We start from the raw sequence: 72,089 nt of genomic DNA, 5'->3' as shown, positions 1-72,089 counted from the left end.
ACACTAAACATGATGACAGACTAGCCATGGAGAACACTAAACATAAGGACAGACTAGTCATGGAGAACACTAAACATAAGGACAGACTAGCCATGGAGAACACTAAGCATAAGGACAGACTAGCCATGGAGAACACTAAACATAAGGACAGACTAACCATGGAGAACACTAAACATTAGGACAGACTAACCATGGAGAACACTAAACATAAGGACAGACTAGCCATGGAGAACACTAAACATGATGACAGACTAGCCATGGAGAATACTAAACATAAGGACAGACTAACCATGGAGAACACTAAACATAAGGACAGACTAGCCATGGAGAACACTAAACATAAGGACAGACATACCATGGAGAACACTAAACATGATGACAGACTAGCCATGGAGAACACTAAACATAAGGACAGACTAGCCATGGAGAACACTAAACATAAGGACAGACTAGCCATGGAGAACACTAAACATAAGGACAGACTAGCCATGGAGAACACTAAACATGATGACAGACTAGCCATGGAGAACACTAAACATAAGGACAGACTAGCCATGGAGAACACTAAACATGATGACAGACTAGCCATGGAGAACACTAAACATAAGGACAGACTAGCCATGGAGAACACTAAACATGATGACAGACTAACCATGGAGAACACTAAACATAAGGACAGACTAGCCATGGAGAACACTAAACATAAGGACAGACTAGCCATGGAGAACACTAAACATAAGGACAGACTAGCCATGGAGAACACTAAGCATGAGGACAGACTAGCCATGGAGAACACTAAACATAAGGACAGACTAGCCATGGAGAACACTAAACATAAGGACAGACTAGTCATGGAGAACACTAAACATAAGGACAGACTAACCATGGAGAACACTAAACATGATGACAGACTAGCCATGGAGAACACTAAACATAAGGACAGACTAGCCTTGGAGAACACTAAACATGATGACAGACTAGCCATGGAGAACACTAAACATAAGGACAGACTAGCCATGGAGAACACTAAACATAAGAACAGACTAACCATGGAGAACACTAAACATAAGGACAGACTAGCCATGGAGAACACTAAACATAAGGACAGACTAACCATGGAGAACACTAAACATGATGACAGACTAGCCATGGAGAACACTAAACATAAGGACAGACTAGCCATGGAGAACACTAAACATAAGCACAGACGAACCATGGAGAACACTAAACATAAGGACAGACTAGCCATGGAGAACACTAAACATAAGGACAGACTAGCCATGGAGAACACTAAACATAAGGACAGACTAGCCATGGAGAACACTAAACATAAGGACAGACTAACCATGGAGAACACTAAACATAAGGACAGACTAGTCATGGAGAACACTAAACATAAGGACAGACTAGCCATGGAGAACACTAAACATAAGGACAGACTAGCCATGGAGAACACTAAACATAAGGACAGACTAGTCATGGAGAACACTAAACATAAGGACAGACTAACCATGGAGAACACTAAACATGATGACAGACTAGCCATGGAGAACACTAAACATAAGGACAGACTAGCCATGGAGAACACTAAACATAAGGACAGACTAGTCATGGAGAACACTAAACATAAGGACAGACTAGCCATGGAGAACACTAAACATAAGGACAGACTAGCCATGGAGAACACTAAACATAAGGACAGACTAGTCATGGAGAACACTAAACATAAGGACAGACTAACCATGGAGAACACTAAACATGATGACAGACTAGCCATGGAGAACACTAAACATAAGGACAGACTAACCATGGAGAACACTAAACATAAGGACAGACTAGTCATGGAGAACACTAAACATAAGGACAGACTAGCCGTGGAGAACACTAAACATAAGGACAGACTAGCCATGGAGAACACTAAACATAAGGACAGACTAGTCATGGAGAACACTAAACATAAGGACAGACTAACCATGGAGAACACTAAACATGATGACAGACTAGCCATGGAGAACACTAAACATAAGGACAGACTAGCCATGGAGAACACTAAACATGATGACAGACTAGCCATGGAGAACACTAAACATAAGGACAGACTAGCCATGGAGAACACTAAACATAAGGACAGACTAACCATGGAGAACACTAAACATAAGGACAGACTAGCCATGGAGAACACTAAGCATAAGGACAGACTAGCCATGGAGAACACTAAACATAAGGACAGACTAACCATGGAGAACACTAAACATAAGGACAGACTAGTCATGGAGAACACTAAACATGATGACAGACCAACCATGGAGAACACTAAACATAAGGACAGACTAGCCATGGAGAACACTAAACATGATGACAGACTAGCCATGGAGAACACTAAACATAAGGACAGACTAGCCATGGAGAACACTAAACATGATGACAGACTAGCCATGGAGAACACTAAACATAAGGACAGACTAGCCATGGAGAACACTAAACATAAGGACAGACTAGCCATGGAGAACACTAAACATAAGGACAGACTAGCCATGGAGAACACTAAACATGATGACAGACCAACCATGGAGAACACTAAACATAAGGACAGACTAGCCATGGAGAACACTAAACATACGGACAGACTAGCCATGGAGAACACTAAACATGATGACAGACTAGCCATGGAGAACACTAAACATGATGACAGACTAGCCATGGAGAACACTAAACATAAGGACAGACTAGCCATGGAGAACACTAAACATGATGACAGACTAGCCATGGAGAACACTAAACATAAGGACAGACTAGCCATGGAGAACACTTAACATAAGGACAGACTAGCCATGGAGAACACTAAACATAAGGACAGACTAACCATGGAGAACACTAAACATAAGGACAGACTAACCATGGAGAACACTAAACATGATGACAGACTAGCCATGGAGAACACTAAACATAAGGACAGACCAACCATGGAGAACACTAAACATAAGGACAGACTAGCCATGGAGAACACTAAACATAAGGACAGACTAGCCATGGAGAACACTAAACATAAGGACAGACTAGCCGTGGAGAACACTAAACATAAGGACAGACTAGCCATGGAGAACACTAAACATAAGGACAGACTAGTCATGGAGAACACTAAACATAAGGACAGACTAACCATGGAGAACACTAAACATGATGACAGACTAGCCATGGAGAACACTAAACATAAGGACAGACTAGCCTTGGAGAACACTAAACATGATGACAGACTAGCCATGGAGAACACTAAACATAAGGACAGACTAGCCATGGAGAACACTAAACATAAGGACAGACTAACCATGGAGAACACTAAACATAAGGACAGACTAGCCATGGAGAACACTAAACATAAGGACAGACAAACCATGGAGAACACTAAACATGATGACAGACTAGCCATGGAGAACACTAAACATAAGGACAGACTAGCCATGGAGAACACTAAACATAAGGACAGACGAACCATGGAGAACACTAAACATAAGGACAGACTAGCCATGGAGAACACTAAACATAAGGACAGACTAGCCATGGAGAACACTAAACATAAGGACAGACTAGCCATGGAGAACACTAAACATAAGGACAGACTAACCATGGAGAACACTAAACATAAGGACAGACTAGTCATGGAGAACACTAAACATAAGGACAGACTAGTCATGGAGAACACTAAACATAAGGACAGACTAGCCATGGAGAACACTAAACATAAGGACAGACTCACCATGGAGAACACTAAACATAAGGACAGACTAACCATGGAGAACACTAAACATGATGACAGACTAGCCATGGAGAACACTAAACATAAGGACAGACTATCCATGGAGAACACTAAACATAAGGACAGACTAGCCATGGAGAACACTAAACATAAGGACAGACTAGCCATGGAGAACACTAAACATAAGGACAGACCAACCATGGAGAACACTAAACATAAGGACAGACTAGCCATGGAGAACACTAAACATAAGGACAGACTAGCCATGGAGAACACTAAACATAAGGACAGACTAGCCGTGGAGAACACTAAACATAAGGACAGACTAGCCATGGAGAACACTAAACATAAGGACAGACTAACCATGGAGAACACTAAACATAAGGACAGACTAGCCATGGAGAACACTAAACATAAGGACAGGCTAACCATGGAGAACACTAAACATGATGACAGACTAGCCATGGAGAACACTAAACATAAGGACAGACTAGCCATGGAGAACACTAAACATAAGGACAGACGAACCATGGAGAACACTAAACATAAGGACAGACTAGCCATGGAGAACACTAAACATAAGGACAGACTAGCCATGGAGAACACTAAACATAAGGACAGACTAGCCATGGAGAACACTAAACATAAGGACAGACTAGTCATGGAGAACACTAAACATAAGGACAGACTAGTCATGGAGAACACTAAACATAAGGACAGACTAGCCATGGAGAACACTAAGCATAAGGACAGACTAGCCATGGAGAACACTAAATATAAGGACAGACTAACCATGGAGAACACTAAACATTAGGACAGACTAACCATGGAGAACACTAAACATAAGGACAGACTAGCCATGGAGAACACTAAACATGATGACAGACTAGCCATGGAGAATACTAAACATAAGGACAGACTAACCATGGAGAACACTAAACATAAGGACAGACTAGCCATGGAGAACACTAAACATAAGGACAGACATACCATGGAGAACACTAAACATGATGACAGACTAGCCATGGAGAACACTAAACATAAGGACAGACTAGCCATGGAGAACACTAAACATAAGGACAGACTAGCCATGGAGAACACTAAACATAAGGACAGACTAGCCATGGAGAACACTAAACATGATGACAGACTAGCCATGGAGAACACTAAACATAAGGACAGTGTCAACGATGTAGTGATGGTGTGGTGGGGAATCCGGCGCAGAAGCAGAGGTACAGTCCAACAAGACTTTACTATGCATAATAATCCACAAACGGCAGGATGCCAAACAGACGCGCACAGGCGTCAACAAACGATCGCACGAAAACACAGTGCGCAAAACTCTCCTAAACAGAGGAGGACACTACTAATCCTGGCGTACTGGAAAAATAACACAGCTACGCAACCATCTGACAAGCGACAATTACACACAACACTATACACACAAACAGGGAACTAAATAGGGTGCATAATGAGACCTAACACAAAACAGGTGTGGCTAACAGACAAAACTAATCAAACAGGAAACACAGAACATAGAACGGTGGCAGCTAGAATTCCGGAGACGACGAACGCCGAAGCCTGCCCGAACAAGGGAGAGAGGCAGCCTCGGCCGAAACCGTGACAGTACCCCCCCCTTGACGCGCGGCTCCAGACGCGCGCCGACTCCGGCCTTGGGGACGACCCGGAGGCCGCGGCGCAGGGCGCGTCGGATACCCCCGATGGAATTCCGTCAGGAGCGACGGGTCCAAGATGTCTCTCCTCGGCACCCAGCACCGCTCCTCCGGACCGTACCCCTCCCACTCCACTAGATACTGAAGACCCCCTCTCCGACGTCTAGAATCCAAGATGGATCTCACGGTGTACGCCGGTGCCCCCTCGATGTCCAACGGGGGCGGGGGGGTCTCCAAGATCTCATGTTCTTGGAGTGGGCCTGCTACCACCGGCCTGAGAAGGGACACATGGAACGAGGGGTTAATACACTTATACTCAACTGGTAACTGTAATCTATAACATACCTCGTTCAACCTTCTCAGGACTTTAAATGGCCCCACAAACCGCCGACCCAGTTTCCGACAGGGCAGGCGGAGGGGCAGGTTTCTGGCAGAGAGCCAGACTCGATCTCCAGGTGCGTACACAGGCCCCTCACTGCGGTGTAGGTCGGCGCTCGTCTTCTGTCGACGTATGGCACGCTGCAGATGGACGTGTGCAGCGTTCCACGTCTCCTCCGAGCGCCGCACCCACTCATCCACAGCGGGGGCCTCGATCTGGCTCTCATGCCATGGTGCCAGAACCGGCTGGTACCCTAAAACACACTGAAAAGGGGTTAGTTGGGTGGAGGAGTGGCGGAGAGAGTTCTGTGCCATCTCGGCCCAGGGCACATATCTCGCCCACTCCTCCGGCCGGTCCCGGCAGTATGTTCTGAGAAACCTGCCCACATCCTGGTTTACGCGTTCCACCTGCCCATTACTCTCCGGGTGGTAACCCGAGGTGAGGCTCACCGAGACCCCCAACCGCTCCATAAAAGCTCTCCAGACTCTGGAGGTGAATTGGGGACCCCGGTCAGCCACAATGTCCTCGGGCACCCCGTAGTGCCGGAACACATGAGTGAATAGTGCTTCGGCGGTCTGTAGGGCAGTAGGAAGACCCGGCATGGGGAGCAAACGACAGGCCTTAGAGAACCGGTCCACAACGACCAGGAGTGTAGTATTCCCTTGAGAGAGGGGAAGGTCAGTTATAAAATCCACCGAGAGGTGGGACCATGGTCGTTGTGGAACGGGCAGGGGCAGTAACTTACCCCTAGGCAGATGTCTAGGCGCCTTAGACTGGGCGCACACCGAGCAGGAGGAAACATAAACCCTCACATCCCTGGCCAACGTGGGCCACCAATATTTGGCACTAAGACAGTGCACTGTCCGGCCGATACCCGGATGTCCAGAGGAGGGTGACGTGTGAGCCCAATAGATCAATCGATCCCGACACTCGAGCGGAACATACTTCCGACCCTCCGGGCATTGTGGTGGACTAGGGTCGGTGCGTAATGCCCGCTCGAGCTCAGAATCGAGCTCCCACACCACCGGTGCCACTAGACACGACTCCGGCAGTATGGGAGTGGGCTCCACGGACCTCTCCTCCCCGTCATACCGCCGAGACAGCGCATCTGCCTTACCGTTTTGTGACCCAGGGATGTAGGTGATCTTAAAAGAGAAACGGGTCAAAAACATACTCCATCTAGCCTGTCGAGGGTTCAGCCTCCTCGCTGCCCGGATGTACTCCAGGTTACGGTGGTCCGTCAAAATGAGGAAAGGGTGTTGAGCCCCCTCAAGCCAGTGCCTCCACACCTTAAGGGCCTGTACCACAGCTAACAGCTCCCTGTCCCCTACGTCATAATTTCGCTCCGCCGGGCTGAGCTTCTTGGAATAGAAGGCACAGGGGCGGAGTTTAGGTGGCGCGCCTGACCGTTGTGAAAGCACGGCGCCAATACCGGCCTCAGACGCGTCCACCTCTACCTGAAATGGTAAAGAGGGATCCGGATGCGCCAGCACCGGAGCCGAGGTGAACAGGTCCTTCAACTTCTCAAACGCCCTGTCCGCCTCGACTGACCACTGCAGACGCACCGGGCCCCCCTTTAAGAGAGACGTGATGGGAGCTGCCACTTGCCCAAAACCCCGGATAAACCTCCGGTAGTAATTCGCAAACCCCAAAAACTGCTGCACCTCTTTCACAGTGGTTGGTGTTTGCCAATTACGCACGGCTGACACTCGGTCTACCTCCATCTTCACCCCTGACGCAGACAACTGATACCCCAAAAAGGAAATCGACTCCTGGAAAAACAGACACTTCTCTGCCTTCACATACAGGTCGTGCTCCACCAGCCTCCGCAACACCCTGCGCACCAGGGCCACATGCTCGACACGGGTAGGTGAGTACACGAGAATGTCATCTATGTACACCACGACTCCCTGTCCCTGCATGTCCCTGAAGATCTCATCCACGAATGATTGGAAAACTGACGGAGCATTCATCAACCCGTATGGCATGACTAGATACTCGTAATGGCCCGAGGTGGTACTAAAGGCTGTTTTCCATTCATCATCCTTCCTGATGCGCACCAAGTTGTACGCGCTCCTGAGATCTAATTTCGTGAAGAAACGCGCCCCATGCAACGACTCAGTCATGGTCGCAATCAGCGGGAGTGGATAACTATACTTCACCGTAATCTGATTGAGACCACGGTAATCGATGCACGGACGCAAACCCCCATCCTTTTTCTTCACGAAAAAGAAACTCGAGGACGCGGGGGAAGTGGACGGCCGTATGTATCCTTGTCTCAGTGATTCGTCTATGTAAACCTCCATAGCTTTCTTCTCCTCCTGAGACAGAGGATACACATGACTCCGTGGGAGCGCAGCTCCTGCCTGAAGGTCTATCGCACAATCCCCCTGCCTATGGGGTGGCAACCGCGTCGCCCTCGCCTTACTAAACGCAATAGCCAAATCCCCATACTCAGGTGGAATGTGCAATGCGGGCACCTGGTTTGGACTCTCCACCGAGGTAGCCCCTATGGAAACGCCCAAACATCTACCCACACACTGAGCAGACCACTCCATCAGAGCCCTCTCCTGCCACGAAATAACGGGGTTATGGGTACTTAACCAGGGCATGCCCAGCACCACCGGATACGCAGGAGAGTCAATCAGAAACAGTTGAATTATCTCCTGATGACTCCCCTGCGCACACATCCTAAGTGGCGCCGTGACCTCCCTGATTAAGCCCGTACCCAACGGACGACTATCTAGGGCGTGAACGGGAAAAGGAACATCAACAGGGAGAAGGGGAAACCCTAACTCTAAACAAAACTTCTTATCAATAAAATTCCCAGCCGCGCCTGAATCTACCAGCGCCTTATACTGGGAATGAGGTGCCACCTGCGGAAAACGCACAGGCATACAAAAATGGGCAACAGTGAGCTCTGGGTGAGTGGGGCGCCTACTCACCTGGAGGGAATCCCCAGTGCGGGACCTGTCGTCATCTCCCCGAGGAGGCCATCCCCAGCACCTAGCCGCGGTGTGTCCTCCCCGACCACAGTTGGTGCAGTGGATGGACCCCCTCACCTGCCGACTCCTCCTATCTCTAGCGCCAGCGCCCCCGAGCTCCATAGGACACGGCTCGGATGCGCTGGAGGGTGAAATGGACGGACCCCCCTCAGGACGTCCGCGGGTGGCCAATAGGTTATCTAACCTGATTGACATGTCGACCAGCTGGTCGAAAGAGAGACTGGTGTCCCTACAGGCCAGCTCCCTACGGACGTCCTCTCTTAGGCTACATCGATATATATCGACGAGGGCCCGCTCATTCCACCCTGCATCAGCCGCTAGAGTACGGAATTCAAGCGCGAATTCCTGAGCACTCCTCCTCCCCTGCCGGAGGAAGACCAGACGCTCCCCCGCCGCTTTCCCCTCCGGGGGATGGTCGAACACCGCCCTAAAGCGGCGGGAGAACTCGTCGTAGGTGATACTCGCGGCGTCGATCTTCCTCCACTCCGCGTTGGCCCATTCCAACGCCTTCCCGGACAGGCAGGATATCAGGGCAGACACGCTCTCATGCCCCGAGGGTGCCGGGTGTACGGTGGCCAGGTACAACTCCACTTGGAGGAGGAATCCCTGACACCCAGCCGCGGTTCCGTCGTAGGCCCTCGGGAGAGCGAGTCGGATCCCTCGGTGTTCTGGCGCTGGAATGGGCAGGCTGGCCGATGGTGCTGGCTGGGCTGGCGGTGAGGAAGGTGTTGGAGGTGCGCCCCAGCCTCGGAGCGTGGTGATTACCTCCTGCAGGGCGGTTCCCATCTGGAGGATCTGTTCCTGTTGCTCCCGAACCTGGACCTCCAGTCTCGTCGGCGCTGCTTCGGCTCCCGCTGATTCCATGTTTAAGGTGTGTAATTCTGTCAACGATGTAGTGATGGTGTGGTGGGGAATCAGGCGCAGAAGCAGAGGTACAGTCCAACAAGACTTTACTATGCATAATAATCCACAAACGGCAGGATGCCAAACAGACGCGCACAGGCGTCAACAAACGATCGCACGAAAACACAGTGCACAAAACTCTCCTAAACAGAGGAGGACACTACTAATCCTGGCGTACTGGAAAAATAACACAGCTACGCAACCATCTGACAAGCGACAATTACACACAACACTATACACACAAACAGGGAACTAAATAGGGTGCATAATGAGACCTAACACAAAACAGGTGTGGCTAACAGACAAAACTAATCAAACAGGAAACACAGAACATAGAACGGTGGCAGCTAGAATTCCGGAGACGACGAACGCCGAAGCCTGCCCGAACAAGGGAGAGAGGCAGCCTCGGCCGAAACCGTGACAGACAGACTAGCCATGGAGAACACTAAACATGATGACAGACTAGCCATGGAGAACACTAAACATAAGGACAGACTAGCCATGGAGAACACTAAACATAAGGACAGACTAACCATGGAGAACACTAAACATAAGGACAGACTAGCCATGGAGAACACTAAGCATAAGGACAGACTAGCCATGGAGAACACTAAACATAAGGACAGACTAGCCATGGAGAACACTAAACATAAGGACAGACTAGTCATGGAGAACACTAAACATAAGGACAGACTAACCATGGAGAACACTAAACATGATGACAGACTAGCCATGGAGAACACTAAACATAAGGACAGACAAGCCTTGGAGAACACTAAACATGATGACAGACTAGCCATGGAGAACACTAAACATAAGGACAGACTAGCCATGGAGAACACTAAACATAAGGACAGACTAACCATGGAGAACACTAAACATAAGTACAGACTAGCCATGGAGAACACTAAACATAAGGACAGACTAACCATGGAGAACACTAAACATGATGACAGACTAGCCATGGAGAACACTAAACATAAGGACAGACTAGCCATGGAGAACACTAAACATAAGGACAGACGAACCATGGAGAACACTAAACATAAGGACAGACTAGCCATGGAGAACACTAAACATAAGGACAGACTAGCCATGGAGAACACTAAACATAAGGACAGACTAGCCATGGAGAACACTAAACATAAGGACAGACTAACCATGGAGAACACTAAACATAAGGACAGACTAGTCATGGAGAACACTAAACATAAGGACAGACTAGCCATGGAGAACACTAAACATAAGGACAGACTAACCATGGAGAACACTAAACATAAGGACAGACTAACCATGGAGAACACTAAACATGATGACAGACTAGCCTTGGAGAACACTAAACATAAGGACAGACTAGCCATGGAGAACACTAAACATAAGGACAGACTAGCCATGGAGAACACTAAACATAAGGACAGACTAGCCATGGAGAACACTAAACATAAGGACAGACCAACCATGGAGAACACTAAACATAAGGACAGACTAGCCATGGAGAACACTAAACATAAGGACAGACTAGCCATGGAGAACACTAAACATAAGGACAGACTAGCCGTGGAGAACACTAAACATAAGGACAGACTAGCCATGGAGAACACTAAACATAAGGACAGACTAGTCATGGAGAACACTAAACATAAGGACATACTAACCATGGAGAACACTAAACATGATGACAGACTAGCCATGGAGAACACTAAACATAAGGACAGACTAGCCATGGAGAACACTAAACATGATGACAGACTAGCCATGGAGAACACTAAACATAAGGACAGACTAGCCATGGAGAACACTAAACATAAGGACAGACTAACCATGGAGAACACTAAACATAAGGACAGACTAGCCATGGAGAACACTAAACATAAGGACAGACTAACCATGGAGAACACTAAACATGATGACAGACTAGCCATGGAGAACACTAAACATAAGGACAGACTAGCCATGGAGAACACTAAACATAAGGACAGACGAACCATGGAGAACACTAAACATAAGGACAGACTAGCCATGGAGAACACTAAACATAAGGACAGACTAGCCATGGAGAACACTAAACATAAGGACAGACTAGCCATGGAGAACACTAAACATAAGGACAGACTAACCATGGAGAACACTAAACATAAGGACAGACTAGTCATGGAGAACACTAAACATAAGGACAGACTAGCCATGGAGAACACTAAACATAAGGACAGACTAACCATGGAGAACACTAAACATAAGGACAGACTAACCATGGAGAACACTAAACATGATGACAGACTAGCCATGGAGAACACTAAACATAAGGACAGACTAGCCATGGAGAACACTAAACATAAGGACAGACTAGCCATGGAGAACACTAAACATAAGGACAGACCAACCATGGAGAACACTAAACATAAGGACAGACTAGCCATGGAGAACACTAAACATAAGGACAGACTAGCCATGGAGAACACTAAACATAAGCACAGACTAGCCGTGGAGAACACTAAACATAAGGACAGACTAGCCATGGAGAACACTAAACATAAGGACAGACTAGTCATGGAGAACACTAAACATAAGGACAGACTAACCATGGAGAACACTAAACATGATGACAGACTAGCCATGGAGAACACTAAACATAAGGACAGACTAGCCATGGAGAACACTAAACATGATGACAGACTAGCCATGGAGAACACTAAACATAAGGACAGACTAGCCATGGAGAACACTAAACATAAGGACAGACTAACCATGGAGAACACTAAACATAAGGACAGACTAGCCATGGAGAACACTAAACATAAGGACAGACTAACCATGGAGAACACTAAACATGATGACAGACTAGCCATGGAGAACACTAAACATAAGGACAGACTAGCCATGGAGAACACTAAACATAAGGACAGACGAACCATGGAGAACACTAAACATAAGGACAGACTAGCCATGGAGAACACTAAACATAAGGACAGACTAGCCATGGAGAACACTAAACATAAGGACAGACTAGCCATGGAGAACACTAAACATGATGACAGACTAGCCATGGAGAACACTAAACATAAGGACAGACTAGCCATGGAGAACACTTAACATAAGGACAGACTAACCATGGAGAACACTAAACATAAGGACAGACTAACCATGGAGAACACTAAACATGATGACAGACTAGCCATGGAGAACACTAAACATAAGGACAGACTAGCCATGGAGAACACTAAACAGAAGGACAGACCAACCATGGAGAACACTAAACATAAGGACAGACTAGCCATGGAGAACACTAAACATAAGGACAGACTAGCCATGGAGAACACTAAACATAAGGACAGACTAGCCGTGGAGAACACTAAACATAAGGACAGACTAGCCATGGAGAACACTAAACATAAGGACAGACTAGTCATGGAGAACACTAAACATAAGGACAGACTAACCATGGAGAACACTAAACATGATGACAGACTAGCCATGGAGAACACTAAACATAAGGACAGAATAGCCTTGGAGAACACTAAACATGATGACAGACTAGCCATGGAGAACACTAAACATAAGGACAGACTAGCCATGGAGAACACTAAACATAAGGACAGACTAACCATGGAGAACACTAAACATGATGACAGACTAGCCATGGAGAACACTAAACATAAGGACAGACTAGCCATGGAGAACACTAAACATAAGGACAGACGAACCATGGAGAACACTAAACATAAGGACAGACTAGCCATGGAGAACACTAAACATAAGGACAGACTAGCCATGGAGAACACTAAACATAAGGACAGACTAGCCATGGAGAACACTAAACATAAGGACAGACTAACCATGGAGAACACTAAACATAAGGACAGACTAACCATGGAGAACACTAAACATGATGACAGACTAGCCATGGAGAACACTAAACATAAGGACAGACTAGCCATGGAGAACACTAAACATAAGGACAGACTAGCCATGGAGAACACTAAACATAAGGACAGACCAACCATGGAGAACACTAAACATAAGGACAGACTAGCCATGGAGAACACTAAACATAAGGACAGACTAGCCATGGAGAACACTAAACATAAGGACAGACTAGCCGTGGAGAACACTAAACATAAGGACAGACTAGCCATGGAGACCACTAAACATAAGGACAGACTAGTCATGGAGAACACTAAACATAAGGACAGACTAACCATGGAGAACACTAAACATGATGACAGACTAGCCATGGAGAACACTAAACATAAGGACAGACTAGCCATGGAGAACACTAAACATGATGACAGACTAGCCATGGAGAACACTAAACATAAGGACAGACTAGCCATGGAGAACACTAAACATAAGGACAGACTAACCATGGAGAACACTAAACATAAGGACAGACTAGCCATGGAGAACACTAAACATAAGGACAGACTAACCATGGAGAACACTAAACATGATGACAGACTAGCCATGGAGAACACTAAACATAAGGACAGACTAGCCATGGAGAACACTAAACATAAGGACAGACGAACCATGGAGAACACTAAACATAAGGACAGACTAGCCATGGAGAACACTAAACATAAGGACAGACTAGCCATGGAGAACACTAAACATAAGGACAGACTAACCATGGAGAACACTAAACATAAGGACAGACTAGTCATGGAGAACACTAAACATAAGGACAGACTAGCCATGGAGAACACTAAACATAAGGACAGACTAGTCATGGAGAACACTAAACATGATGACAGACTAGCCATGGAGAACACTAAACATAAGGACAGACTAGTCATGGAGAACACTAAACATAAGGACAGACTAGCCATGGAGAACACTAAGCATAAGGACAGACTAGCCATGGAGAACACTAAACATAAGGACAGACTAACCATGGAGAAGACTAAACATTAGGACAGACTAACCATGGAGAACACTAAACATAAGGACAGACTAGCCATGGAGAACACTAAACATGATGACAGACTAGCCATGGAGAATACTAAACATAAGGACAGACTAACCATGGAGAACACTAAACATGATGACAGACTAGCCATGGATAACACTAAACATAAGGACAGACTAGCCATGGAGAACACTAAACATAAGGACAGACATACCATGGAGAACACTAAACATGATGACAGACTAACCATGGAGAACACTAAACATGATGACAGACTAGCCATGGAGAACACTAAACATAAGGACAGACTAGCCATGGAGAACACTAAACATGATGACAGACTAACCATGGAGAACACTAAACATAAGGACAGACCAACCATGGAGAACACTAAACACAAGGACAGACTAGCCATGGAGAACACTAAACATAAGGACAGACTAGCCATGGAGAACACTAAACATAAGGACAGACTAGCCATGGAGAACACTAAACATAAGGACAGACTAACCATGGAGAACACTAAACATAAGGACAGACTAGCCATGGAGAACACTAAACATAAGGACAGACTAGCTATGGAGAACACTAAACATAAGGACAGACTAACCATGGAGAACACTAAACATAAGGACAGACTAACCATGGAGAACACTAAACATGATGACAGACTAGCCATGGAGAACACTAAACATAAGGACAGACTAACCATGGAGAACACTAAACATAAGGACAGACTAACCATGGAGAACACTAAACATGATGACAGACTAGCCATGGAGAACACTAAACATAAGGACAGACTAGCCATGGAGAACACTAAACATGATGACAGACTAACCATGGAGAACACTAAACATAAGGACAGACTAGCCATGGAGAACACTAAACATAAGGACAGACTAACCATGGAGAACACTAAACATGATGACAGACTAGCCATGGAGAACACTAAACATGATGACAGACTAGCCATGGAGAACACTAAACATGATGACAGACTAGCCATGGAGAACACTAAACATAAGGACAGACTAACCATGGAGAACACTAAACATTAGGACAGACTAGCCATGGAGAACACTAAACATAAGGACAGACTAGCCATGGAGAACACTAAACATAAGGACAGACTAACCATGGAGAACACTAAACATAAGGACAGACTAGCCATGGAGAACACTAAACATAAGGACAGACTAGCCATGGAGAACACTAAACATAAGGACAGACTAGCCATGGAGAACACTAAACATAAGGACAGACTAACCATGGAGAACACTAAACATAAGGACAGACCAACCATGGAGAACACTAAACATAAGGACAGACTAGCCGTGGAGAACACTAAACATAAGGACAGACTAGCCATGGAGAACACTAAACATAAGGACAGACTAGTCATGGAGAACACTAAACATAAGGACAGACTAACCATGGAGAACACTAAACATGATGACAGACTAGCCATGGAGAACACTAAACATAAGGACAGAATAGCCTTGGAGAACACTAAACATGATGACAGACTAGCCATGGAGAACACTAAACATAAGGACAGACTAGCCATGGAGAACACTAAACATAAGGACAAACTAACCATGGAGAACACTAAACATAAGGACAGACTAGCCATGGAGAACACTAAACATAAGGACAGACTAACCATGGAGAACACTAAACATGATGACAGACTAGCCATGGAGAACACTAAACATAAGGACAGACTAGCCATGGAGAACACTAAACATAAGGACAGACGAACCATGGAGAACACTAAACATAAGGACAGACTAGCCATGGAGAACACTAAACATAAGGACAGACTAGCCATGGAGAACACTAAACATAAGGACAGACTAGCCATGGAGAACACTAAACATAAGGACAGACTAACCATGGAGAACACTAAACATAAGGACAGACTAACCATGGAGAACACTAAACATGATGACAGACTAGCCATGGAGAACACTAAACATAAGGACAGACTAGCCATGGAGAACACTAAACATAAGGACAGACTAGCCATGGAGAACACTAAACATAAGGACAGACCAACCATGGAGAACACTAAACATAAGGACAGACTAGCCATGGAGAACACTAAACATAAGGACAGACTAGCCATGGAGAACACTAAACATAAGGACAGACTAGCCGTGGAGAACACTAAACATAAGGACAGACTAGCCATGGAGAACACTAAACATAAGGACAGACTAGTCATGGAGAACACTAAACATAAGGACAGACTAACCATGGAGAACACTAAACATGATGACAGACTAGCCATGGAGAACACTAAACATAAGGACAGACTAGCCATGGAGAACACTAAACATGATGACAGACTAGCCATGGAGAACACTAAACATAAGGACAGACTAGCCATGGAGAACACTAAACATAAGGACAGACTAACCATGGAGAACACTAAACATAAGGACAGACTAGCCATGGAGAACACTAAACATAAGGACAGACTAACCATGGAGAACACTAAACATGATGACAGACTAGCCATGGAGAACACTAAACATAAGGACAGACTAGTCATGGAGAACACTAAACATAAGGACAGACTAGCCATGGAGAACACTAAACATAAGGACAGACTAGCCATGGAGAACACTAAACATAAGGACAGACTAGCCATGGAGAACACTAAACATAAGGACAGACTAGCCATGGAGAACACTAAACATAAGGACAGACTAACCATGGAGAACACTAAACATAAGGACAGACTAGTCATGGAGAACACTAAACATAAGGACAGACTAGCCATGGAGAACACTAAACATAAGGACAGACTAGTCATGGAGAACACTAAACATGATGACAGACTTGCCATGGAGAACACTAAACATAAGGACAGACTAGTCATGGAGAACACTAAACATAAGGACAGACTAGCCATGGAGAACACTAAGCATAAGGACAGACTAGCCATGGAGAACACTAAACATAAGGACAGACTAACCATGGAGAAGACTAAACATTAGGACAGACTAACCATGGAGAACACTAAACATAAGGACAGACTAGCCATGGAGAACACTAAACATGATGACAGACTAGCCATGGAGAATACTAAACATAAGGACAGACTAACCATGGAGAACACTAAACATGATGACAGACTAGCCATGGATAACACTAAACATAAGGACAGACTAGCCATGGAGAACACTAAACATAAGGACAGACATACCATGGAGAACACTAAACATGATGACAGACTAACCATGGAGAACACTAAACATGATGACAGACTAGCCATGGAGAACACTAAACATAAGGACAGACTAGCCATGGAGAACACTAAACATGATGACAGACTAACCATGGAGACCACTAAACATAAGGACAGACCAACCATGGAGAACACTAAACACAAGGACAGACTAGCCATGGAGAACACTAAACATAAGGACAGACTAGCCATGGAGAACACTAAACATAAGGACAGACTAGCCATGGAGAACACTAAACATAAGGACAGACTAACCATGGAGAACACTAAACATAAGGACAGACTAGCCATGGAGAACACTAAACATAAGGACAGACTAGCTACGGAGAACACTAAACATAAGGACAGACTAACCATGGAGAACACTAAACATAAGGACAGACTAACCATGGAGAACACTAAACATGATGACAGACTAGCCATGGAGAACACTAAACATAAGGACAGACTAACCATGGAGAACACTAAACATAAGGACAGACTAACCATGGAGAACACTAAACATGATGACAGACTAGCCATGGAGAACACTAAACATAAGGACAGACTAGCCATGGAGAACACTAAACATGATGACAGACTAACCATGGAGAACACTAAACATAAGGACAGACTAGCCATGGAGAACACTTAACATAAGGACAGACTAACCATGGAGAACACTAAACATGATGACAGACTAGCCATGGAGAACTCTAAACATGATGACAGACTAGCCATGGAGAACACTAAACATGATGACAGACTAGCCATGGAGAACACTAAACATAAGGACAGACTAACCATGGAGAACACTAAACATTAGGACAGACTAGCCATGGAGAACACTAAACATAAGGACAGACTAGCCATGGAGAACACTAAACATAAGGACAGACTAACCATGGAGAACACTAAACATAAGGACAGACTAGCCATGGAGAACACTAAACATAAGGACAGACTAGCCATGGAGAACACTAAACATAAGGACAGACTAGCCGTGGAGAACACTAAACATAAGGACAGACTAGCCATGGAGAACACTAAACATAAGGACAGACTAGTCATGGAGAACACTAAACATAAGGACAGACTAACCATGGAGAACACTAAACATGATGACAGACTAGCCATGGAGAACACTAAACATAAGGACAGAATAGCCTTGGAGAACACTAAACATGATGACAGACTAGCCATGGAGAACACTAAACATAAGGACAGACTAGCCATGGAGAACACTAAACATAAGGACAGACTAACCATGGAGAACACTAAACATAAGGACAGACTAGCCATGGAGAACACTAAACATAAGGACAGACTAACCATGGAGAACACTAAACATGATGACAGACTAGCCATGGAGAACACTAAACATAAGGACAGACTAGCCATGGAGAACACTAAACATAAGGACAGACGAACCATGGAGAACACTAAACATAAGGACAGACTAGCCATGGAGAACACTAAACATAAGGACAGACTAGCCATGGAGAACACTAAACATAAGGACAGACTAGCCATGGAGAACACTAAACATAAGGACAGACTAACCATGGAGAACACTAAACATAAGGACAGACTAACCATGGAGAACACTAAACATGATGACAGACTAGCCATGGAGAACACTAAACATAAGGACAGACTAGCCATGGAGAACACTAAACATAAGGACAGACTAGCCATGGAGAACACTAAACATAAGGACAGACCAACCATGGAGAACACTAAACATAAGGACAGACTAGCCATGGAGAACACTAAACATAAGGACAGACTAGCCATGGAGAACACTAAACATAAGGACAGACCAGCCGTGGAGAACACTAAACATAAGGACAGACTAGCCATGGAGAACACTAAACATAAGGACAGACTAACCATGGAGAACACTAAACATGATGACAGACTAGCCATGGAGAACACTAAACATAAGGACAGACTAGCCATGGAGAACACTAAACATGATGACAGACTAGCCATGGAGAACACTAAACATAAGGACAGACTAGCCATGGAGAACACTAAACATAAGGACAGACTAACCATGGAGAACACTAAACATAAGGACAGACTAGCCATGGAGAACACTAAACATAAGGACAGACTAACCATGGAGAACACTAAACATGATGACAGACTAGCCATGGAGAACACTAAACATAAGGACAGACTAGCCATGGAGAACACTAAACATAAGGACAGACGAACCATGGAGAACACTAAACATAAGGACAGACTAGCCATGGAGAACACTAAACATAAGGACAGACTAGCCATGGAGAACACTAAACATAAGGACAGACTAGCCATGGAGAACACTAAACATAAGGACAGACTAACCATGGAGAACACTAAACATAAGGACAGACTAGTCATGGAGAACACTAAACATAAGGACAGACTAGCCATGGAGAACACTAAACATAAGGACAGACTAGTCATGGAGAACACTAAACATGATGACAGACTAGCCATGGAGAACACTAAACATAAGGACAGACTAGTCATGGAGAACACTAAACATAAGGACAGACTAGCCATGGAGAACACTAAGCATAAGGACAGACTAGCCATGGAGAACACTAAACATAAGGACAGACTAACCATGGAGAACACTAAACATTAGGACAGACTAACCATGGAGAACACTAAACATAAGGACAGACTAGCCATGGAGAACACTAAACATGATGACAGACTAGCCATGGAGAATACTAAACATAAGGACAGACTAACCATGGAGAACACTAAACATGATGACAGACTAGCCATGGATAACACTAAACATAAGGACAGACTAGCCATGGAGAACACTAAACATAAGGACAGACATACCATGGAGAACACTAAACATGATGACAGACTAACCATGGAGAACACTAAACATGATGACAGACTAGCCATGGAGAACACTAAACATAAGGACAGACTAGCCATGGAGAACACTAAACATGATGACAGACTAACCATGGAGAACACTAAACATAAGGACAGACCAACCATGGAGAACACTAAACACAAGGACAGACTAGCCATGGAGAACACTAAACATAAGGACAGACTAGCCATGGAGAACACTAAACATAAGGACAGACTAGCCATGGAGAACACTAAACATAAGGACAGACTAACCATGGAGAACACTAAACATAAGGACAGACTAGCCATGGAGAACACTAAACATAAGGACAGACTAGCTATGGAGAACACTAAACATAAGGACAGACTAACCATGGAGAACACTAAACATAAGGACAGACTAACCATGGAGAACACTAAACATGATGACAGACTAGCCATGGAGAACACTAAACATAAGGACAGACTAACCATGGAGAACACTAAACATAAGGACAGACTAACCATGGAGAACACTAAACATGATGACAGACTAGCCATGGAGAACACTAAACATAAGGACAGACTAGCCATGGAGAACACTAAACATGATGACAGACTAACCATGGAGAACACTAAACATAAGGACAGACTAGCCATGGAGAACACTAAACATAAGGACAGACTAACCATGGAGAACACTAAACATGATGACAGACTAGCCATGGAGAACACTAAACATAAGGACAGACTAGCCATGGAGAACACTAAACATAAGGACAGACGAACCATGGAGAACACTAAACATAAGGACAGACTAGCCATGGAGAACACTAAACATAAGGACAGACTAGCCATGGAGAACACTAAACATAAGGACAGACTAGCCATGGAGAACACTAAACATAAGGACAGACTAACCATGGAGAACACTAAACATAAGGACAGACTAGTCATGGAGAACACTAAACATAAGGACAGACTAGCCATGGAGAACACTAAACATAAGGACAGACTAGTCATGGAGAACACTAAACATGATGACAGACTAGCCATGGAGAACACTAAACATAAGGACAGACTAGTCATGGAGAACACTAAACATAAGGACAGACTAGCCATGGAGAACACTAAGCATAAGGACAGACTAGCCATGGAGAACACTAAACATAAGGACAGACTAACCATGGAGAACACTAAACATTAGGACAGACTAACCATGGAGAACACTAAACATAAGGACAGACTAGCCATGGAGAACACTAAACATGATGACAGACTAGCCATGGAGAATACTAAACATAAGGACAGACTAACCATGGAGAACACTAAACATGATGACAGACTAGCCATGGATAACACTAAACATAAGGACAGACTAGCCATGGAGAACACTAAACATAAGGACAGACATACCATGGAGAACACTAAACATGATGACAGACTAACCATGGAGAACACTAAACATGATGACAGACTAGCCATGGAGAACACTAAACATAAGGACAGACTAGCCATGGAGAACACTAAACATGATGACAGACTAACCATGGAGAACACTAAACATAAGGACAGACCAACCATGGAGAACACTAAACACAAGGACAGACTAGCCATGGAGAACACTAAACATAAACGTACTCCCGAGTGGCGCAGTGGTCTAAGGCACTGCATCGCAGTGCTAGCTGTGCCACTAGAGATCCTGGTTCGAATCCAGGCTCTGTCGTAGCCGGCCGCGACCGGGAGACCCATGGGGCGGCGCACAATTGGCCCAGCGTCGTCCAGGATAGGGGAGGGAATGGCCGGCAGGGATGTAGCTCAGTAGAGCATGGTGTTTGCAACGCCAGGGTTGTGGGTTCGATTCCCACGGGGGGCCAGTATGAAAAATATAAAATAATGTATGCACTAACTGTAAGTCGCTCTGGATAAGAGCGTCTGCTAAATGACGTAAATGTAAATGTAAATGTATAAGGACAGACTAGCCATGGAGAACACTAAACATAAGGACAGACTAGCCATGGAGAACACTAAACATAAGGACAGACTAACCATGGAGAACACTAAACATAAGGACAGACTAGCCATGGAGAACACTAAACATAAGGACAGACTAGCTATGGAGAACACTAAACATAAGGACAGACTAACCATGGAGAACACTAAACATAAGGACAGACTAACCATGGAGAACACTAAACATGATGACAGACTAGCCATGGAGAACACTAAACATAAGGACAGACTAACCATGGAGAACACTAAACATAAGGACAGACTAACCATGGAGAACACTAAACATGATGACAGACTAGCCATGGAGAACACTAAACATAAGGACAGACTAGCCATGGAGAACACTAAACATGATGACAGACTAACCATGGAGAACACTAAACATAAGGACAGACTAGCCATGGAGAACACTAAACATAAGGACAGACTAACCATGGAGAACACTAAACATGATGACAGACTAGCCATGGAGAACACTAAACATGATGACAGACTAGCCATGGAGAACACTAAACATGATGACAGACTAGCCATGGAGAACACTAAACATAAGGACAGACTAACCATGGAGAACACTAAACATTAGGACAGACTAGCCATGGAGAACACTAAACATAAGGACAGACTAGCCATGGAGAACACTAAACATAAGGACAGACTAGCCATGGAGAACACTAAACATAAGGACAGACTAGCCATGGAGAACACTAAACATAAGGACAGACTAGCCATGGAGAACACTAAACATAAGGACAGACTAACCATGGAGAACACTAAACATAAGGACAGACATACCATGGAGAACACTAAACATGATACATTTTCATACTTTTTTCATACTGGCCCCCCGTGGGAAACGAACCCACAACCATAGCGTTGCAAGCGCCATGTTCTACCAACTGAGCTACACGGGGCCAGTAGTTGGTGAGGATCTCAGGGTCCGGGCCCTGTTTCTTCAGTATGGGAGTTATATTCGCTGTTTTCAAAGGAGTAGGAACAATGCCAGATGTGAGAGATGCATTTACAATCTTGACCACCAGGAGGCGGAGAATAGGGAGGCATGCCTTAACTAAGGCAGTCGTCATGGGGTCAAGATAGCAGGATGTGGTTTTGGATTTAGAAAATAGTTCAGAAATTGTGGTTTCATTGACAAGGGAGAAGGCACCGCTATTGGTAGATAGCCTCCACATGAAGTAACCATGTTAGTTTGGTCTAGTTTTGCTTTTTCTATTATTACAAACCTCCCACAAATTTATTTCAGTGTGTGTACCTCATGTTCTCGTCTGAAAATAATTCATCAATCGCCCATTGTTACGCAATAAGAAACATGTTCTGCTCTTGCGTAAGAACTACACTTTCTCCGCCCTTTTCGAATCCCCATTTCACTCTGTGCGAATCTGCGGCTGCGCAGTGTCCGCGGCTGCGCAGTGTCCGCCATTGAGGACCCACAATCAGAAGGGTCAGAATAATCGCTTCGATAGGCAACGGCCGCACGTTTCCTTCATTCTTGAATCCAAACTTTGCCAACATCATTTCATTGAACACGTCGCCTACCGTCTAATAATAATATTTTCTGATCTTCGTTTTAATTAATGGATGGCAGTAAGATTCAGATATTTTATAGCAATTTGAAGTAACCTACCTAGCTGACTTTAGTCCGCTGTAAAGCTTACGAGTGAGGTTAGCTAGCTAACTACCTGGCTAGCTTTAGCTACACGAACTGAGCCTTGCTCTGGGGCAGTGTCGTTTGATGGATCCAAGAATCGCTTGGTTTCAGCCAGAACAACGTGGACCAGCCAACAGCCTGTGGATGCAGATTTGGGAAACGACACAAGGACTGGGGAATCTGTACTTCAATAACAACTGTAACACGGGTAGTTTGTCTAGCACTTCAAGCCTCAGTCCGAAATCGAACATCAACGGGACATTGGGTAACGTGATCTCGAGCAAGAACGGAGCTGTCACTAACAGCGAACCCAGGAACCAGGGAATGTCCAACTCAACGAAAGACAGAGATGTAATCGAACAACGAGACTTTATTCCGTTGGAAGCTAATAACAACCACAACAACCGTTCATCGTTGGGGAGGGGCAGCGGAGGGGGGCAAGTGGGTACTCGGGTCTCTGTGGTCGCAGGACACCCCAACAAAAGGAAAAGAGACAACAAGGCTAGCACTTATGGATTCAACAGTAGCCTCGAGACCGGAGGCTGTGGTTACATGGGAACACCATGGAAAGTCAAGAACTACTCTGAAGGAATCCTAGGGTAAGTAACGAAATGACACACATCAAAACTAGCTACAAGTAGTTAGCTAATAATAAATCACGCGTTAGCTAACTATCTATACCACACTAGTTGGTTAGACAACTAGCCAGCCAGCTAACTTGGCTGGTGAAGTGAGCGCACATATTCTTATGGTTAGAAATCATAGCCATATTTAGGCGTGCCGATTTCACCGTCAAGCGTCATAATCCGTCATTTTGGGTGACGTTCCTAGCCAGCTAAGGTCAGTCGAAAGCAATGGGATAGTTAGCTCCAGTAGTTTGTTTTATGACCTTGATAGCTAGCTACCTCGTGGTTGCCAACATATGCATGTGTTCACTACATTTAAGTCATTTAGTAGACGCTCTTATCCAGAGCGACTTACAGTTAGTGAGTGCATACATTTTCATACTGGCCCCCCATGGGAAACGAACCCACAACCCTGGCGTTGCAAGCGCCATGCTCTACCAATGGAGCTACAGGGGACACCACGCTGACGACCTAAGCAAAAAAATCAAAGTATCTGGCTGACATTTAGCTAAAAGCACGAGTCCCGAGCAGGAAGCATAGTCAAGTCATTGCAGTACTCTTTTTTTTGATAGTTGACATGTAGACTGTCAGGCTAAGCCTGCCTAACTAATGCTGGTATTTCTTGTCTGTTTCAAGTTTTATAAGGTGGATCAGTAATACTGACATAGCAACAGATGTATTACAGATATTTTTACCTAGGCAACATGATAGAAGAACACAATGGGTTGGCAAGAAAAATTGAAATGTTTGTTTTTGTTAGGTCAATGCTCAATATTAGAAACAAATCAACTATTTGTGTCCAAAACAGCTAGTTTTTTTTATCCAACTCACACATCCTTACATTTGTGAGCTAACTGGCATCACAAGCACAATTTATTCCTTTAGCCAAAGTCATAGTATGTCCCCTGTAGCTCAGTTGGTAGAGCATGGCGCTAGCAACACCAGGGTTGTGGGTTCGTTTCCCACAGGGGCCAGTATGAAAATGTATGCACTCCCTAACTAAGTCGCTCTGGATAAGAGCGTCTGCTAAATGACTAAAATGTAAATAGTATGGTGGCTATTTGTGGATATCTCAACTACGGTGAGTGAATAGGAACAAACAATGATAACTGTCAGAGTACATATAGCAAACATAACAGACCCACATCAAGTCGCAATTCAGAAATTGTATCTATTTCTTAATGAGGACATGGAAAGTGAGGTGAAATCAGTGAGTTCTGCCCCCCATTTCAAGGGGAGCAGCTGGGCAGATGCAAATGCAAAACATGTATCTTCAAGGTTCAGACCTCTTGGCCAGAAGCCATAGTACACAACATGTATAGAGAGGCTGAACTATTCCCCTTCTCTCGAAGTGTTCGTACATAAAGGCCAGAGAGTTGACAGAGATTGTACAACTTCTGACAGAAATGTAGCAATCAGGGACGAACAGTCAGTGGGGCTTGTGACTGTAGCTACAGGGCAAGTATGCCATCAAGGTCCAGACCTCTTAGTAGAGTCTGAACTCTAGTACACTCTCTTTCATATAGGTTGGCTATACTAGCTTACTGATTATGATCAATATGTCAGGTTGGTACAAAGCAGATATAGAGGTTAGGTTACTGTAACCATTTTCTCTATTATGACAGAGGGTGTTTCCACAGACACGTGATGCTGAAATTAAATGTGCTGCTGTACAACCATCCAGGTGCCTTCCTTATCTTATCACCGTTGTTTTGCCTGAGTCCGCTCTGTTTATTGTTCCAGATATGAAGGACCGGGTTTGTCTTGAAAACATATTTACCAATTAGTTTATATAATCTTAGTGTGATATAGAGCTCTTTTAGTAATGCAGTTCTTACTAGTTTAAACTAGAGAAAAGTCCTGAGGTGGGTGGGGTGTTGGTTTAAAGGCTGAGGTGTAGAGGCGTGTTCTTTCTCTTCTCTGTGTCTGACAAGCGTAGGCTAGCAACATGCAAGAGCCCAGAGCAACGTTTTAGCTAGGCTGATCCTCATTTATAGTAATATGAAGCACACTGTTTGCATAAAGACATTCCTTAGTGATTACTCTAATACCCCAACCTTTACTATACAGCCTGGATCACAGTCACAACCAGGCTCTGTCTCTCACACTCCTGGTTCTTATTCTGCTCACAATGTTTAGTTACTGAGCTTCATTATGAACAGATATTTCACAATATATAAATGTAAAGCCTAGACATTTGCCAACTGATAGTGTCGCTTTCAGAAAGTGTTTTTCAGGTTTGTAATCTCTGGTTGTGGAAACATTTCATTAGCTTTCTTCCCCAAGTCCCTGACTGGGAAGCGGAAAATTGGAAAGTGATTCACATCCAGATGCATTTTCCTTTGCTTGTGATACCTGGGGGATCGCCTATTCAGGCTCGCATTAGTCAAGAGGTTGATTTTACATTAGTGTGACTGCGATCACCGTGGCATACACAATTTGATGAGGAGGGGAAAGGAAAGAGGGTGGGAGAAGATGAAGGATTTTCCTTGGACGAGTAAGGCACTGTTCTTGGTTGCGGGGGTGGGGATAGGGCGGATAGGGGCGGAGGTGTGTGAATGCATGCAGAGTTGTTGGACTGCATGGTTGAGCCCAGAAGGTCCAGCCTCCCTGTATAAGGGGTGCTGTGTTTACATGCAGCACACGCTGAGCATGTCCTGGCTTTGCTCTCCCAAAACAAACCCGCCCCTCCAGGAGAGAAACCTGAGCTCTTTCTCTGATGTCAAAGAGCCCTCCATCCAATGAGCTCTGGAGCAGCAATGGAGTTCTGCCACCTCTGATTCACTGAAACAAAAGCTGTTGTTGAAAGACCCATTACTTTTCTTGGTGTATGAGTGGAGTGGACTGCCTAAAATAGTGTTTGAATGGCTGCACTGTGCTGACACATACAACTAGCTGTGGAAAGACCTGGGTTGTGTTCACTAGCCACAAAACAGAAGAAAACTTCCCGAAATGGAGTGAACTTGTCCAATAAGAAATGTTTGTTTAATTACCTTTTGAAACCTTTTGCTACAGTGTTCCCTACTTGTGCCCTATTGAACACAACCCTGTCCATGGTCCTGTGTGTGAAGATCAGCAGTCACACCGTGCCAGATCAGTGTTGTACAATGTTGACCCCATTGGCAATCAAAATGTGCTGCTAATCACTCTGTGACTATTAGTACAGGTACATTATTGTTTTTAGAACCATCTCTGAGATGTATGATCCAAGTCCCACAGCTAATTGTTAGGTAGCTTGTTTCTAGGTTTGGGACATCTACCAGCAGCACAGGCCTCTCAACTTGTCAGAATATTGCCAGCCCAGACAAAATCAATACTGAAAGACAATCATATTTATTTTGTGAATGTCGTACTGTTTAACAATACGTTTAGATTATTGGAGACCGCTGTGTTTTTTTGGTGGTCGTTTCAGTTGTACAAGTTATGGTAATCATTGTTGTAAAAGTATTGGATGTTCAAAATTTAGAAAATGTTCACGAAAAAAGACATGTCCATCTCTTTTGACGGTCAGCATTTCAACATTTCTGGCAATTGCATTTTCATAAGCCTGTATAAATGCCTTTCAGCCAGACCGATGAAGAGAAACCTACCGAGGTACAGGCATCAGTTCATGCCATGAGACTAATGATGAGAACCACACCGTGTGCTCTATTCTCTCCTCCAGTCTTGATTAACTCAATGTGCAACCTGTGTACCACAGATCTCTATGGCTGTCTGATAGGCTGCCACTCACATGTTGCATCCTGGCTCTTTTCTAAAAGGCCTCACATAGTGGGAGGAGCCATGATTACTTAGTTGACAGGCAGACTAGGCTCATGCAGTGATTGGAGTCTAGCAAGTGAGCTCAGAGATGGAGTGGAAATTGTCACAGAGATCAGAGGACATGACATACAGTACGTTTAGACCAAACACACAAATTTGAGTAGACTAGACTATTGTTGCTAATGTTTAGCCTAGTGCTGATGGCTCAAATCTGTTAGCAGTGTGTCTGCAGATTGTACTTTGGGTAGGCCAAGATTTAGCAGCCCAATTAATAAAGATCACATTGTTCTTTTGATGTCTGGGTCCATCCATGGATCTCTCTCTCTGTACTGCTGAATATAGGCCTATATGTTGTTATGGTGGATCGGTCCTTAGGGCTTTAATTGAAGAGGAGGGCGTAATGTAAGTGTAGTCTAGTGTTTATGGCTGGACTTGCAGCACGCCAGATGTTTTGGAGCCTGTGGAATGCCAGGAGCTTTTTTTGCAGCACTAAACACATGGTTTCAACCGCAGCTAGTGCGTGCCAGATAACTCCACTGAGGTCAAGCAGGTCACTACCGTTCAGGGACAACTGGGATCCTCGTGGCCCTCACTTGTCTTTAACCCAAATCCTCTGGTTATGGTAGCCAGTCTGAGCCAACGTAGTGCTGCTGGAGGATAAGTCGGGGATTGATGAAAGCTTAATGAATTGGCCACCTCATGTTCAGTGTGTGTGTGGTTCGGGTTGACATCCTTTCCTCTGTGTGTGACACTATGCATATCGCTGGCCCTGTCACTCATAGGCTAGCCTACTCATGTTTTTGTGTGAGTGTGGCATATTTACAGACGTAGCACTGCCAACTGAGGGACTGCCTAATAAGCAGTGAGTGAGGAGTTTGTGCAGGTTCACGTGAAGAGAATGCCTGCTGGATGACGTGTGTCTCACTGTTTCTGGCAACGCTATGAAACATGGGCCTGGTACAGTACCCTGTTATTTCTGTCCCTGATCTTTCTGCAGTATTTATAGCTGGTTGCTGTAATGCTGTTCGGTGGAGGCCATTCTAAACCAGGAGGCTGGCCTGGCACATCCGAAAAGCCATCTGCAAGCGAACCCTCTCCTTTCTCAAAGGCGCTTTGGCAGCCAGTTATGATTTTTCTCTCCTCTGTCTTTTACTGCCTGTGTCTGAACTGAGACATGTGCACTGCCCTCTGGCTCTCACACACCTTTATACTGTCGGTCCGTCTGAGCAGCTGGTCAATAAGCAGCACTAGTCTGCCACTGCAACAGTAACCTCGCAGAGGAGACCCTGAAGTTATACCCCCCTCCTCCTCCTCCTTCATATGAAGATATATTTTCTTCACCACACCTACTCTGCTGCCTCAGAAACCTACTGGCACTTGCTGCTCAGTAGTACACTACAGTATCTATATCTTGGCAAAGAGGTTGCCTGTTTCACTTGCAAAGCCATTCCTCCAAACCCAGGGCTCCCAAATGGGTTTGCCTAGTCCTCCTATGCCTACCATAGGAGCCTCTCTCTCGCTGTGTGTGAAGCCTAATTGCTCTCTCCAGGCTCAGCTCTCTGGAAGCCCTGCTCGCTCTAAGGCGATTACGCAATTTCCATATGATAAAGGCTGGTAGATTATCTGGTGCCAAGGGTCTGTGTTCTGTTCCTTTGGCTGAGGCTGTGCTATCTGTAATGTGATCCAGAAGGTTTCAGGAAGGAGCCATTTGTTTGTCACATGCTCCAGTGGCGCTGGGCCGCTCCCCCTGGTCTAAGCCGGTTCCCTGGGTGACGAGGAGATGTGGCTTAACCCTGAAACGAAACCCATGCTCCTCTCTCACACAGACAGCCAGGCAAATGAAACTTAGCAGCACCACTGGTCTGAGCTGGAATAGAGAACCTATGCTTAGGCTGACTCTCTGAAATGAAACTGACTCTTGCACTGTTTTTATTTTGTTAAAAGCACAGTGTAGGAGGCTGGCAATGTGAGATACAACTCCATTTCTAGTCACACAGTTGGAGACTGGCAGACATACGCCTTCAAATTTGTGGGATGTTTGTCTGGTGATCTCCCCCGATAACAGTCATTGTGTGGTACGTGTGACAGAAGTTTGACTGTGGACTTTCTGTGGGAGTATGTACAGTGGGGAGAACAAGTATTTGATACACTGCCGATTTTGCAGGTTTTCCTACTTACAAAGCATGTAGAGGTCTGTAATTTGTATCATAGGTACACTTCAACTGTGAGAGACGGAATCACATTGTATGATTTTTAAGTAATTAATTTGCATTTTATTGCATGACATAAGTATTTGATACATCAGAAAAGCAGAACTTAATATTTGGTACAGAAACCTTTGTTTGCAATTACAGAGATCATACGTTTCCTGTAGGTCTTGACCAGGTTTGCACACACTGCAGCAGGGATTTTGGCCCACTCCTCCATACAGACCTTCTCCAGATCCTTCAGGTTTCGGGGCTGTCGCTGGGCAATACGGACTTTCAGCTCCCTCCAAAGATGTTCTATTGGGTTCAGGTCTGGAGACTGGCTAGGCCACTCCAGGACCTTGAGATGCTTCTTACGGAGCCACTCCTTAGTTGCCCTGGCTGTGTGTTTCGGGTCGTTGTCATGCTGGAAGACCCAGCCACGACCCATCTTCAATGCTCTTACTGAGGGAAGGAGGTTGTTGGCCAAGATCTCGCGGTACATGTCCCCATCCATCCTCCCCTCAATACGGTGCAGTCGTCCTGTCCCCTTTGCAGAAAAGCATCCCCAAAGAATGATGTTTCCACCTCCATGCTTCACGGTTGGGATGGTGTTCTTGGGGTTGTACTCATCCTTCTTCTTCCTCCAAACACGGCGAGTGGAGTTTAGACCAAAAAGCTCTATTTCTGTCTCATCAGACCACATGACCTTCTCCCATTCATCCTCTGGATCACCCAGATGGTCATTGGCAAACTTCAGACGGGCCTGGACATGCGCTGGCTTGAGCAGGGGGACCTTGCGTGCTCTGCAGGATTTTAATCCATGACGGCGTAGTGTGTTACTAATGGTTTTCTTTGAGACTGTGGTCCCAGCTCTCTTCAGGTCATTGACCAGGACCTGCCGTGTAGTTCTGGGCTGATCCCTCACCTTCCTCATGATCATTGATGCCCCACGAGGTGAGATCTTGCATGGAGCCCCAGACCGAGGGTGATTGACCGTCATCTTGAACTTCTTCCATTTTCTAAATATTGCGCCAACAGTTGTTGCCTTCTCACCAAGCTGCTTGCCTATTGTCCTGTAGCCCATCCCAGCCTTGTGCAGGTCTACAATTTTATCCCTGATGTCCTTACACAGCTCTCTGGTCTTGGCCATTGTGGAGAGGTTGGAGTCTGTTTGATGGAGTGTGTGGACAGGTGTCTGTTATACAGGTAACGAGTTCAAACAGGTGCAGTTAATACAGGTAATGAGTGGAGAACAGGAGGGCTTCTTAAAGAAAAACTAACAGGTCTGTGAGAGCCGGAATTCTTACTGGTTGGTAGGTGATCAAATACTTATGTCATGCAATAAAATGCGTTTGAATAGGAAATATAGCAAAATGCATAGGAAATGTAGTAATTGACAAGGTTAGAAATAATGATTTTTAATATAAATAATAATATTGTCCTTCAAACTTTGCTTTCGTCAAATAATCCTCAATTTGCAGCAATTACAGCCTTGCAGATCTTTGGCATTCTAGTTGTCAATTTGTTGAGGTAATCTGAAGAGATTTCACCCCATGCTTCCTGAAGCACCTCCCATAAGTTGGATTGGCTTGATGGGCACTTCTTACGTACCATACGGTCAAGCTGCTGCCACAACAGCTCAATAGGGTTGAGATCCGGGGACTGTGCTGGCCACTCCATTATAGACAGAATACCAGCTGACTGCTTCTTCCCTAAATAGTTCTTGCATAGTTTGGAGCTGTGCTTTGGGTCATTGTCCTGTTGTAGGAGGAAATTGGCTCCAATCAAGTGCCGTACACAGGGTATGGAATGGTGTTGCAAAATGGAGTGATAGCCTTCCTTCTTCAAGATCCCTTTTATCCTGTACAAATCTCCCACTTTACCACCACCAAAGCAACCCCAGACCATCACATTGCCTCCCCCATGCTTGACAGATGGCATCAAGCACTCCTCCAGCATCTTTTCATTTGGTCTGCGTCTCACAAATGTTCTTCTTTGTGATCCGAACACCTCAAACTTCGATTTGTCTGTCCATAACACTTTTTCCAATCTTCCTCTGTCCAGTGTCTGTGTTATTTTGCCCATCTTTTATTTTTTTGGGCCAGTCTGAGATATGGCTTTTTCTTTGCAACTCTGCCTAGAAGGTCAGCATCCCGGAGTCGCCTCTTCACTGTTGACGTTGAAACTGGTGTTTTGCGGGTACTATTTAATGAAGCTGCCAGTTGAGGACCTGTGAGGCGTCTGTTTCTCAAACTAGACACTCTAATGTATTTGTCCTCTTGCTCAGTTGTGCACCGGGGCCTCTCACTCCTCTTTCTATTCTGGTTAGAGCCAGTTTGCGCTGTTCTGTGAAGGGAGTAGTACACAGTGTTGTATGAGATCTTCAGTTTCTTGGCAATTTCTCGCATGGAATAGCCTTCATTTCTCAGAACAAGAATAGACTGACGAGTTTCAGAAGAAAGTTATTTGTTTCTGGCCATTTTTAGCGAACCCACAATTGCTGATGCTCCAGATACTCAACTAGTCTCAAGAAGGCCAGTTTTATTGCTTCTTTAATCAGCACAACAGTTTCCAGCTGTGCTAACATAATTGCAAAAGGGTTTTCTAATGATCAATTAGCCTTTTAAATGAAAAACTTGGATTAGCAAACACAACGTGCCATTGGAACACAGGACTGATGGTTGCTGATAATGGGCCTCTGTACGCCTATGTAGATATTCCATAAAAAATCAGCAGTTTCCAGCTGCAATAGCCATTTACAACATTAACAATGTCTACACTGTATTTCTGATCAATTTGATGTTATTTTAATGGACAAAAAAAATTACTTTCGAAAACAAGGACATTTCTAAGTGACCCCAAACTTTTGAACGGTGGTGTATGTCCGAGGATGGCACCCTCCCCTCCCCTGTCGTCTGGAGTGACTTAAGGCGTCAGTATGCTTCAGTTCGGCTGACGGCGAGCCAATGTCGACTAGGCGAACCGAACGAGTGTGCTCACATACTCCCTTAAAAGAAAAATTTGAAAAATGAGAAAAAACAGCAATAGTAATGTTGAGACGCTGTAGCCAGTATACACTTCCTCAAAAGTCAGAATTAAATTTGTCATTAATTTAGACGTTTTTCCTAGGAGATCGTAGTCGCGCAATTTTACATATAGAAATGTGCATGAAAACGAGTCGTCTCTCGTTGAATGACAACAAAGACTTTATTGAAGAATCCCTACAGTTGTCCAATCACTTGCGAAAGGGCGTAAACCCATACTGAAGTCCAAAACAAACAAATATTTCAAACTCTTCCAAACTGTTTCGGCTGGGAAGCATGTGGACGCCTTTATGCGTGTGCCCGCTAGGGCTGGGAATTGCCAGGGACTTCACGATATTATCAAGATACTTAGGTGCCGTTACGATATGTATTGTGATTCTCACGATTCTATATGTATTGCTATTTAATACTGTGATTTTATTGTGAATCGATGTTCCAAACATATTGCGCCCCGTATGTCTGCTGCAGACGGACGACAGAGCCATGAGAACTAGTTTTGATCAGTCATGGCAATAAAAGTTCTGAAAACAAATTGGCTCCCTATTTAAAAAGATGGAGAACAAGCTATGAAGGAAAAATACTGGAGTTTTGGTGCGGGTACAGCCAACTAGCGCAACAAATAATATATACGCTATATCGTCAAAGATAATATTCCGATATGTAGCTGTATAGATTTTTCCCCCCATCACTAGTGCCCACTGTAGTCATACCTTGCTATGTTGCCTCTGGGTGTGTTCACAGGGCAGTCTTTAATGCGGTGACTGGCTGGGCGTGATAAATGCTGTCAGCCAGGTTGCCTCTGCAGAGCGTACAGTGTATCTGTGGGCCTGTTGCTGCCTGTGCGTGTGTCACATGTTGATGAAGGTACTTCATGTTCCCATGTCAGTTTGACGAACACCAGAGAGGAAGAGAGCACGAGGGAGAGATAGAAAGAAGGAATCCCCTGCATAGTGCTCAGTAATGCGCCCTCTGGTAGCTTCAGTCAGCTCAGAATGCACTGTGTAATGTGAGGCCCTGGCCCATCCAGAAAAACAGCTCATGGTACCTCAGGACACGGAACCTCATGGTGGGTGTCTTCACACACCATTAGCGGGCCTGCCCTGAGGAGTTAGCTTGGCCTACTTAAAATGGGAGAGGCTTGGGTGAGGAAAGGTGTAGAAGTTAGATTAGTTTAGCAGCCGATTTTTTACATTACAAGCTGTGTGATACACTCCTGTGTGTGAATATAAAGGGGTCATTGTTTGAGGATGAACACCTGCACTGCAGTGATGCAGCATGAAAAGGCCTGGTATCATCACATCAGGGAGGAGTACTCCTACCCAGGGACTGATGGCATTGAACTGGCATGACTGTCTGGCTGTCTGGCTGGACTGCTGTGTAGATTGGGCCGACAGGCTGGTGATTGGGGCGGCTGTCGACTGGGGTCTAACCGGGTCAGGGCCCTTCAGTAGGACTCCTGGCTGCTACACCAGGAATGTCTGTCTGGGTGTTGATGAGGATTAGGTGAAACACAGACAACTGCAAGCGCCAGGGAAGACTTATCTCTTACCCTGAAACGCAGTGCTCTGCAGTACGCTACCAAAATGACAGGCAGGCTGAGTCCTCTACAGTAGCTACTAGTGTTTCTCACAGCTGAGCCCTCTCAGGTACACAAGCTTGGCTACACAAGCTCTGCTTTGTGTTTAATGGCAGAAGTAGCTACCATTTCTTTCCCACTCTCTTTCTCTTTGATTTTCCTGCCAAAGGAAGCTTTGCTGCAGGCCTGTCATTGGCTGGGTGATGTGTTGTGTTTACATGGCCCTGTGGGTGATTGGGATTGTGTGTGTGCGAACAGACCCAGTAAAGAGGCAGCCAGGGCAGGGCGGAGTGACCTGCTACACTGCCAGCCCACGACAGCTCAGCCCTCTGGTGTCCTGGCCTCTCGTACACCCCCTCCAGTATGTGGTGTTCACTCACATTACAGCTGCTCACACAACAGGACTGCTGCCTCTGCTCTACTCAGAATCATAATGCTGTATGTGCAGCTTGCTATTCAACTCAAACTAGTCGAGTTGCCTTTGAAAGATTAGGAAAGAGAATAAGTATTTTATCCTCCTTACTGTGTATGCGTTGGTTGGTCACTGAGTGTTAGATCTCGTGTTTCCACATGTCTGCTCCGATCCCCTTTGACTGGCTTGATTCCTCTCCATTCTGTTCCCGCTTCGCTTCCTGTCCCAACACTAAGCACTGGCCAGAACATACAAGAGCTAACCAGTAGAGTTTGGAACAACAAGGACGTGTGTTGGTCGGGTCAAAGGTCGAGGTGGCAGCTGGCTTAGGCCGCACCGTGTGTGTGTGTGGGAGGCAGTCAGTACCACGTGTGAATGTTTGTGTGATCCAGTTAAATCTTTTGCGTTATTGATATAGCCTCTGGTCTAGGCCTTGTGGGTGTGTGTGTTGTCCAGGTAAATCTGCAGCTTTAATAATTGACAGCAGGGTGAATTGCAGGCAGAAATAACCCCAGTCAGTCAATCACTGGCCCAGTCACTGTCTTGTGTCTGTGCCATTGTGTAATGGATCTGAGAGTGGGCACAGTCCCTGGTCTCCCCAAACCCAGCCCTGGCATTCATTCCCACCCAGATGTGCCACCCAGCCAAGGACCAAGTTTGGCTGACTGACTATCAAGGCCAAGGTGAAGGGGAAACAGCCCTGTTGATCATTTAGTAAAGTTGATTTGTTGATTCAGCACCCATTTTTATCTCAAGGACAGCAACACATGTACTTATTAGCATTTTCCCCCCAAACTATTTAATTTGACCTCAGGCAAGGGACATTACATTTATGCCAACCGTTTTGGTGCCAGGGAAGAACTGGTCTCTACCCCTAACAGTGGGAATATGCCGTATGATTTGTATCAAAGATGTATTGTATTATTGTGGCTTTGTGATCTTTTTTCAAAAATGTCAGCCTGTCTGTCATAATCCTGTAGTTAATGCATTTCTTCCAGTCTTCAGCAGATGCTATTTGATTACAGTTTGTTGGCAGTTTACCTTTAACATAACACACCTCCAGTAAAGAAGCCAGTTTATGTAATAATGATGCTTTGCAATTAACTCATCACAAATGCCTAGCGTGTTTGAGGAAGTGTCGTTTCTGTTTTCACAATTTCCATTAGATGGTAGGGCAGGGTAATTGTCTCTGGTGGCTGTTCAGTGAGCTACCGGTGAAAGTTGTTTACAAATTGCAGTGACTGGCATAATGAACTATTTATTGTAGACTCCATCAATTGTATTGTAGACCTGTTATTTAGATTTCTCTTTCTTACAATATATTCTGCCTTCAGTCTTTGTCAGTGTTTTGATCTATTTCAGACTCTCCTACTATCCCTGTGACCATGCTACTTTCTCCTTTTGTTCTCTCTCTTTGTCTCCCACCCAAACCCTGATCATGCTGTTTTCTCACTGTTCTGCAGGCTCCATGAGGAGATCAATGACTTCTACAAGTATATGTCTCCTCGGGCGGAGGAGGAGAGGATGAGGATGGAGGTGGTGGACAGGATCGAGAGGGTCATCAAAGACCTGTGGCCCACTGCTGACGTAAGAGATCACTCACATCGCTACAGTCCCAGTCCTAAGCCCATTCAGGTCTAGCCAGGTCCCAGATGGATTTGACCATTATTGGTGTACAGCAAACTCCTCTGGTTGTTGAAACTTAAACATAGTTATGGGTCATCGTTCAAATAAATATTGCAACCATGCAGAGTTCATGCTTTCATAAAAGCCAACACCAACTACTAGAAGTGACAGGCAGAGCAAAGGTTTGGAATGGAAGTGGATTCTAGCTACACAGACAGGCCTCACCCACACAGCAAGCTGCTTGAGATTCTCACATTCCCTCATTTGACAAATTCCCTCATTGCCAGAGAGCTTGAACTTGCTGCTCTATGTAGAAATGCTGTCTTTACAACTTTCTAGTCTTTCTCTGGCTGTCTCTATAGCTGTCTAAAAGGAGAGAGTGATTTTCTCTCCTTCTAGGCTGAGCTGTAATGAAGATGAAAGACAGGCCATATACAGTGGTGGGAAAAGTACCCAATTGTCATACTTGAGTAAAAGTATAGATACCTTAATAGAAAGTTACTCAAGTAAAAGTGAAAGTCAGCCAGTAAAATACTACTTGAGTAAAAGTCTAAAAGTATTTGGTGTTAAATATACTTAAGTATCAAAAGTAAATGTATTTGCTAAAATATACTTAAGTCTCAAAAGTAAAAGGTATAAATAAGCAAAGCAGATGGCACCATTTTCTTGTTTTCGAATTTTATGGATTGCCAGTTGCACACTCCAACTCAGACATTATTTACAAAAGATGCATCTGTGTTTAGTGAGTCCGCCAGACCAGAGACAGTAGGGCTGACCACGTGTTCTCTTGATAAGTGCGTGAATTTGACTATTATCCTGTCCTGCTAAGCATTCAAACTGTAACGAGTACTTTTGGTTGTCAGGGAAAATGTATGGAGTAAAAAGTACAATATTTTCTTTAGGAATGTAATGAAGTAAAAGTTGTCAAATATAAATAGTAAAGTACAGATACCCCAAAAAACGACTTAGTATTTAAAGTATTTTTACTAAAGTACTTTACTCCACTGGCCAAAGATGATGGGGTGTGTGTCATTTGTGAAAGCGCCTGGTCGGTCCACTGTTATCTTCCTGCTGTGTTATATTTGGGCCTGTAATCTACAGTGCTCCAGGTGTCCTTATTCCTGCTGACTTTGAGTCTGCTGATAGAGCTGTGTTTGTGTGTGTCTGCTCTCAGCTTAACAAGCTATACCAGGGATGGCCAACTGGTGGCCCGTGGCCCCCCGTTTTGTAGCCCCGCGGATCACTTTTTTTTAGGAACTCAGTCTGGGTCTCAATTTACTGTTGAGTTGGATTAGTAGAATACACAAGGTGCAATTTTGAAATGTGATTGTGCATCAGCAGTTTTCCTCTTATGTCAGTCACTGGCAGTAACTCAATTAGACCATGTCAGTCACTGGCAGTAACTCAATTAGACCATGTCAGTCACTGGCAGTAACTCAATTAGACCATGTCAGTCACTGACAGTAACTCAATTAGACCATGTCAGTCACTGGCAGTAACTCAATTAGACCATGTCAGTCACTGACAGTAACTCAATTAGACCATGTCAGTCACTGACAGTCACTCAATTAGACCATGTCAGTCACTGACAGTCACTCAATTAGACCATGTCAGTCACTGACAGTCACTCAATTAGACCATGTCAGTCACTGACAGTCACTCAATTAGACCATGTCAGTCACTGACAGTAACTCAATTAGACCATGTCAGTCACTGACAGTCACTCAATTAGACCATGTCAGTCACTCAATTAGACCATGTCAGTCACTGACAGTAACTCAATTAGACCATGTCAGTCACTGACAGTCACTCAATTAGACCATGTCAGTCACTGACAGTCACTCAATTAGACCATGTCAGTCACTGACAGTCACTCAATTAGACCATGTCAGTCACTGACAGTCACTCAATTAGACCATGTCAGTCACTGACAGTAACTCAATTAGACCATGTCAGTCACTGACAGTCACTCAATTAGACCATGTCAGTCACTCAATTAGACCATGTCAGTCACTGACAGTCACTCAATTAGACCATGTCAGTCACTGACAGTCACTCAATTAGACCATGTCAGTCACTGACAGTCACTCAATTAGACCATGTCAGTCACTGACAGTAACTCAATTAGACCATGTCAGTCATTGACAGTAACTCAATTAGACCATGTCAGCTAAAATGTCTAGTGGCCAGCTATCTTAACTTGTAGTAATTATGGTCTAATTACTGACTGGGGGGCCCCCATGGATTTTGTTAATCACTCTCACTCAGATATCATATATATATATTTTTAAATATTCTTCACCCTATGGCAAAATATGTAGAATTGCAGGAAATTAGCTGTAAAACTGCTAATTTTTCTCCCCGCCCATGGCAGAATGTGTAGAATTATAGCAAACTTGCTTTAAAACTGCAAAATTCTCTATGCCCCATGGCAAAATGTGTAGTATCGCAGGAAATGAACTAAAACCAATGTAAAACAGTTGCCCATCCCTGAGCTAGACAGAAAAGCCCACAGCTGTCCCTGGCACTGCTCCTACCTCTTACTCTACCCACTGAGGCAGGAGAGTAGAGAGCTTCAGGCAGCACACTGATAGCTTCATATCCTGTCCACAACCAGAACAGGACTAAGCCTAGACTCCCAGCAATCACCTGCCCTCTTACACACACTCAGTACGAGACCTGTCTGTGAATGGGTGAACTGAACAACTGTGAACTCACCAGATAGCTGAATAATCTGTCTAAGTCAGTCTAGAAGGAGTTCACCATGTCTTTCTCTCCCTCTGTAACTTCACGCCGTCTCTCGATAATGTAAGTGACGACCGCTAGCTCTTTTTACAGTAGAGAGCCGAGCCAAGCCATGAGTTAAGTTCACCTTGGGGACCTGTGTCTGTGTGTTCCCCCTCACTGGAATTGGAACTCGTCCACACAGTGGCAATCCATCACCATCACCCCTCTCATTTCCATCCACATCACAATCACATGCCATGGCTAATGCACCTCTAGTAAGCAGATTGGAGCCCAGGCTTTAACCCCCTTGGTCGGTTCAGGCAGGAGGTTTAAGGGAATAACGGCAGGTTTAAGGCTTAGCAAAGGCTATTTTTGAGTCCTCAGAACCAATGTGAAATACTGTTATGTGACGTGACATTGGTTAATACCCACAAAGCTCAGATAAAGTGGGATATTTGGCTGTAATCTGGACGCATTAAATAAACAGCATATTTCATTTATTTTTTGTCCAAACCGTTGGGGTTTAAAGCATAATTTTGTCCTTGTTCTCATAACTACAGTAGTAATGGTTCGTTCTGTTCCCATTTTTGCCCCCAAGAACAGTGTATGGTTGTCAGATAATGACTGTGCACCGACTCGCATAAAAGGTTAAATAAGTTAATGCACGTTAGACTCCCTCCCCACTTAGCATAAAGATCATATTTTTATTGCTTTAGTTGACACCTGTCTAAGTTATCAGACTGTTGTCACAGGAGAGCAGCATATCACGTGACATGACAGAAGTCAAATCAAATTATTTGTTGTCTTTATTTTCTAACAAAATACCTTCCGTTGTATCAGTTCAAAGCTAATGCATAGCTCGGCTTATTTGATTGATAAGTGAAATCAATGAATAACATGTTTGACGTTGTGTTACAGGTTCAAGTGTTTGGGAGCTTCAGCACAGGCCTCTATCTGCCAACCAGGTAAGCTGTTCCATTCAGATAACAGAGTACTTAATGGCCTTCCTTCCTGTTACGAACCCTGTGGCTTTAAAAGTCTAGGGTGGACGGACAAGAGACCCGTAACATAATTCATGCAAATTAAATCGTGACATGGAAACAGTGAGAACAAAAAATACACCGACAACCATAAGCTACTGTCAAACATAAAATGTTTATTTTGAACACACGGTAAAGGTTTGGGAAAAAGGGCTGAGCAGGACCCAAGGAATGAAACAATGTAAAAAAAAAAACTAAACTGATCTTGCCTGCCTCAAGAACCGCTAAGCTACTGCTAACCATACAAAAATTACAGTGGGTGGTCCGCTCAGGTCTAACTAGTGTTTTTAGACAATGTTCTTCCTACGGGTAATGTATGCCCAAGGGCAACTTGCTAAATCCCCCTTTTCCCAGAAACACACAACATAGTTACCAAACGGAGTCACCCACTTGTCGTGCTTGAGCACGTGTGACAGCACAAGCGGGGAACACATCTGGATAGCTCTTCGGAGAGAGACTGGTCACTTTTATCCAATACGGGTATCACCTTTCCTCTGGCAATATCGTTGCCCATTGTAAATGTCACACCTTTTACTGGCAACATAGGACGTACCCCAACTCGGAACAATCCACTGACTAACTCAGAGTGTACGTTCACAAAGTGCCATGGCACTGGGACGAATCCCATTTCAATTCCTTGTACTAACACACTGGAACCACAATATGTATTATCAGACAAGGGCAACACATCAGATAGTATGAATGACTGCGCCGCACCAGTATCGCTGAGGATTCTAACCGGACGCTGAGACGCTTCGTCATCTGATATGGAAACAAACCCCTCAAAAATGAACGGTTCATAACTGTGATCTGGGACTTTCAAACCACATTCACTATGAGGCATCTGTTTTGATTCCGGCCTTACAACCGTACGAATCAGCCGAACACCCGTTGGCGGCCTGGCGTGCTGAGGCATCCCCTGTTTGCATTTTAGCAGAAAGCAATCATTAACCATATGTCCCACCTTATGACAATAGAAACAGTGACGCACATCTTTTGGGCGTGCTGGATGTACTGCTGGTCACTAGGACTAAAAGTTAGCAACTCCGCGGCCCTGCTCTCCGTATGAGCCGAAAACACACTAATATGCGTCAACACAAACTTGTCTGCCAATACAGACGCTTCCGACAGTGAGGATACTTTCTGTTCGTTCAGATAAACTACAATGCGTTCGGGTAGACAATTTTTAAACTCTTCTAACAAGATTAACTCCCGTAGAGAGTTAAAATCAGTTACCTTACTAGCAGTGTGCCATTTGTCAAACAGATTTCCTTTGTCTCTAGCAAACTCCACATAAGTCTGAGTAGAATACTTTTTATGAGACCTAAATCTCTGTCGATATGCCTCAAGAACCAGCTCATAGGCACGAAGAACAGTAGCTTTAACCACGTCATAATTCAAGCTGTCTTCAAGAGGTAGCGCTGACAGAATCTCTTGGGCTTTACCTGTTAATTTACACTGAAGTAATAGGCACCATACCTCTTCGGGCCATTTCAATGCTACTGCTATACGCTCAAAAACACTGAAATAGGAATCAACCTCTGACTCCCTAAACACAGGTACCAAGGTGATCTGTCTACTAATATCAAAAGTAGCAGACGACACAGCTGGTGAGGACGGCTCACTAGCAGGCATAGTATGAGCAGAGACTAACCTCGCTGTTTCTGCCTCCAGTTCCATTTTACGCATCTCCAGTTCCATCTTACGCGTCTCCAGTTCTTGATCAAGCCTACGCGTCTCCAGTTCCATCTTACGTGTCTCCTGTTCTGCCTCTAGCTTACGCGTCTCCAGCTTTTCTTGCCTGATTTGTGCCCTCTCTTCCGCCTCCATTTGGAGCCGTGTCGAGCGGACATCCATCCTGGCATCACTGTCGGACAGTGGGGAGAGTGGGTCAAAACGGGGCAATGTGGCTGGAGCCTTAGCCTCGTCCTCAGACACTGACGGGCTTACAGGAGCAGCAGCCACATCCCCTACAGGAGCAGCAGGCTCAGGCGGCGGTAACTCAAGCACTCGCTCGTTCAATAATATCTCTAACACTGCTTTCCTAACTTCTGCTTTCACTAAAACCCTTGGTATGGGTACAGAAAAGTGGTCAGCCAAAGCCTGTAGATCCACTCTACGGCAATTATCAAAAACCTCCCACGTAGGATTTTCCAAAAAGGCATCCAACTCAAAAGTAGCCATCTTAAGCTAGCAACACGAGCCGACGAATACTGAACACAAAACCAGTTAGTCACAGCTGCCAAGCTCAACACTGAACCAGACACTAAACCAATTTGCATGAGTAGCATGGGTATCAATGTGAGAGATCCCGGACGAGCCCCCACGTTATGTTACGAACCCACGGGCAACTTGCTAAATCCCCCTTTTCCCAGAAACACACAACATAGTTACCAAACAGTAACCAGCAAATGAGTGAGTACACAAAAAACAGGACACCACAGTATCCATACTCACATACGAAAATAGTCTCTCTCTATCAGCAAACACAACTGACTGGCTTTTAAAACAATAGGACGTGTGATTGAAAAACCAGAAACAGGTGGTGCAATGCAGAGGAATGTCCACTGATTGGTCCACCTCAGCAATCAGCAGACAAACGGATGTCGGACAGGTGGGACACCCCAGCGACCACCCCAGCGACCACCAATCAGGAACACAAAGGACACCTGTGACTAGGGCAGAAGGAGAGGAAAAACACAAAAACACACACAGGATACCTGTATCCGTAACACTTCCTATCGTAATCTCTCTTATAGTATGTGAGTGTTAGTGTTGCGCGGGTTGACTCATCACCCGCAGACCCTGCTGATATAACCGTGGGGCGGGCGGGTTTAGGGTCACAAAATATTGTGTGGATGAAGGGCAGGTGTGTGGGTGGGTGGTGGGTTGAATAAAGAGAAAACAATAACTTTAAAAATCTGAGTTAGGGTCGGTTGCCTCAGATTTTCACTTTATCACATATAGTTAGGTGATTGTGGATGGGTTAATAGCAATTGCGGGCGGGTGAACAAACAGCTGACTCGCGCACCACTAGTGAGCGTAAAATGACCCCTAACCCAATGAGTCCCGCCGTATCGCAGGCCCCTTTTAAACATAGTGTGTTTGAGTTACCCCGCAGCCCCTGTGGATATAACCTGCAGTCCCCGTGGATATAACTGGGTGGGTTGAATAAAGGGAAAACAATACCTTAAAAAATCCATAAATGTATGATTCTTGTGCAATTTATATCTATAGGCTACATTGAGTTGATTCATTCATTAATTTAGGCTATTTGACATTAGTGCGTAAGCCTAAGCTTTAGGGCCTAACTGTACACGTGCCAAATAGCGTACTTGCCAAATGCTTTTGGGAACGGGTAGAAAAAGTTAATGTTGATCCACTTAGGCAAAAAGGACAATGTGGGAGTTTCATTGAATAAGAGAAAATCTGCTAAATGGAGAGTTGAAAATAAAGAGAAGGGAGGCCAGAAAAGTCATGTTTTGGAGAGAGGATGATAGTGGTGCAGGATATATTATGTATGATGATTGTGAGGCGTTATACAAATTCAACAATCACAAGATGGGACTTCAAATGGGCCTATGGCACGTCAAGGGAACTGTAGCCTACTGTTCAGATGGGTTGAATGGAAATGGAAATCTGGACACTGACTGTAGGTCTATAACCTGTAGGTCTATAACTCTCACATAGCCTTAATATTAACTCCTGCAGAATTAAGGATTTCTTGCAGTAAAATTATACACCAAATGTGGGCAAAATTTTGACTCTGGAACAGGACTGGAGAAATATGATTTCTTTATTTCACCATCTTGAGAGAATGTGAATGCTCAGTTAGATACCGTCTGTCAAGAGTGCTGTCTTTATCAGCATCATAAAAGCTGATAGTATTTCAACCACATAAAATATGCATCCAAGCCGAACTGAAATCTTATCAGAAACATGATGGGTCGTTTTCACAGCTTTCGATTTCCCTTTGGAAATGTTGTACAGAAAGTTTTTCCTTTTTTTTTTTGTTCTTGCATCCCAGTCCCTAAATGTCTTTGCTCCGCGAAAGAAGCAGCGATGACAGAGAACTTTACAGATGTCAACTAGATTGAAGCATTCATTCTATCGATTTATTACATTATTCTGGTGGTTATTAAGTCTTCTAGGGCAACATATAATGACAGGAGAGAAGCTGCATGTATCTAATTATAGACAAGTTAACTAACAAATAGCCTACCAAAATGTCGGAAATTATAAGCAGAAACATCTAAATCAAGCAACAACAAAAAAATCCTGTAACCCCTGTTAAAAAATGGTTCTGCCATCTCTGACTGTAGCTTACAGCGTATTTTCTATATTAGCGGGTTAGGATCTGGCGCGGGCCTCAGATTTTCACTTTATCACATGTAGTTGGGCGGTTGTCGATGGGTTATTAGCAATTGCGAGCGAGTGAACAAACAGCTGACCGCGCACCACTAGTGAGTGTAAACTGACCCTTAACCCAATGAGTCCCACCTTATCGCTGGTGTGTTTTGGACTTCTAACCCATATTAAACATAGTGTGTTTGAGCTACAGACTTCTGGGTTGTACCATTGATTTGGTCTATTCTACAAAAACGTCTAGAGTCCGAATGGTTTGCGCTACAAACTATTAAAAGCCATTTATGAAAAGCTGTTCTATGTTTTGCTCTATGGCGCTCACAAGCCACGAGTCGTTAGAAGCCAACACCTCCTTTGGCCGCCATTCCTTCCAGTTCTCTGCTGCCAATGACTGGAACGAATTGCAAAAATCTCTGAAGCTGGAGACTCTTATCTCCCTCAATAACTTTAAGCATCAGTTGTCAGAGCACCTTACCGATCACTGCACCTGTACACAGCCCATCTGAAATTAGCCCACCCAACTACCTCATCCCTATATTGTTATTTATTTTGCTCTTTTGCACCCCAGTATCTCTATTTGCACATAATCTCTTGCACATCTAGCATTCCAGTGTTAATACTATTGTAATTATTCTGCACTATAGCCTATTTATTGCCTTACCTCCATAACTTGCTATATTTGCACACACTGTATATATATTTTCTGTTGTATTTCTGACTTTATGTTTTTTACCCCATATGTAACTCTGTGTTGTTTTTATTGCACTACTTTGCTTTATCTTGGCCAGGTGGCTTACCTGGTTAAATAAAGGTGAAATAAAAAAAAAAAAAAAAAATAGAAGGTAAGGGGTTCTTCTGCATAGAAGATCATATGAAATCCCAGGACATAGTTTCTATAATACTGTAATAAGCTCACAGTTGCTGTCACATGACCTAAATCCAATGACATGTTGAATATTTTTGTTGATTTCCCGTTTAATTTATGTTAGTTGACAACTCAACCACATGTAAATCAAAACTAGATGTTTAACTGACGTCTGTGCCAAGTGGGTAAGCTCTTAGGCCTTTTCTACGCACGCCTTTCCTACGCACTTCTCAGTATTTGGTATTCAAACTTGCCTTACTCAGTTGCATCATACCGGCTGTATTTTTGTATTTTAAAGTTATACAGTACCAGTCAAAAGTTTGGACACACCTACTCATTCAAGGGTTTTTCTTTTATTTTGACTATTTACTACATTGTAGAATAATGGTGAAGACATAAAAAAAATGAAATAACATATATGGAATCGTGTAGTAAGCAAAAAAGTGTTAAACAAATCTAAATATATTTGAGATTCTTCAAATAGCCACCCTTTGCCTTGATGACAGCTTTGCACACTCTTGGCATTCTCTCAACCAGCTTCACCTGGAATGCTTTTCCAACAGTCTTGAAGGAGTTCCCACATGCTGAGCACTTGATGGCTGCTTTTCCTTCACTCTGCGGACCAACTCAACCCAAACCATCTGAATTGGGTTGAGGTTGGGTAATTGTGGAGGCCAGGTCATCTGATGCAGCACTCCATCACGCTCCTTCTTGGTCAAATAGCCCTTACACAGCCTGAAGGTGTGTTGGGTCATTGACTTGTTGAAAAACAAATGATAGTCCCACTAAGCCCAATCCAGATGGGATGGCGTATCGCTGCAGAATGCTGTGGTAGCCATGCTGGTTAAGTGTGCCTTGAATTCTAATTAAATCACAGACAGTGTCACCAGCAAAGCACCATCACACCACCACCTCCATGCATTCACGGTGGGAACCACACATGTGGAGATAATCTGTTCACCTATTCTGCATCTCACAAAGACACAGCGGTTGGAACCAAAAATCTCAAATTTGGACTCATCAGACGAAAGGACAGATTTCCACCGGTCTAATGTCCATTACTTGTGTTTCTTGGCCCAAGCAAGTCTCTTATTAGTGGTTTCTTTGCAGCAATTCGACCATTAAGGCCTGATTGACGCAGTCTCCTCTGAACAGTTGATGTTGAGATGTGTCTGTTACTTGAACTCTGTGAAGCATTTATTTGGGCTGCAATTTCTGAGGCTGGTAACTCTAAAGAACTTATCCTCTGCAGCAGAGGTAACTCTGGGTTTTCCTTTCCTGTGGCGGTCCTCATGAGAGCAAGTTTCATCATAGCGCTTGATGGTTTTTGCGACTGCACTTGAAGAACATTTTCTTAAACATGTCTTAAAGTAATGATGGACTGTCGTTTCTCTTTGCTTACTTGAGCTGTTCTTACCATAATATGGACTTGGTCTTTTACCAAATATGGCTATCTTCTGTATACCCCACTACCTTGTCACAACACAACTGATTGGCTCAAACGCATTAAGAAGGATAGAAATTCCACAAATTTAACAAGGCACACCTGTTAATTGAAATGCATTCCAGGTGACTACCTCATGAAGCTGGTTGAGAGAATGCCAAGAGTGTGCAAAGTTGTCAAGGCAAAGGGTGGCTACCTTTGAAGAATCTCAAATATAAAATGTTTTTATTTGTTTAACACTTTTTTGGTTACTACATGATTCCATATGTGTTATTTCATAGTTCTGATGTCTTCACTATTATTCTACAATTTAGAAAATAGTAAAAATAAAGAAAAACCCTGGAATGTGTAGGTGTGTCCAAACTTTTGACTGGTACTGTATATCTTGAAAACTTGATTGTTTACATGCAAAACATTTTGGGACTATATCAACAATGGACTAATGAAACAAATACCAAGAGTTTTTGGGTGTAGTTTTCCTTTAAGTTCAAGGTCATAATACATACGCATAGAGAGAAAAGTGCAAAAAAGGGAATTCCGCTCCATTTACCCGCTTTTAACTGGGTTCAGAATCCTCCCCTTTGGGAGTGGTTATATGGAGAGAGAGAGAGTGATATGGCTTGCCATTGTGTAATTATTTTGCCTTTGTTTTTTGGGATTAAGGCTATGGTCATTTTTAGCACTGCTGATCCAAAGCCTTTTTTAACCTTGTTTCTTGACGAGCCAGACTGCTCTCCGCTCCGACGTCACACACACAACACTGTAACTGGGGACTCTGGATTAGTGACAATAAGCTGTGTGTGAAAGTGAACTGGAGAGGCCTCTTTTCAGATCCGATTGTGATGTTGCTCTGACCTCAACTACTTACTCCACTTCCTAGTGACATCGATCTGGTGGTATTTGGGAACTGGGAAAACCTGCCCCTTTGGACCCTGGAAGAGGCCCTGCGGAAGAAAAACGTGACTGACGAGAACTCCATCAAAGTGCTGGACAAGGCCACGGTATGTTTGTATTTGTATTTATTATGGATCCCCATTGGGTCCAGCAAAGTTAACGCAGTTATACATTTTTAAAAACATTACAATACATTTACAACATATTTCACAACATATTAAGTGTGTGCACTCAGGCCCCTACTCTACTACCAAATATCTACAACACAATATCCATGTGTATGCGTGTGTATAGTGCGCATGTTATCGTGTGTTTGTATGCGTGTGTCTGTGTTTGTGTTGCTTCACAGTCCCCACTGTTCCATAAGGTGTATTTTTTTAATCTGTTTTTTAAATCTAATTTTACTGCTTGCATTAGTTACTTGATGTGGAATAGAGTTCCATGTAGTCATGGCTCTATGTAGTACTGTGCGCCTCCCATAGTCTGTTCTGGACTTGGGGACTGTGAAGGCACCTCTGGTGGCATGTCTTGTGGGGTATGCATGGGTGACCGAGCTGTGTGCCAGTAGTTCAAACAGACAGGCATTCAACATGTCAATACTTCTCACAAATACAAGTAGTGATGAAGTCGATCTCTCCTCCACTTTGAGCCAGGAGAGATTGACATGTTAGCTCTCTGTGTACATCAAAGGGCCAGCAGTGCTGCCCTGTTCTGAGCCAACTGCAATTTTCCTAAGTCCCTCTTTGTGGCACCTGACCACACGGCTGAGCAGTAGTCCAGGTAGACAAATCTAGGGCCTGTAGTACCTGCCTTGTTGATAGTGCTGTTAAGAATGCAGAGCAGCGCTTTATTATGGACAGACTTCTCCCCATCCTAGCTACTGTTGTATCAATATGTTTTGACCATGACAGTTTACAATCCTGGGTTACGCCAAGCAGTTTAGTTTCCTCAACTTGCTGAATTACCACATTATTCATTACACGTTTTAGTTTAGGGTTTAGTGAATGATTTGTCCCAAATACAATGCTTTTAGTTTTTGAAATATTTAGGACTAACTTATTCCTTGCCACCCATTCTGAAACTAACTGCAGCTCTTTTTTAAGTGTTGCAGTCATTTCAGTCGCTGTGGTAGCTGACGTGTATCTGCATGTTGCGCATGCATACTAACTGTGTGCAGTTTGTCATTGCCTGGAGTGACAGTGTGTCTGTGTAAATCCATCCTCATCACCACTATGTTCCAGGTACCCATCATCAAGCTGACAGACTTCCGCACAGAGGTAAAGGTGGACATCAGCTTCAATGTGAAGAATGGAGTCAAAGCTGCCCTTCTCATCAAAGACTACAAAAAGGTGAGTGAAGCAGGCATCTCTTATTCAGGGTACATTGCTGTTACTTAATGCAGTCCAGTAAAAGAGCTAGCCCATGAAACAGGCTTGACAGTTAGCGCGCATAGATTGTTGTATTTTTATGTCAGGTTCTTTGGGTTCTGATGGAGGTGGTGGTAGCTAATTCATCTCCTCAGTCCCTCAATCCAGCCATACCCAATGTCCTAGTCTTTGAGACATTCCCCTCTAGAGGGCACTATAACCATGTGTTTCACCATAACCACCTGTTTCTTTCATCCATAAGAAATACCCAGTGCTTCCAAAGCTGGTTCTGGTGCTGAAGCAGTTCCTGCTCCAGAGGGATCTGAATGAGGTGTTCACTGGAGGGATCGGCTCCTACAGCCTCTTCCTTATGGCTGTCAGCTTCCTGCAGGTGAGAGACTTCTGCTCTGCTCATCTTTCAAGTAGCCCACACAGTGCAAGATAGATCGCATCTAACATTGGACTAATTTACTGTCTATAACAGACTTTTGACACATTTAAATCTTTCTCATTCAGTAAACTAAGATGATTTGGATTGTTCCTCTATGCAATTGACCTCTTATCCTCTTCCCTTGTATTTCAGCTTCACTACAGAGAAGATGCCTGCAGCCCCAATGCCAACGTGGGCGTTCTCCTTATAGAGTTCTTTGAGCTCTATGGACGCCACTTCAACTACCTGAAGACGGGCATCCGGATCAAAGATGGCGGCAGCTACGTGGCCAAAGACGAGGTTCAGAAGAGCACTGACCTCTACAGGCCCTCCATGCTCTTCATTGAGGACCCCCTAGCGCCAGGTAATAAGGCCTTCCATTCAGCATGGGTGCACTTGCACATCTGATACTTCATTTTAGCACTGTGACACTCAAGATCCGTAACATCAGTCAAATACTGATAACACTGAACCTAAGAATCTATCACACACTTAACGGTCATGAATAAGACAGCTAGAGATCCCAGGTGCCAATAGCAAAGGCTGAAATATCAGATCAATATCAAACAATGTCTGAAATCTGTCACTCTTCCCAAATAGAGATGATCTAAGCATGCCTCTTGCCTCCTGCAGATAATGACGTTGGCCGCAGCTCGTACGGTGTGTTGCAGGTGAAGCAGGCCTTTGACTATGCCTATGCGGTGCTCAACCATGCCGTATCGCCCATCGCCAAGTGCTACCCCAACAACGAGTCTGAGAGGTGAGGAGATGGTGAGCTAGGGCTCGCTTGAACCAACGAGAGCTCACAGATCCTTTGGCCGCTATCTTAAAAAATCTTCAGTTATTTACTAAATACTCTATTGATATTTGAACCACTGCAAACAAGTTATTCTAATCTAATATATCCTATTTTCTTACCTCCAGTATACTCGGCAGAATAATACGGGTGACCCAGGAAGTGGCTGAATACAGGGACTGGATCACCAAGCTCTGGGGACCACAGTCTCAGAATGAACATGCCCTCAATGGTATGTTTTCACAGTCCTACTGTGCATCTTGACATGGTCTCAGATCTAAAGAGTTGATAATAGATTGTACTCCTGAGTGGCGCAGTGGTCTAAGGCACTGCATCGCAGTTCTAACTGTGCCACTAGAGATCCTGGTTCGAATCCAGGCTCTGTTGCAGCCGGCCGCGACCGGGAGACTCATGGGCGGCGCACAATTGGCCCAGCGTTGTCCAGGGTAGGGGAGGGAATGGCCGGCAGGGATGTAGCTCAGTTGATAGAGCATGGCGTTTGCAACGCCAGGGTTGTGGGTTCGATTCCCACAGGGGGCCAGTAAGTCGCTCTGGATAAGAGCGTCTGCTAAATGACTAAAATGTAATAGTCAGTGTGTTTGAGGGGATCAGTGTCAGTAAAGCAAGGTGCAAAATGTCTTAATTACGTTATAGGTAGTTTGGGATCCAAGGTGATTTGTAGATCAGTGAAGTCTGACTGCTATTTAGTCGATCTAAAACACACACTTTGTCTTACCACTGTTTGTCCATGTGCTGTTGCTGTAGGAAATGATGTCAAACTGTTGGTGAAGCCTCAGCAGCTGGACGAGTGCAACAACAACCTGACGGAGGAGGTGACTGCACCTGCATCTCGCAGCAAGACCTCCAACTCCTCCTCGCCCTCCTCATTAGCATCATCCTCATCCTCCACGGTATCCAGTTCCAGCGACGTTGTGAGTTCTGTTACACTCAAACCCACATGTGCGCACACACACTAAAACCACAATTCCTGAGGAAATCTACTCTTAACACTACATTTGTTTGCGTATGTGAATGACTAACTTTAATGCAATGCACCCACTGGTTGCTGACCTGATTTACTGAGTTGTGATTGGTTGTCCTCAGGATTCTGATGGGACACCCTGTAAGACAGTGAAGCAGCTGCCTGGGCGGGGTTCCAGCGCCCACAGAGAATCCTCAGGTGGAATGACCAATCACAGAACACAGAGCCACACCACCAGCACTCCTACTGGCAACAAGGGGGGCAAGGTAGGGCTGCTTAACGAAGCCGAAGTCTACCACCTGAAAAACTCTGTTACTGTATCTACAAATGCCATTAACTTTTATGACCTGAGCGTTACAATACTCTGTCGGTACATAGATAGCTTTTTAGATTAACCTTTTTAGATTTTAAATTTCAATGGCACAAATAAGGCCTACCAGTGATCTGTTTACTTCCATTAATCTGTTTACTGATCTGGGTGTGTGTCTGTCTTGTTTCCCAGGCCAGGTTGTTCCGCTCGTCCAGTAAAAACACCCACCACGGCCAGCAGAACTCGTCCTCATCCATCAGCCAGAGCCACCCGAGCAGCAAGCCACACTACCAGGGCAACGGCAAGAAGAGGAAACCTCAGCAGCACTCAGAGGCCCAGGACCTCTGCAGATAGGGCCGTCTTGGTCTGCTCAGCAACAGACTGACAGCCTGACTGTCCCACTTCTGCTGCCAGACCCCACACTGACTGAGGAGTAGGATTAAGGATCTGTCTTCTCTCGAGCAACACGCATCTTTTTATAGCTGAAAAAGAACCCAAAAAAAGAAATAGGAAATGCCGGTGCTTAGTTCTTGGACTTGAACTGAAAATCATGAAAGATATGCTCATTTTCTTCCTTGACATAAACATGTTCTACAGTGGCGCTACACACCACATCCAGTACCTACAAATCTTGCCTTTTACCATAGCGCCACCTGGTGTTTTGGAGGAATAAGTGTCTGGAAAGTAATGTGGATTTTGACGAGCATACCTGGAACTTGGCTGGCGAGGAAACTTCAGCAAGAAAAGTTTTTAAAAAAAGAATAAAAGACACAAATTACAAAAATGTACAAAATGTTATATTGAAGAAAGAAAAAAAACATGTACACAGATTTTTAAAGACTAAACCCAAAAATGCAATCTGTAAGTGGAGACGATAATACCATGTTTTTGTTGATGGGCGTTTATTTTTTGGTTGTGTAAGCAGATTATACAAAGATTTTGTACAAAAAAAGACGTGAAAAACCTTTGTGGGAAAAAATGTATCACATAAATAAATGGTTTCTTATGACTTTTTACAGGATAAAACTGATTCAAGACAAATGTAGATGTGCACATTTGGCTGCTAAGCCGAGTAGTGGCAGGTTTGGGTTCCATTGCCAACATAAATCATCAGCATTCTATTTCTACTTGGCTGCTCTTTATGTTTGACAGGCTTCTTTCCTAATTGTACCCCATTCCCTATATAGTGCACTACTTTCACTGAATAGGGTGCCATTTGGGATGCACTAACAGTGTTAGCAGTTGGCCTTAGTCAGGTAACGCGCACACACAGCCCTATAGATTACTGGCTGGCTGGGGACAAATCACTCATTCATACACACAGCTCTATACCACAACAGCAACAGTTTAGATGCTCACTCAGACTCATGGAAACAAAGTCAGAGGACATAATGATTTCAGCAAAATTCTACACATGAAATATGTCAAAGATCCATAGGTGTGGGAGGTAATCTTTTTGTAATTTACCCATTACGAAATGTGTATTTGTTCATGTATTTATGTCTATTAATTATATGAATTATATAGTACTATACACGTTATATGTATTAACACTAGAGCCCATATTTTTGTATCCTCTATTTGGATGGGACAAGTAGGGATATTGGGGAAGTATAATTGGTCGGGTACAGAACCAATGTTGCTGTTCACTTCCCTTTTTTCTTTCAGTGATGAGTGACCAAGTTACTTATGAAACCATTTTGAGTCATAAGTGACATTTTGTTTTAATATGTGGCTGGACTACTTTAAAAGGGAACTGAGTTTTTGGTTGGTTTTATGTTTTTCTGGTAATGTGTCAACAACCCCTTGCTGCAGTGTCTGGTATGTCAACCACTGATTGCAGTTCCACAACTAACCTGTAGATGGTGGCATTACTCGACTCCTTTTTCACAGAACTGGTACCAGCATACTGCATTTGGACCTTTTCTTCAGCGTCATACATTTTAGTCATTTAGTAGACGCTCTTATCCAGAGCGACTTACAGTTAGTGAGTGCATACATTTTTCATACTGGCCCCCAGCAGGAATCGAACCCACAACCCTGGCGTTGCAATCAGTGCATTCGTAAAGTATTCAGACACCTTTACTTTTTCCATGTTATGTTACAGCCTTATTCTAAAATGGATTACGTTTTTTTCCCCCTCAATCTACACACAATACCCCATCATGACAAAGCAAAAACAGGTTTACAAATCTTTGCAAATTAAAAAAATATATAAAACTGACATCACATTTCCATAAGTATTCAGACCCTTTACTCAGTACTTTGTTGACTACAAGCTTAGCACACCTGTATTTGGGGAGTGTCTCCCATTCTTCTCTGTAGAGGCTCTCAAGCTCTGTCATGTTGGACGGGGAGTGTCGCTGCACAGCTATTTTCAGGTCTCTCCAGAGATATTAGATCGGGTTCAAGTCCGGGCTCTGGCTGGGCCACACAAGGACATTCTGAGACTTGTCCCGAAGCCACTCCTGCGTTGTCTTGGCTGTGTGCTTAAGGTCGTTGTCCTGTTGGAAGGTGAACCTTTGCCCCAGTCTGAGGTCCTGAGCGCTCTGGAGCAGGTTTTCATCAAGGATCTCTGTTCTTTGCTCTGTTCCTCTTTCCCTCGATCCTGACTAGTCTCCCAGTCCCTGCCGCTGAAAAACATCCCCACAGCATGATGCTGCCACCATCACGCTTCACCATACGAAGGGTGCCAGGTTTCCTCCAGACTTGACGCTTGGCATTCAGGCCAAAGAGTTGACTCTTGGTTTCATCAAACCAGATCTTGTTTCTCATGCTCAGAGTACTTTAGGTGCCTTTTGGCAAACTCCCACGCGGGCTGTCGTGTGCCTTTTATTGAGGAGTGGCTTCCGTCTAGGCACGTTACCATAAAGGCCTGATTAGGGGAGTGCTGCAGAGATGGTTGTCCTTCTGGAAGGTTCTCTCATCTCCACAGAGGAACTCTAGAGCTCTGTCAGAGTGACCATCGGGTTCTTGGTCACCTCCCTGACCAAGGCACTTCTCCCCCGATTGCTCAGTTTGGCCAGGCGGCCAGCTCGAGGAAGTGTCTTGGTGGTTCCAAACTTCTTCCATTTAAGAATGATGGAGGCCACTGTCTTCTTGGGGACCTTCTATGCTGCAGACATTTTTTGGAACCCTTCCCCAGATCTGTGCCTCGGACAATTCCTTTGACCTCATGGCTTGGTTTTTGCTCTGACATGCACTGTCAACTGTGGGACCTTTTATATAGACAGGTGTGTGCCTTTCCAAATCATGTCCAATCAATTGAATTTACCACAGGTGGACTCCAATCAAGTTGTAGAAACGGCTCAAGGATGATCAATGGAAACAGGATGCACCTGAGCTCAATTTCGAGTCTCATAGCAAAGGGTCTGAATACTTATGTAAATAAGGTATTTCTGTATTTTATTTTTAATAGATTTGCAAAAATGTCTAAACCAGTTTTTGCTTTGTCATTATGGGGTATTGTGTGTAGATTGATGAGGGAAATTTTAATTGAATCAATTTTAGAATAAGGCTGTAACGTAACAAAATGTGGAAAAGGTCTAGGGGTCTGAATACTTGTACTGTATGTGCACTAGATAGATCAGTGTTTCCCAACCCTGGTCCTCGAGGACCCCCAACAGTACACCGTTTCGTTGTAGCCCTGGACAAACACACCTCATTCAACTCATTGAGGGCTTGATGATTAGTTGACAAGTTGAATCAGGTGTGCTTGTCCAGGGTTCCAATAAACATGTGTACTGTTGGGGGATACTGGAGGACCAGGGTTGGGAAACACTGAGATCGATGATCCACTGACTGTAATTTCATTTATACACATAGGAAAGTCTAATTTTAGTTACAATTACTATTTTAGCAAATATGTTAGACTACATATTTGGACGTTTTAGAATGCTGGTTAAAAAATATTGTCCTCAAAGTACAGTTTCGACCTAAATACAGTATATATGTGCTAGTCTGTGTATTTGATTTGACACTGAGGGAACACAAGTCAGGGAACACTGAATGAGTCATCTGTGCCATCACAATCTGTAATCATATCTTCTCACTGCAAGTATTTCAACAAAACTTTATTGACTCATCCAAATTGTAGTTTCTACAGCTATTCAAATCCATGAAATAAAATCCACAGTACAATAATTAAAACTCCTGGTGAATATCCTTTAAGGTATATTCCTGCACCCCTAACAGGAAGAAAGCAGTAACAGAATGTAAGTAACACCTCCATTAGTAGGCAAGTTTGCAAAACCACTGGGGGAACAGACCATTTTTTGTTGTTGACTTAAACCAATATCAATCAAATGTATTTAAAAAGCCCTTTTTACATCAGCAGATGTCACAAAGTGCTATACAGAAACCCAGCCTAAAACCCCAAACAGCAAGCAATGCAGATGTAGAAGCACCGGAAACCTAGGAAGAAACCTAGAGAGGAACCAGGCTCTGAGGGGTGGCCAGTCCCCTTCTGGCTGTGCGGGGTGGAGATTATAACAGTACATGGCCATTAAAGCCAGATTTTTCTCCAAGATGTTCAAACGTTCATAGATGACCAGCAGGGTCAAATAATAATCACAGTGGTTGTAGAGGTTGCAACAGGTCAGTACATCAAGAGTAAATGTCACTTGGCTTTTCATAGTCGGGCATTTAGAGGTTGAAATAGCAGGTGAGCGAGAGAGTCGAAAACAGCAGGTCTGGGAGAAGGTAGCACGTCTGGTGAACAGGTCAGGGTTCCATAGCCGCAGGCAGATGAGTTAAACCAATAGATGTAAAGACAATCATGCAAGCAACACCAAAACCGCTATAACTATCTTCTGTTCACTCTTCATGTGGGTGTGAGGCCACCGTACGCTACTTGATTAACATCTTTTCCGCATTCAAAAGCAAGCCCTCAAGAGCGCGCGCAGAATGCGCACCAGGACTCCGAGATCATTTCGCTCGCGGTGAAATTACAACTAAGCTTGCCTTGCCTTTCAGAGTGGAGAAGAGAAGAATTCGTCCACCACGAAGTCGTCTCTATAATACGTTCATTCTACTTTTAGAGACTACTGGTATACGTTTGCATAAAAAAAAACAGGTAAGACTCATTCTTTTAATTTGGGTTTGCGCAAGTGTTTATATGATGTAAACTACTGAGAGGAATTTTCCCTTTGTGGTAGGCTACCCCAGTGTAAAAAGTTGTCACATCATTTACTGAGCATAAATTTAGGTTGCGCATTTCGAAGTCTATTCTTTTGGATGTTGTCTATCCGTGTTACAATGTTGGGTTTTAATGTAGCCTACAAATCCCACCACATATTCTTTTCTGAACAAAACCCGGAGGCTCACCTTGGCTTTACGTTAGTACTTAGAGAGGTAGTACATTGTGGGAGGCAACCAGTCTGTCTTGCGCAGGACTGCCCAATTCCGGGCCTGGGGGGCCGAAACACTTCAGGTTTTCATCCTCCTAACCAGGGACTCATTCAGAACTGGGACACCAGGTGAGGGCAATTAACTACCAGGTAGAAACAAAAACCAGAAGTGTTTAGGCCCTGAATTGGGTAGACCTGGTCTAGAGAGCAGAGACTAGTAGAAAAGCGCATCCCTTTTGAAGACAGTAGAATCAACTTTACCTTGTCCACTTTTTAAGTGGGGACCTACCTTTTGTATTATAGCGCATTATAATAAATATTTGTTTAAGTACACCTAATAATCTATTCAACCTAAAATCAGTTTTGGATTTGCACAATTGTAGCCTATATAATAATAATAATAATAATAATAATAATAATAATAATGATAGGCATATTTATCAAAATATAGAGGACCAGATCTGTAGTGTCTGTGACTATGTGTCCATCTAAAAACGGTCCCATTGATTAGTAAATTATAAAGGCTATGTTTTTACAAATATGCAGCAGTATCTCTTTTAAGAATATGATTTGAAGGGTTTATCCCTTGATATTTACCCTTAGCCTTTCAGCTCATCAGGTTTCCTTTGTTTCTCAGTGGCCTGCCCGTGGGAGATAAGCAGGGTGAATCTTCCCCTTATTCCCTACAAAAACAGGAAACCTGAAAGCCTCCAGTGTATTTCGTCACATCATAATACAATATTATGTTACACTTAGAAATACAGTGAGTGGTGTGCATTGATTTGCCCATATATGGTCCCAAAATCTGAGAGTTTTACTGTATTTGACTCATAAAATGTTTAAATTGTTGGAAGAATGAAAAAGAACATCTGAGGTTCTCCCTCTTAGTAGGCTACCAAGAAGTGTAATCAAGAGATTGAGCGGTGTTTATTTTTCTGGAAAAGAGCCTAGCTTAAAAAATACAATTTACTGGGGGTATAAGTGGGGCATTTCCTAACCCAAGTTTCTAGACCGAGTTTGTATCTCAGTCTAGCGGTACAACACTATCCCACCGTGTGACGCGTTTACCGACCTGTGCCTGTTTGGCAACGCTTTTCCCACGTCTGTGGGTATATCCGTGGTCGGTGGATAGTTCTGATTCTGCGAACAGTGCCCAGGAAATAATTAAATCAAATTGTTAGATGCTACCATCCCATCCTCCAAAGCAAAACCAAATATGGATTCCATGTTGTTCTTGCTTTGCACGTTCAGTCTGTGTTTCACACTGTTTGTCCTAGCTAATCAGCCTTGCAATATGGGTACCATGTTCGGTCTAGAAACTGGGCTAGGCATCTCTTTGTTTGTGCTCCAGTTTGAGCTCTGATGAACTGTCATTGTAGCAGACAGACCAGGAATGAACCCAGAGCAGATCAAATAGTCTGGTCTACAAGAGCTTTCGATTTGTGAGGAATGGATAATGGCTTGACCTTCAGAGTGGTGCTTTCACAGGTAAAGAGCAAAATGTGTGTTTACCTGTTATATAAAATCTTAAAGAACAATATACTGTACAGGTATGGACAACATGGATGCTGCTATCATCATGAAATAAATGCAAACCTGATTTGGTAAACAATAAGTAGCGCTGACATGTTATCTTTTTTTCCATGTAATTCATTTGGAAAAAACAATCATGGCTATGCATGAAGGTGGATTTAAACAGGCTTATGCAAGTTACAGTGAATGTGACAAATAAGACGGCAATATCTTGTCTCATCCTTTGCTGCACAGCTGTGTGTAACAGCTGGCCACTGCAGACTGTATTGCCTTCAATTTGGGTCAGAATGGGGTCATTGGCACAATCCCAACAGAACCATCCTTAATCCAGATAATTTCCCTCGTGTGGTGAATTGCATATAATATATAACTGCTTGTAGCCTAGTAAGCCCAAGGTATTGATGCCATTTCAGTGTCTCTTATGTCAGACAGCTCACTCTGCGCTAGCAAAGAAGAGCCATCTGCATATAGATGTCACCAGTGCATACATTGGGCTTTGTATATGCTATGTGTATCATTTGGCTGATTACATCACTAATCCATTGTCAGTTTGACTCACATTGAGGCAGGGGCTTGCTGCTCATGGTTAGTGAGTCACTGTTATGTCAGTGTTTAGTGTCCTCGTAGTAGAGAACAGTTAGATCGGTCTAAACAGTGAGAGGTGTTTTAACATTTCCCATTGATATTGTAATTATCTATCGTGTTCTCTCCGTAATGTGATGTCTACTGCGCCGCGGTAGTTATGGAAAAGCGGGTACTTTGATAGATTTCAGTTTGATGAGTTGGGAGGGAGCAGAGCATAGCAGGCCTCCCTACATTCACTGAGGAACAAGTCTACACTGGCTGGATGATGCCAGGTTCTCCAGCCTCATTGAACGTTTTGTGTTGAATCTCTAATCATTGTTTTGCCTGAGTTGTTTTTCCTACATCATGGGGTGTTTGTCCTGTATGGCTGTCTGTCTGACCCTGTTTGTTTGCGTGTCAGACTATATTGCAGGCAAATATTCTGATTTGTCAGCAATTATTAACTTCCCTAAAATCGCTAACTTTTAGGGGCCTGATTAAAGGGGAAGAAATATATTGAAGAGTTTGTAGCTGTTGATTCCACTGGATCGGAGGAAGAATTATATTCAATTGGTTCATGGAACCTACAGTATGGGAGAAGAAGACACGATAAGGGACATGCTGTATGCAGCGCCATGTTGAATTCAACATGTTTCCAATTGGTGGTAAAGACAGTACAGACAGTGAAGATATACAGGCAGCTACAACAGGAAGTAAAAGTGTCTGTTTGCAGGTCTCTTGAGAACGGGGGTCGCCACAATCTGTCAGAGCCACCCCCTGTGTAGTGAAACACACTCACACACTCTCCCCTACTAGCTCTCCTGTGTGGAAGACTGGTGCCACTCCTCCACCTCCTGGAACCCCTGAGAGTTTCAAATGCTCTATTTGCTCCAGTGCTCCCTCTGCTTACGTAGATTAGTGTTTCACAGAGTATTAAGGAATTTACTTTGTGTGTTCCAGTTGATAAAATAATGAAACTTCAGCCTCAGAGCAGATACTGGTATGATGATTTGGCCGGCCCCGACCTGATCTGCTCTCTTATCGCTGTGTGTTGGGAGGGGCCCTGACAGACCTACCTCTCCCTAGTGCTAAAGACTTCCTTCCTCTTTCTCCTGGGGAAGAATTTGTGCCCCCCTGCCAACTCCCCTTAGCTGGAGCACTGCTGAAGCAGACAGTCAGACACAGACCGACACACACACACACAATTGATTGTGATATCTCTTTTTCCACACCTTGTCCTCCGTCTCACTATGCCCATCTCCTTCGATCGGCCTCTCTCTCTCTCCCCTCAGCCTCTCTCTCTCTCTCTCTCTCTTTCCCCCCATCCCCTCGGCCTCTCTCTCTCTCTCTCTCTCCCCCATCCCCTCGGCCTCTCTCTCTCTCTCCCCCCATCCCCTCGGCCTCACTCTCTCTCCCCCCCCATCCCCTCCTCCCCCTCTCTTGGTTGACATGAGGATGCTTCAGTGTGGACAGTGTGCTAATCCCTGGGAACACACAATGAGGACTAATCTGACTCATTAACTCTGACTGCAGGGCCTCCAGCCAAGGCCCTCTACTAATCCTGCTGCACCACAACCACCCACCCATCATGATCATACTGTACACATGCAACACAGACTGACAGAATGTTATGCACTCTCAGTGAGATGGACTAAAAACAATGGGTTTATTCGTTCAAAACAAAGTTTCTAGTTGAGTAATGACATGTATGTAGCAGACGTTGTTTTGGTAGAGGATTTATTCCTCAATGTTATGTCTGGTGGTAAGAAATTATTTAGGAGGGGGTTGGATGTAGGCTATAACTTGTGCATTTAGCATTCCATTGCTGTTGAATGCTCTAACACAGAACATGTTTGATCTATTTACAGTGTGCCACTTGGCAAGTCCTGTTCTTCATACCTGTTAGCTGCAACATACCTGTGAGGTCAAAGGAGCGTTGGGTGGACATGACCTTATGGGTGAAGTCCCCCTGTTGTCACTCCCAGGATATCCGTCTCTATTGTGTCCTGTAAGCGTAGGAAGTTTACCCCCTAAAAAAGCAGGGCATGAGGACGACATTATTGGGAGCAAGGTTCCTCCGAAGCAGCTAAAGGATAAGAGACCATTGGATATGATCATCTACATACTAACCGTAGGCTGTTCTTAACTCCTCTGTTATAAAAGGCCCAACTTGACAATCAACCTTTGTCACAGACATGCACTAATGTAATGTATGCTGTGGGAGGGTTGACTTTGATTTAATGGAAACAATCACATTACCTGTAGGTCACAACACGTCACTGTTGAAGTTCTATTATGTACAGGAAGTGTTATTTGTTTTATTTAGATATAAACGTATTCTCATTATATTCAAATATATGCAAATGAGTCCAACCAACAATAATACTGTATATTATGTAAACATTCTAGCAGATGCTCTTATCCAGAACGACTTACAGTAAGTAGTTAGTGCGTACATTTGTTTGTACTGGTCCCCCGTGGGAATCAAACCCACAACCCTGGCTTTGCAAGCGCCATGCTCTACCAACTGAGCCACATGGGACCCATTGCAAACATTTATTTAATAATTGTATCATTACTGGCATACTGTGAGCTGGCACACTGACTAGAATATAGCTCATTGCTTAGCCAGGACACAACAGATAGTGGGCCGTCTGTCTGACTCAGCCTGCCATGATCACAGCTGTTGTTGCAGACTGAGCCTCTAGTCTGCTACTCTATAATGATTCAAGTCTTACTACCTCTATTCCTCAGTCAGCTACTCTACAGTCTGACACTCGTATTACGGCCCAGAACACCTGCAGTCAGCAGAGTTTGGTTCAGACTATGCGTGTTGTGTGCTGCCTTTTGTGAGGTGTGCCACTACCTACCCAGCATGTGCCTTAGTAGCCAGGCTGGCAGGCAGGCAGGCAGGCAGGCAGGCAGTCTTTACACCTCATCAGGGACGGCCTGTTCAATAGGGCGATATGGGCGACGCACTGCCAAACGGGAAAAGGAAGGGATTTTTTTTCTAATCAATTATATCACGGCAACAGTAGTTATCAGTGTTCTAATCTGATCTGACTGCCACTAAATGTCAAATCAGGCTAAAGTCGTGCTTCAAATGGCCCCGCCCGTTTTTGGGGCGATTTCAGTCAGGTTGAAAATCGCCCAGAAGTCTCTCATAGCCTGTCATGTAAAATCTATTTTTTTCAAATTTCAAAGCTTTCAATACATTCTCTATGGGTGTCTGAGGGCTTGCACTTACGCGCTTTCGTCATACGTGACGTAACCATGAACGTAACTAAGAAAATAGCGGCTAGCAGCGTCTCTGTTGCGACCTGCAGTGTGGCGTTATCTTATGTTTTTAATTTGTACACTTAGTGGCGTTATTTTATGTTTTTAATTTGTAGACTTAGTTTACAAACATTCTGCCAACCATGGATTTCCAGTGGTGGGTTTTGGACTGATCTTGTTGATCGTGTACATACCCGCTACGAACGGACTAAATAATGAAAACGCTGCTGGCAGCGGAATCCAATACAGCTGGGAGACTTGGCTGGATGACAGAGTCCCGGACAGAGAAGTGGAGCCGGCCGGCTTCACCCTGGTCAGAGCGGACCGCGATCCTGGTAAGAGAGCGACTCTGTACCCCCGACATTGAACTGCTTTCTGTGTCACTGCGACCTTACTATCTGCCCCGTGAGTTCCCCCAATTGTTTGTTACCGTTGTGTACTGTTGATAATCACAAGTTTACTGGAGAACTGAGACCAAGTAGAGACTTTGGACAGGGTGGATATGGTATAATAAAGGCAGTTTATTCAGAGGTAAAGATATCTGGAATCGCGTGCACGGACTCGTTCGTCAAACTCTTAGGGAGCTATCTGAAGAGAGCCCCGAAAACATTGTGTGCAGACATTTTATACAATAAATGATGTAGGTTGAATCTAGTAGTTCTGATCTTCTGATTGGTCCTGATGAGTTGGGCGAGGTCCCCTCCACTGTTGCATTGGCTCTGAGTCGGGTTCTCTGTCTTCAAATGTTCAGCCTAAAGAGAGGGGATTTTTGTGTGTGTGTGTGTGTGTGTGTTTAACAGTGATGATGTGTGTGTGTGTGTGTGTGTGTTATCAGTGATGATGTGTGTGTGTGTGTGTGTGTGTGTGTCCTCAGAGCAAGAACTCGTGAGTTGGAAGAACTGAGAGACCTATGGCGTGGGTGTTGTCCTTGGCCACCTGCTGACAAGGCTGACAAGATAGGACTCTTTTGTCCATTGTTATAGGATAGGAACAGCATTGATTGAAAACAAACGCCCAACACAAAATGGGTCATGCACAAGATTTTAGTCAGACCAAGCTATAACATTATATATTTACTACGACAGTACATTCAACCAAAAGCTAATATAACAAAGGCATCAGAGATTATTTATAATCTGTCACAGAAACTGGAATCCATCTCCCCAGATCAGTCAATAAATGCTTCTGGTATTGACTTATATGCTGCCCCTGTCTTCATGTTGTTGCTGGACATATCTTTTTTAAAATGTGTGTAGGTCACCTAAATCATCAGAAAAATTGCCCCTCCTGAGAATTTTTTCAGGAGCCGCCACTGCACCTCATTTACATGATGATTACCAGACCACTGTTGGCAGATTAGAGAATTACTGGATGTGATTGTTGCAACATAGGAGGGAAACTAGATGGAAGGTTTGACCTTCTTCCACTATTCCCAGCACATGCTTAGGTTGTACAGTACAGAGGTTAAGGTAGCTAAATTTGGTTGTCACATGATTTTTGGCTGTGACAGGCTAATTTCCCCCTCGTCAATCTCTTGAGATGTGAACAAAAGAGACCTTAGTACAGACCTTAGGACTAACCTCTAACCAGATGGCCTGGCTAATTGCCTGGATCCATCCGAGAAGTCTGTATATAAGGAGTTGCTGAGTGTTATGATCCTGATCATACTAGATGTAATGAAGGAATGCCAGGCACTGGCCGTAATATCTCTGACTCTCTGGATTTCCCTGAATGTCATCTCTGTTCTCTCACACTCAATGTCATCACATGCTGATGGACAAGTCTATCTGAGGGAGCTGTGACTCATTAGTTTACCTCATGACAGACTTGTCATGTGGTCTTTTTAACTGTCAGAAATGGTTCAACTTCTGAGTCTGTCAATAATATTGAGTTAGATTTTCTCAAAAGGCCGTCGGCAGTACACTGAACAAAAATATAAACGCATGTAAAGTGCTGGTCCCATGTTTCATGAGCTGAAATAAAATACATTTTCCATGCGCACAAAAAGCGTATTTCTCTCAAATGTTGTGCACAAATTTGTTTACATCCTTGTTAGTGAGTATTTTATCCTTTGTTTAGATAATCCATCCACCTGACAGGTGTGGCATATCAAGAAGCTGATTAAACAGCATGATCATTTCACAGGTGCACCTTGGCTAGGGACAATAAAAGGCCACTCTAAAATGTGCAGTTTTGCAACACAATGCCACAGATGTGTCAAGTTTTGAGGGAGCATGCAATAGGCATGCTGACTGCAGGAATGTCCACCAGAGATGTTTCCAGAGAATTGAATGTTCAATTCTCTACCATAAGCTGCCTCCAACATAGTTTTAGAGAATTTGGCAGTACGTCCAACCGGCCTCACAACCGCAGACCACGTGTAACCACGCCAGCCCAGGACCTCTACATCCGGCTTCTTCACCTGCAGGATTGTCTGGGGGGGGGGGGGGGGGGGGGTATTTTGTCTGTAATAAAGCCCTTTTGTGCGGAACAACTCATTCTGATTTGCTGGGCCTGGCTCCCTAGTGAGTGGGCCTGGCTCCCAAGTGGGTGGGCCTATGCGAAATCCATAGATTAGGGCCTAATGAATTTATTTCAATTGACTGATTTCCTTAAATGAACTGTAACTCAGCAAAATCTCTGAAATTGTTGCGTTTTATAGTTCAGTATAGATAAAAGAGTTAAAATTCCCCCGAAGCAGACCCATAGTCTGAGGATGTGCTTTCTTTTCAATGCTTTCAAACAAAAGATTAGTTTGCATGTGGCAGGTTTTCTTTTCCAATAGGCTTTAGATTCAAATTCAGATAAATGTTTTACCAAAAAGATTAAATCAAAGTTTATTTGTCACGTACACAAATTTGCCGATGCTATCGCACGTGCAGCAAAATGCTTGTTTTTAGCTCCAAGATGTTTGGATGTCAAAGTGTGTAGCATTGCAATATGCAGAATAGCAGCTGTTACAGATTTCATCCAGCTAGTATTACCCTGAGCCTCTGTGAGCACCGGCAGTCTCTTTTGAAGAGCTGAGGAGACTCCCACTCAGTGAGACTGTCTTGGGGGCGTATAGGCCTATTTGAATCCTATAGACTAAGAACCATATATTTTTACATTTTTAGTCATTTAGCAGACGCTCTTATCCAGAGCGACTTACATTATCTTTTTATTTTTTTATTTTTCATACTGGCCCCCCGTGGGAATCGAACCCACAACCCTGGCGTTGCAAACGCCATGCTCTACCAACTGAGCTACATCCCTGCCGGCCATTCCCTCCCCTACCCTGGATGACGCTGGGCCAATTGTGGGCCGCCCCATGGGTCTCCCGGTCGCGGCCGGCTACGACAGAGCCTGGATTCGAACCAGGATCTCTAGTGGCACAGCTAGCACTGCGACGCAGTGCCTTAGACCACTCGGGAGTCCAAGTGCGTTTTGAAAAAAAAAATGATAGACATGATTAATCATTATAAAAAGTATGGCAAGGAAGTATGAAATCAAAAACTTGCAAGCATAATTGATAGAAGTGTGACTACACAATCTTTCAATAATGAGACTCTTGATGTGGTATACACATTCCAAAAAATATACATATTTGACCATATCATAATTGTTGTGGTTCTTCGTTGCAAGGGTTCATTTGTTTCTCCCGTTTTGAAGTGGATGGGTGTTATCGTGAGATGGTGCTTAGAGTTCTCCATCCCATCAGTGGAGAAAGAGCTCTTCTCATTATTGTCCAGTTAATTGTTCCATTTCCAGGAAACCACTGGAAGCCCTTGTGAAACCACTCATCAGAATCCACCATAATGCAGCTGGGCGATTTAAAACATTCCAACACGAACACACACACACACACACTCACCCACTCCCTAAATGGTGGGATGGATAAAAGTCCACAGTGTGCTTGTTTGCAATTAGCTACAAATACTTCTAGATATGCTCTAGAGATGACAACTCTATGCATGTGTGTACAAGTTGTCTGAGTCAATGTGTGTGTATACACTGTATGCGTGTTTCTGCCTAGCGTGTGATTGTGCGTGTGGGTGGGTGTGTGTCTCTGTGTGTGGGTGTTATTCTCTTTTTCAATCTTTTTATTTTTTTGCCGCCTTTATGCTTGTGGCTCAAGGACGTTGTGTTATGCCTATGACAGCGCCCCAACTGGATAAGTGCCATTGATGATGCCTAGCCTTTCACAGCTCACCTAGCTACAATATTTTAGCTGAAAGCAGGGTGTCCTTTTTATCAAAGACAATGCCATTTGGGGACTAGTCAGAGGCGGTATTTTGAGTTCTAACAAATAAGTGGGGTGACTTCATCGCCATTACTGTCCAATTGGAACAGAGGGTTAGAGGGTGCGGTCCTTGGTTTGGTGAGTGTTTATCTAAATACTTTGCTAATATGGAAGTGCAATGCGTTGCTAATGTAAAAGACGCAAGCTCTCATTGTTACGAAGTGAGTCTAACGATGCAATATTATGTCTTACAGGTTGTGTAGTGGACCTGGACTGTAATGTATTATTGTTGTTATTGTACGGATGTACTGTATGCTCTCTCTCGAATGTGTGTTGCTTGTGTGCCACAGCGAGGTTTGCAGTAGCTGGAGGGACGGTTGCAGACTGGAAATGTGTTCAACAGACCCTCATTGTGCTCGGTTAGTTAATGACTGATTTTTCATGATTGGGTCTCTGTTTGAAGAGAGGTTGTTGAGGACCTGTCTGGCTGAATAGTGAGGAACACACTGACCCTAAGCTGGAGGAGGCAGGAAGGGATGCAGGGATCGGATGGACTTTGGCTGGTCTATTGATTTGAGAAGACCACACCACAGTGAGCGAATGGATGCTTTTGTGTTTTGCCTTGCGAGCAACTGGATCTTCTAGGTGTGGGGCAGCGGCCACATACCATCCTTTTGTCATGCTGTCAGTCACACAAGGACCAGGGCTGTCATCAATTGTACAGTGGGGGAAAAAAGTATTTAGTCAGCCACCAATTGTGCATGTTCTCCCACTTAAAAAGATGAGAGAGGCCTGTAATTTTCATCATAGGTACACGTCAACTATGACAGACAAATTGAGAAAAAAAAATCCTGAAAATCACATTGTAGGATTTTTAATGAATTTATTTGCAAATTATGGTGGAAAATAAGTATTTGGTCACCTACAAACAAGCAAGATTTCTGGCTCTCACAGACCTGTAACTTCTTCTTTAAGAGGCTCCTCTGTCCTCCACTCGTTACCTGTATTAATGGCACCTGTTTGAACTTGTTATCAGTATAAAAGACACCTGTCCACAACCTCAAACAGTCACACTCCAAACTCCACTATGGCCAAGACCAAAGAGCTGTCAAAGGACACCAGAAACAAAATTGTAGACCTGCACCAGGCTGGGAAGACTGAATCTGCAATAGGTAAGCAGCTTGGTGTGAAGAAATCAACTGTGGGAGCAATTATTAGGAAATGGAAGACATACAAGACCACTGATAATCTCCCTCGATCTGGGGCTCCACGCAAGATCTCACCCCGTGGGGTCAAAATGATCACAAGCAAAAATCCCAGAACCACACGGGGGGACCTAGTGAATGACCTGCAGAGAGCTGAGACCAAAGTAACAAAGCCTACCATCAGTAACACACTACGCCGCCAGGGACTCAAATCCTGCAGTGCCAGACGTGTCCCCCTGCTTAAGCCAGTACATGTCCAGGCCCGTCTGAAGTTTGCTAGAGTGCATTTGGATGATCCAGAAGAGGATTGGGAGAATGTCATATGGTCAGATGAAACCAAAATATAACTTTTTGGTAAAAACTCAACTCGTCGTATTTGGAGGACAAAGAATGCTGAGTTGCATCCAAAGAACACCATACCTACTGTGAAGCATGGGGGTGGAAACATCATGCTTTGGGGCTGTTTTTCTGCAAAGGGACCAGGACGACTGATCCGTGTAAAGGAAAGAATGAATGGGGCCATGTATCGTGAGATTTTGAGTGAAAACCTCCTTCCATCAGCAAGGGCATTGAAGATGAAACGTGGCTGGGTCTTTCAGCATGACAATGATCCCAAACACACCGCCCGGGCAACGAAGGAGTGGCTTTGTAAGAAGCATTTCAAGGTCCTGGAGTGGCCTAGCCAGTCTCCAGATCTCAACCCCATAGAAAATCTTTGGAGGGAGTTGAAAGTCCATGTTGCCCAGCGACAGCCCCAAAACATCACTGCTCTAGAGGAGATCTGCATGGAGGAATGGGCCAAAATAATCAATTTTCAATCAATTTTATTTTATATAGCCCTTCTTACATCAGCTAATATCTCGAAGTGCTGTACAGAAACCCAGCCTAAAACCCCAAACAGCTAGTAATGCAGGTGTAGAAGCACGGTGGCTAGGAAAAACTCCCTAGAAAGGCGAAAACCTAGGAAGAAACCTAGAGAGGAACCAGGCTATGAGGGGTGGCCAGTCCTCTTCTGGCTGTGCCGGGTGGAGATTATAACAGAACCATGCCAAGATGTTCAAAAATGTTCATAAGTGACAAGCATGGTCAAATAATAATCAGGAATAAATCTCAGTTGGCTTTTCATAGCCGATCATTAAGAGTTGAAAACAGCAGGTCTGGGACAGGTAGGGGTTCCATAACCGCAGGCAGAACAGTTGAAACTGGAATAGCAGCAAGGCCAGGCGGACTGGGGACAGCAAGGAGTCACCACGGCCGGTAGTCCCGACGTATGGTCCTAGGGCTCAGGTCTCTCAGTTGGCTTTTCATAGCCGATCATTAAGAGTTGAAAACAGCAGGTCTGGGACAGGTAGGGGTTTCGTAGCCGCAGGCAGAACAGTTGAAACTGGAATAGCAGCAAGGCCAGGCGGACTGGGGACAGCAAGGTGTCATCATGCCCGGTAGTCCTGACGTATGGTCCTAGGGCTCAGGTTCTCAGAGAGAAAGAGAGAACGAGAGAATTAGAGAGAGCATACTTAAATTCACACAGGACACTGGATAAGACAGGAGAAGTACTCCAGGTATAACCAACTAACCCCAGCCCCCCGACACATAAACTACTGCAGCATAAATACTGGAGGCTGAGACAGGAGCGGTCCGGAGACACTGTGGCCCCATCCGAAGAAACCCCCGGACAGGGCCAAACAGGAAGGATATAACCCCACCCACTCCGCCAAAGCACAGCCCCCGCACCACTAGAGGGATATCCCCAACCACCAACTTACAATCCTGAGACAAGGCCGAGTATAGCCCACAGAGGTCTCCACCACAGCACAAACCAAGGGGGGGGCGCCAACCCAGACAGGAAGATCACGTCAGTAACTCAACCCACTCAAGTGACGCACCCCTCCCAGGGACGGCATGAAAGAGCACCAGCAAGCCAGTGACTCAGCCCCTGCAACAGGGTTAGAGGCAGAGAACCCCAGTGGAGAGGGGAACCGGCCTGGCAGAGACAGCAAGGGCTGTTCGTTGCTCCAGCCTTTCCGTTCACCTTCACACTCCTGGGCCAGACTACACTCAATCATATGACCTACTGAAGAGATAAGTCTTCAGTAAAGACTTAAAGGTTGAGACCGAGTCTGCGTCTCTCACATGGGTAGGCAGACTGTTCCATAAAAATGGAGATCTATAGGAGAAAGCCCTGCCTCCCGCTGTTTGCTTAGAAATTCTAGGGACAATTAGGAGGCCTGCGTCTTGTGACCGTAGCGTACGTATTGGTATGTACGGCAGGACCAACTCGGAAAGATAGGTAGGAGCAAGCCCATGTAACGCTTTATAGGTTAACAGTAAAACCTTGAAATCAGCCCTTGCCTTAACAGGAAGCCAGTGTTACCAGCAACCGTGTGTGAAAACCTTGTGAAGACTTACAGAAAACGTTTGACTTGTGTCATTGCCAACAAAGGGTATATAACAAAGTATTGAGAAACTTTTGTTATTGACCAAATACTTATTTTCCACCATAATTTGCAAATAAATTCATTAAAAATCCTACAATGTGATTTTCTGGATATTTTTTTCTCATTTTGTCTGTCATAGTTGACGTGTACCTATGATGAAAATTACAGGCCTCTCATCTTTTTAAGTGGGAGAACTTGCACAATTGGTGGCTGACTAAATACTTTTTTCCCCACTGTATGTGATGCACTGGCCTCTACCTGACAGTGGAGAGACTAGAAGAGTCTTGGTTTCAGGTGAGGTCGGAGGTGGATTGGAACGTCTACATGAAATACCTAGTTGGCTTGATGAGTAATGTATGTTCAGTCTTCCAGCTCAGGGTTTCCCAAACTCTGTCCTGGGGCCCACCCTGGGTGCACGTTTTGTTTTTTTCCCTAGCACTACACAGCTGACTCAAATAATCAAAGCCTGATGATGAGTTGGTTATTTGAATCAGCTGTGTAGTGCTAGGGCAAAATCCAAAACGTGCACCCAGGGTGGGCCCCAGGACAGAGTTAGGGAAACCCTGTTACAGCTGACAAAGCACAACCTTTAAACTGATGTTATGAACTTTCATAGCAACAATGATTAGCTATAGAAATGGCCTTGCTATTTTGATGAAAG

At 44.3% G+C, this 72,089-nt stretch overlaps 1 protein-coding gene across 1 annotated transcript; it reads left to right on the top strand.

Annotated features, from left to right (window-relative positions):
* Positions 1-23,982: 23,982 nt before the first annotated feature.
* LOC311127143 (terminal nucleotidyltransferase 4B-like) lies at positions 23,983-53,859 on the top strand. The gene is made up of 12 exons (XM_084158908.1): positions 23,983-24,989; positions 37,463-37,586; positions 41,271-41,317; positions 48,947-49,067; positions 50,202-50,309; positions 50,590-50,718; positions 50,911-51,121; positions 51,391-51,517; positions 51,682-51,785; positions 52,319-52,485; positions 52,658-52,801; positions 53,038-53,859. Exons 1-12 carry the CDS (start codon positions 24,475-24,477, stop codon positions 53,197-53,199), a joined length of 1,959 nt encoding a protein of 652 aa, XP_084015034.1. The 5' UTR covers positions 23,983-24,474; the 3' UTR covers positions 53,200-53,859.
* The last annotated feature ends 18,230 nt before the right edge of the window (positions 53,860-72,089 follow it).

This window comes from Coregonus lavaretus, assembly GCF_964263955.1.
Source record: "Coregonus lavaretus genome assembly, chromosome: 4".
Lineage (NCBI taxonomy): Eukaryota > Metazoa > Chordata > Actinopteri > Salmoniformes > Salmonidae > Coregonus > Coregonus lavaretus.
Note: the sequence above shows the minus strand (reverse complement) of the source record. Positions and strands in the feature narration are given on the sequence as shown.

Bases quoted from the DNA above. Each gene is read 5' to 3' on its own strand.
- LOC311127143 (XM_084158908.1), top strand. From the start codon at position 24,475: ATGGATCCAAGAATCGCTTGGTTTCAGCCAGAACAACGTGGACCAGCC. The intron at 50,719-50,910 runs GTGAGAGACTTC...CTTGTATTTCAG, and splicing joins TGGCTGTCAGCTTCCTGCAG to CTTCACTACAGAGAAGATGC. The intron at 52,486-52,657 runs GTGAGTTCTGTT...GGTTGTCCTCAG, and splicing joins TATCCAGTTCCAGCGACGTT to GATTCTGATGGGACACCCTG.